The sequence below is a fragment of the Perissodus microlepis genome, chromosome 16 (genome assembly GCF_051167445.1).
Source record: "Perissodus microlepis isolate ML-2025 ecotype Zambia chromosome 16, ASM5116744v1, whole genome shotgun sequence".
In the NCBI taxonomy this organism is placed as follows: Eukaryota; Metazoa; Chordata; class Actinopteri; order Cichliformes; family Cichlidae; genus Perissodus; species Perissodus microlepis.
Genome location: NC_140476.1, coordinates 15154654 through 15226742, shown reverse-complemented (window position 1 = coordinate 15226742; position 72089 = coordinate 15154654). Strand labels below are relative to the sequence as shown.

Here is a 72089-nt window from a genome sequence, read left to right as displayed (position 1 = left end):
TAGATTTCAATCATGTTATATACAGCATTTTGGCCCCAATCATTGTCTTTTCGTGCCTTATTAAAGTGTCGCAGAGCATCATTAGGTTGTCCTGTGTACCTGACCAATAAGCACAAGTTTAGTCATTGAGTTTGACACAAATGTTCCTGTAATCTCTGGAAGACACTGTTGTAACTTACCAAAGATGAAGTCCTTTGCAGTAGTTAAACCCAGGGTCAAATCGAGACCTTGAAGAATGTTTTTCTGCCATATCAAGAAATCTGGAGGCGTCTTCCAGCTTCCCAGCCCTTCTCATCAATTCAATAAGACGTGACAGAATGTGGTAGTTGTCTGAAAACAACCCATGCAAGATATTATGGCTTCCATTTAGACAATGCCAAATCACATTTGATTTAAAAAAAAAAAAAAGAGAAAGATGGCCCTGTTATACCTGGTGTGCGTTCAAGCAGTTGCTGAAAATGGAAAACTGCTTTCTCCTTGTTCTCCTTCCTAAGCATAATGTCTGCCAACATCTAAGGACAAACATATTTAAGACACAGGTTGTTATTTATGGTTCAGAAAAAGGTTATGGTCAAAACTGTAGTGGCAAACGATCAGAACAAACCAGAGTTGCATCTTCATTAAATTGGTCATTCTTCAAAATGACGCTGCACTGCTCCTGGCATGCATCAGTCTCACCTAAAGTAAGGTACAAGCATGCCAACTCCAGCATCACCTAAGAACAGGGGAAACATTCTAATAATGAAGTCGATGTACCAAACTTACTGGTACAGTAATGACTATATACTGTAATGAGTCATTTTGCCTAGATAAACCTACCAACAACTAAGATCACAATTTAAAAATTTAAAACACTTGGGCAAGACTCAAAAGGACACCAGTGCTTGTTACCCACAGCTGCAGTAAGTACACAGAACGTTTTTGATTCAGCTGCACTGACCTTGCGATCTGTCTCACAATACACAAGAGCCTCTTTGTAGAATTTGACTGCTCTCTCATAGCCCCTCTGACTTGTGTAGTGTTTGGCGATCTCAGCACAGATCTCAGCAGCAAGTTGCTTCTGCATGGGGACAGCATCAGGCTGCTCCAACTGCATGCGTTTCAGCACTTTGGCCTGTACATCCCGAGCCTATGAACAGAACATCATCATTATGGAAATAACATCAATCAGCATCATCATTATTATTAGAAAAAAAAGAAAGGAAGACACAAGTCTTACAATGGTTAAGATGTTTTTGTGTGTAAAGAGGACCAAGAGAAAGCCAAATGCCTGGGCCTACTTACTCTTTGTAGTGAAAGTATAGACTCCTCTGTTTTCTCAACTTTGTTTTGGACTTTGGCTAACAGGACCAGATAACGGCAGTCGTCTGAGAGCACAGGTAGTTGATTCACTGTGTGTAAAAAGTTCAAAATGCATAATGAAATGGCAACAATTAGTAAAAGCATTTTCAAAAAACCAACATAGAAATGTTTTGATTTGTTCTATAAAATTTAAGCAGTGTGGAATTTCCACAATCAACACTACCTGTATCGTCATGGCTACGGACAAAATATAATCATGACTAGGCTCTCTTGTTTATTTTGCTGTTAACGTCAAGACTTCACTGTATATAAAATAGTGTGACGTCTTAAGCACCTTGTTCATGGGCCAGAGCATCATGCAGGACCCTTTCACAGCGCTCATATTGCTTCATTTTCATCAGCAGCTCTGCCAGGTCATAACGCAGGAAGTTCTGTTGCTCAGTCTTCAGGGCCTCTTCATAGTAATTTATTGCCTGTGTAAAAGCAGACTAGAGTCAACAAAAGACTGTCTCCACTTGACTTGTATTTTATCTTTTAAATAAGTTTATGACACAAACCTTGATGTAGTGATGAGTCTTCACCAGGGCCTTCCCTATCTTGCTGGCTAAAGCACCATCTTTAGGGTTCTTCTTCAGCGCTTGCTCGTAAGCCTCAATTGCTTTCTGTGGCTGAGGATAAACACACATGCAGATAAGCAGTGTTGCTTTAAGTTTTTGTAAATATTAGAAACGGCTATAAACACGTGGTAAACACTTTAGAAGCTGTTGCATGAGTAAGAGCTGTTAAAGGAAACTGAATCAAGAAACAATTTCTGATAGCCAGGTTGGGAATCTGCATTTTAACCTTCAATGATGTCATCTCACTTATCAACACAACCAAAATATGTGTAACACAAGTAATCATAGCAGGATTAAGCTGCCACCTATAAAATTATGTAGGTTACTAATCAGTTGAGCAGAGAATTAATCTGTCACTGGGATAGTCTGTTCTTTTCCTTTGTCTACCTTTAATGAAGAACTTTATGAAGAGACCTGCTGTTGTTGTTTAACTTTAATTGATCAGTGAGAGTTACACTGCTGTTGTTAATCAGTGGTTAGTGTGTGATAATGGAGAACATGTCCTTGAAGACATTATAACACACTGAATTCAGCTGCTATTTGATGGAGGTGTATGTGAGCTTGCAAATATCCGGTGCACCATATTCACGTTAAAAACAGTAGGGAGATGATTAGATGACTTTCTATGCTGCCAGTGATTCCTAGTGAATGTACATGAATCATGTGGTCTGAAAATACTTGATAAATTATTATGAAATTTGAGCATTACAAAAATGAGAATTACATTTCCTTTCCAGCAACAGGGATGACTATTTAGGATGACTATTTACACCCCCTCAGCCTCTGAGTCAGTTCCCTGTTTAAGTATTTAAAGATGTGATGTCCTGTGATTTTAATAATGTTATTCAAACTGTACACAATATCGTTCAAGGCATAAACTCTTGGTTCAGTAGCTCATTTCACGAGACGTGGCCTTTCCTAAACCACCTTAAAGTGGCTACCGAGCAAGGCTTTTAGGTTTTATAGCTTTAGCAACGAAGCTTTAGTAAAACTATGTTTCATCATTATGCTCAAAACTGCACAGCAAGTGCACAATCAGCACAATCTACCTTTTTGTTATTCTTGTTGTTCTCGAATACCTCGATTACATTAAAAACAAGCATTTTAAAGCCAAACTTGAGTTGGTTGTTATATTGTCCAAAAGACACAGATGAAACACATCTTGCACTTACTTCTTGAATCTTCATGTAGGCATCACCAAGTAAGACATACGTGTGAGAGCTGGGCAGCTTTTCTATCATTTCTCTGGAGAAAAGATAGAGGTATCATATCACATATGGCGTGCTTCATTATGCAGACAGATGTCTGTGCTGGTCTGTGATTCAGTCACACTTTACTAAGTCTCAGCTGTCAATAATAAGTATCATCTGAGACCAGTTTCAAGACGTGAGGAAACTGCTCATTTCCTTTCAGCTGAATGGCTTTGGTTGCCTTTATTTCATTTAGTTTAATCTTGTGATGTTATAAATTGTACTACAGACTTAACTTGATGACAGGTAGCAGCTGTTTTCGGAAGATATTACAAGGTTATGTCATCAATCAACTTAAACTACTTCAACTATTTCTCTTTAAAAATTCACATTGTGTTTCAGATAGTATGTGTCTCCATATATTAAACTACTGCCTAATATTTCTGTATTTTGCTCACTGGAGTCCAGATTTAGTGCTCACCTGTAACAGCTTGCATACAGGCGTTTCTCTTTTCTGTGGTTCAGATATATGTCTGCCATTTTCTCCTTAGCTTGGATGTAATAGGGCTGCTCCGGGGTAATATTTCTGAGCATACTCAGTGCCAGTTCTGTGTCACCACGCAGCAAAGCCAGGTCCGCATTAGCAATAGTGACTCGTAGCTCCTCAGGTGTTCCTGAAAACTCATTGATGGCATCCTGCATCACTTTTGCTGCTTCATGCTGAAATATGAAATCCATTCATGAGCTTATACTGAATTCTTCCATCTTTTTTGATGTATGTTGAAACCCAAAGTAAGTGCACCAGCTTTGACTAGCCAGTCAAAATACACTATTTTACCTGTTCTTCATTGAGCCAAAGGGCCTCAGCTAATTCCAAGAAGACAGAGACACAGTCCGCAGAGCTCAGTTCTGGCTTCTTGTTTTTGGACTTGGACGAGGATCCAGCTCTGCGGACACCTGGAAGATTCATGGCTATCTGCAATGTCTGAATAGCCTCAGTAAGCTCACCTGTTTTCTTCTTAGTCTGAGCTTTGATCAGGTGATACAGTGGGTGGTCTCGAATCTGGAATTGGAAAAAATTCAAGACTCCTTACTGTCATTATGCATGCATAAAAAAAATCAAGGCAATACTTTTAGCAGCATACACATCATATCCTATGACTGCTAGTGACAACGGCTTGCTTCATAATTATATAAGTTATTATAAAAATAGAATATTAATTTTCTGGCAGCGGGTCAAATAAGCCATGGAAACAGTGTATTATACAGATTTAGCTGCCAATAAAACTGTGGTGTTGATGGTGATTTTACCTCAAAGTTATGGCTGAGGCAGAGTTCAAGGGACTGAGAGCACAACCTCACGCTACCCTGCAGTAGATGGATCTGTGCCATTAACAGATGAGCATCTGCATGAGAAGGACACTGGTCCAGGCAGTGTTGTAAAGTACTCTGAGCAGCATCAATGTCACCTGAATAAACACAGAAGCATTGCAATTTAAAAAGCTATCTAAGAAAAGTAAACACAAATATTTTAACTGCAGTCCTCACCTGACTGATATTTAACTTTGGCAAGCAAGAACACTGCTTGAAGGAGACCTGGCACAATTTTTACTACTTTATCCAACACAGTAGCACAGTGCTGGAGCTGAGGAGCAGCAGGTTGGCCTGGAGCAGGAGGCTTTGGCAAAAAAATAAAAAGTTTGTTTTTAATGTATTGTTTTGTTTTTTTAAATTTTATTTTAAGCCTCATTATTATATTCTTAGAATCCATATCTGTACCCATGTATCTATTTTGGGAATGCACAAACTTGAGGCAAAGAATTCACATAAACATTTGTAGGACACACAAACATCCTGTCCCTTATGATTCTTCCAGCTGTACCTTAGCAGGGCAGAGGGCAAGATATTCTTTGACAATCTCCAACAGGAAGTCAGGATTCAGTTTCTCTAGGTACTCTACTCCAAGAGGCAGCCCATGTAAGGAAGAGAAGTGTGCATCCACTGCATCATTCAGCAAGTTGGTGACCTCTTCCTGTGACCGGTGGCGTTTCATTGCCAGCACAGCACGTAGGTATAATAATTCCTTTAACACATATATATTTTTTAAAGAACGAAAGAGAAATAATAAATAATAAGAGAAATATAAATTGACAGAAAGTACTGCAAACAAACTGACAAGAGTACAAGATGAATAAGAGGCATCACTGTGAAATTAAACAGTCACTCTGGAAAACAGTGAAAAGTCACTGAAAGACCCAATGAAGCCGCCGTTGCTTATCCTGCCAGAAGCCAAAACATTCGACCAGATTTTGCGTATTCCTGCAGAAAAAAATCCTACCGCTGATTTTCCAATAGATTGTTGAAACTCTGTTAGAAATTCCAACTGTTGTTCTGCATCTTCAAGATTTCCCTCTATCAGCTGGCAATGAATCATACCTAATTAAGGGGAAAAAAGTTATTTCCAAAGATATTTTTGAAATCTGTGACATACTGATCCAAATTAACATACAGAAAAATAATCTGAACACATTACCAGTCAAAGCAGAAACACTACTGTGATCCCTGTTGGTGAAAGGAGTCTTATACCACTTCATTGCCTCCTTGATTCTGCCCTGAAGCACCATCTGGTAGCCCAGCTCTGTGGCTAAGTCTGAATCCCCTTGTGCCAGAGAAAAGGCTCTTTCCACCATTCTGAAAGTCTGCTCAATCACTTTCTCATTTCGTCCACACTGTAATGATAATAATTAAAGAACAAGCCAACAAAGTGCTGTAAATCAAATACATTATACCATTATGATTTTACAAAGAACACTGAAAGTTGTCTTACGACCCGAGTGAAGGCCAGTGACATTTGATAAAAAAGCTCAGGGTTGCGTGGCTCCAAAATCTCCAAGCTGCTGATGAGGTTTGAAAGATGCTTTACTGACTGGGGACATAAAAACAATTTATACAAACTAATGAAAACAAATAGTTTATCTGTATTTGTGTCCAATTTCTGCAATATGAAATGAAAGTATGAATGTGTGAAAATGTGTAAGTTCTACCTCGATAATATTGCCGTCTCGGCATAAAGAATGCAGGGCTAACATCCGAAGTGCCTCCAGGTTATTTTTATCTTTCTGTAAAAGCCTGAAACATGACACAAGGAGATGTGAATAAAGTCCATCTCCTACACTTAATAAGGTTGGACTTCTTTTATTCGTAGTAATAGAATATCTGATACTGCTGCAGTAGTGTGTTGAGCTCCCAGGCAAATAACATTAAAGATAAAAAGACTTGTGAAGGCGTTTGAAGGATGTAATGAATACTGTTTGCTGCCTGCACCCCTCCCATTTCATAACATCACAGTTAAGGCACCACAGAGGCTCAGAACATGGTGCAACCTGAAAAATCACTCTTCCTCCTGTTCTGTAAACCTGAACCGCAACTCCTTGGAATTGTATGTCTTTCCAACACTTTGGCTCAAAGGACTTTTTATACTATGTGCCACTTGCTAAAGTCCAGGGGGGTGGGGAGTGGGGGGCAAGCACAAACAATGGCTTAGTCAGTGTGCACTGGTTTGAGGCATCACGTTGGTGTTTCATTTGCACTTGAATGCTGAGCCATTTGTAAAGGCAAACTGTGTTTTCTTATATGCCTGGTGATTATAAATTTTATTGCACTTCCTGATCTTACAGAGATAATACCATTTCTTTAAGAAAAAGAAAGAGGAAATGAGCAGAAATAAGCTTGCAAAACAAAATGAAAGACTATTCCTACATTTGATTTGGGAGAAAGCTCTGAACTATCTTAATCACCTGTGTGCTACATCTATGGTTTGGTCCCAGTCTTGTAGGCTCAGCAGAAGTTTCATTTTCTTGGTGAGAGCAGGTAAAAACACAGGGAAGCTCACAATCACTTGGTTAATGATCTCCAATGCTCCAGAGTAGATCTGGTGATATTCACAGTATTGTGCCTGGGATACATGAAGCATCACTGAGTGGTTAAAATCACTAGAATCATTACTAATGAGTAATCAGAAAATCTTAAGGTAATAATCATATCACAAACAACAATCTGTCAAATGAATAACTAAAATAATGATACAATAAGTAATGTTAGATTTACAGGGCCTGTAAGAACAACTAGAGAAACAATAACATGCTAACATATGTAGCTGTGGTTAAGGAAGACTATGTAATGTGGATCTATATTTCCCATGTCACCTTTCCCATCATGGCGAAAACATCTGCTCTCTCTTTAAGTCCCTCATCAAAGTATTTCCCAGCCTTTCTGGCGTAGGCATCTTTACCAGATGTCACATCTATCCAGGCTTTGAGGATTAATCCCTAAAGAATACGTATCAGTCCACATTTGGCAAACGTGCAAACACTTATCAGGCTTAAATGTTTTATAAAAATTGAAGAATAATGCTGATTTCTCAAACTGAAACAATAACTAAATAAATAGATATGTCGATCTCACCTCTTTCGAGCCATTGGAAAGTTTGATCATTCTCTCTGTGTACTCTCTTGCCTTATCATTTCGCCCTAATAGCCAAAGAAAGGTGCCAGCATAGTACAGACTCTTGGGAGGTGCACTTTTACGATCTTCTTTTACCTTAGCATCAAGTTCTTGAATAACTTCTCTGTCTGGGAACACAAAGAGACACATACGACTGGAAGCACTTGTTGGCAATCCATTTCCACAAGAATCCATGGAAAAATAAATGGATGGTGTGAAAATGTTGTCTTACCTGGGTTTGTCTTTTTTTTCTCTGCATATACAAGAGCCATTAATGTGCACAGAGAGAGCTCTCGATGATCTCTTATAGTGTCCAGTTCTACCTTAGCTTCTTGAATTTGATCTGTAAACAAATAATGACAGAAATGCACTAATGAGAGGCAACAAATCCGACCTGAAAACGTTTAATTAGATTTTTTCGAGCTTACCTTGCATGAGGTTACCGTATGCGTGAAAGAAAGTATAGACAGCATCATTGCTGTACTTCTTTTGAGCAGCCGCTGCAGCGTTCACCGCGTGATTGAAATACTTCTCATAGCAATAGTACTTAATCAGAGCCTGTGGAAAAGCATACAGAGGACACCGTGGTGTTAGCAAAAGCGGTTTGTAAACCATTTTCCAACTAGCAGACCAAATATCAAATGCTAACTAAAATAGATAGCTCCTCCGTTAGCTAGTAAGCGCAACAGCATTAAACGTTAGCCGGTGCAAATGCTGTTATCACTGTTGAACTTTTTGGAGAGAGATATACGTCAACCACACGTTATACATGTTACTTATGTTTCGTATCTTGGCTTAAATACGCCATTCACTTTCATTTGAAGCCTTGGACGGTGTAGCATTTATCGAATTTGCTTACCAGGGTTGTCTCTTCATCCTCCATGTTCGCTTCAAGTGGCAACAGTAACAGACTTCAGTATATCAGTTGGAAATGATCGGGAACTACACTGTATTTTAGGGTAAAAAGGATGTTATTGTACTGTTAGTTTGGGTTTTCGCCATCTTGCACTAACGCATTTACTGTTGCCTGGTAACTTAGGAGCGTGGAGAAATGAAGGTAATTAATCCCTACTTTAGTTCTGCCAGGCATTATTTTAGTCCACAGCTTCTTGTTTTTCCTTAGCATTCTAAAGTAAGAAACAGATCGAAAGCCTTACATTGTTCATATCCTCTTTGCAATTTAAAAAGTATTTTTAAGAAAAGTCTTTTGTGCGACGACTGGCAAAGTACCAAAGGTATCTAGGGCGCGTATGAAGCCTCACAGACAATACTCAGGGTAATGAAAACACACTATTAACGCCATTTTCACGTTTTGGACTCGCCATTTCCTCCTTTGTATCTCAAGGTGGCGCAATCATCCCTTTTATAAAAAGTGATCTCTTCTGCTGCCACTAGTATAAGCAAATTAACATAAGCTGAGTTTGTTCCAGTAAGTGTCAAAATATTTTGAACTGCAATTTTAAAAATATCACATACCAGTTTCACCACTTATTTAGTTGGTCCCACCTTCGAAGCTGTGCGTTTGAAGAAGAAAAAAAATAGAGCATGTGAAATGTAAAATAAGTTTAACCTACTTTGAATATATGGAAATGATGTGTGCCAGCTCCATTGATTGAATTACATTTTGATGTTACAGCTTAGGTTAATGCGGGTGTTGTGTGTGTGGCTGGCCTTCTTTTTGCTAGATCTTTACAGTTTTCCTTCACAGTTTTAAATCAATTAAGGCTAATCTTAAAGTCTTATCAATTGTATTATTATTATTTGTGTATTATAAACTATAATTGTTCAGCTCATGCTAAAATTTCTCACCCATTAGCACATTTTTACTTAGTTTACTCTCTGCAATAAAAACACACACATGCACACAGTGATAATTGGTGGCCCAGTGTTATGCAACACTATTCATCAGCTGTATGTAAGTATGCAGTGTTGAATCCACGGCAGGAGCATGGGTGCAACTGTTCCAAGAGAGACCTTTCCATGCCTTGTCAGATACTGTTTAGCACTACTCTGGCACATAATCATTACTCTCTACAGCACACATCAATGGTAGAGTAAATCAGGTTGGTATTGAGCTCTGTGCATGTGCAGCAATGGGAAATGTCTGTGTAGTGCACCACACAGTTTTATTCACAGAGATTATTTAACACAAATGCTAAACAATTTTACCAAGAATTTAGCATCTATTGTTATTAATAGTACATTTTGTTATTGTATAAATCCAAACAAAGCATATAGAATTGATAGTAATATTGTAATTGCACTTACATGGTAGAAAGTTGAGGTGTTGTACTTAGCAAAGAGCAATAAATACTGCATGTGTTGTTGTACATCCAGAGAATGCATCTAAAAACCTATTAGTGAAAGACGACGGAATATGGACCCCCTGGGATATGCTGCTATAGCATTCTAATGGCTGTATCCATTGTGGTTTGTACAGACCATTATTGATCAAAGCACCATGCCCACTAATACAAGCAGCTCACTTGCTAATGAGCCCTTTATTTCTTTTTCCACAAGTGTTGCAATAAGAAAAAAAGTTGCCTGAAATTTGATGATTGCTTTGCACTTATATGCATGCACTCTTTCCACCGCTTTTCTTATAGAACTCTGGCCTACAGATTGTATTTTATGTTCTGTTATGTTTCTTGAGGTAGCAGTCTGATTGAGGGTAGTGCTGACGTCAACACGGTGCTTCCCAGTATATTTTAAAGGCAATAAAATATTTTTAGACCTGAATACGTTTAATGCAATTGTTGTTTGGAGCAACGAATGTATAAATGTATATGAAAATGTTTCAACAATACTAAAAAAATAACAGTCTGAGAAATGTTATTGGTGTTCTCATTATATAGACATTAACTAGCAGAAGGCGTTGTTTGATCCTTTTACTTTAGATACTATATCATGCGTACTAAAAATATAGGAATTACTTTTGAAAATATTAACATATATCCCACAAATGTCAAAATTTCAAAATCCTGAAGATCAGTCTAATTTGAGCAGGAAGGCATAGCTCAGTTGTTTTATGGTTGACATATTGTAGAAAACGAAATAAATTATTGATATTGAAGCCTGCTTTGAGTGGCCATCAAAGGTTAGTGTGGGTGATCTCTGCCTATGCAGCTTACTAGGGCTACCTGTTCTAATGGTCATCAAAACACGTCCTTATTGATATACACGACCAGTCAAAAGTTTGGACACCCCTTCTCATTATATCTTTTTTTTTTTTTTTCTCCATTTTTACTACTTTCTCCATTTTAGATACATACTGAAGACATTAAATATATGAAGCAAGATATATGGAATTATGTAGCAAAGAAAAAAAATTATAAATAACTCTAAATATGTTTTATATTTGAGATTTCTGAAAATAGCCACCCTTTGCTTGGTTGGCAGTGCTGCAAACCCTTGGCCTTCTGTCAATGAGCTTCATGATGTAGTCATCTGAAATCATTTTCACTTCATGGGTGTGCCTTATCAGGGTTCATTTGTGGAATTTCTTGCCTTCTCAATGGGGCTGGGACAATCAGTTGTGTTGTGCAGAAGTTGGGTTGGTACACAGCTGACAGCCCTATTTGACAACTGTTAGAATTCATATTATGGCAAGAACCAATCAGCTAAGTAAAAAGAAACAACAGTCCATCATTACTTTAAGAACTGAATGTCAGTCACTCTTGAAAATTGCTAAAACTTTGAATGTGTCCCCAAGTGCAGTCACCAAACCATCGAGCGCTATGACGAAACTCACATGAGGACCGCCCCAGGAAAGGAAGACAAAGAGTCAGCTCTGCTGCTGAGGATAAATTCATCTGAGTCACCAGCCTCAGAAATTGCAAATTAACAGCACCTCAGATTAGAGCCCAGATAAACGCCACACAGAGTTTCAGTAGCAGACACATCTCTACATCAACTATTCAGAGGAGACTGAATCAGGCCTTCATGATCAAATAGCTGCTAAGAAACCACTACTAAGGCAAAGCAACAAGCAGAAGAGATCTGAGAATAGAATCTACAATATGTCATGGAAAGTAAGAAAAACCATTAAATGAGAAGGTGTGTCCGAACTTTTGACTGGTAGTGTATATCAAGGTGTCAGAACCTATCATTAAGGATACAGGGGACCTTGTAAAATGTCATCTTTAAGAATCCAGCATAAATATTGCTTTAAAAACCCTTAATATAGACCCAGAATCCAAGTATATTGTAAACACATGGTCGTAGTTGGCATCTTCACCTGTGTGGGCACTACTGAAGAAGTATGGCATTTACTTAAAGTAGAGCAGGAAGTGTAGTGACAAGACTCCAGAGAAACCCAGAGAGAGAGTCCATATGTGGTGAACAGACATTGCGAAAGTGATTCAGCCTGGGTTTGACATCAAGCTTGTTCTCTCTTTGACGAATAAAGGAAATGTGGCAGGATTTTGGACATTATGTTCAAAGAACAATATTTGTCAGTCACCATCTTGTCAGCTATAGTATGAAGCACTGTCTTGTATTACGCTGCTCTGTCTAGGAGCCAGGACAAAATGTTTGGAAGTATCTTTCGCCTGGCCCAACTTTGGCTGGGAAACTCTTAAGGTTCTTTGTTATTTGAAAACTTTAAGTGGGTGCATAAAAAGTATGTTCTGGCATGCTCTTCTTTAAGTTTTGTTTCAGAAGTAAGAGGGACTTAATACTGTGTCTAGAGATGCTTCCATGTGTCTAATTGCTTTTAAAATCTGCCAACTCCTGCAAAGGTGAGATGCTTGGTGGACAAACTAAGAGTCTTCCTGTCTTCAGTTGGACTAGTTCCTTAGGTGAGTAATGAACATTTCCTGAAGGTTACTTTTAGACTGCTGAATAGCTTGCACAGGACCAGTTGGAAAGTTCTGAATAAACATTTGGGTTGATCTTTTACTTTTCCATTGACCATAGGATGTAGAGCAAATAGTGCTTTGGTACAATCTCTTAGAGCTGATCATACCTTATAGCAGTAGCGCAAAGATTATGTGAGGTGCCTTTGAGATAAGCGTACAAGTTTTGTGCTTATCTCATGGACTCTCATGGACATTAGTGAGCTGAGGTTCTTAGAAAATGTTGCATTAACCACTGTATTCCAATATCTAATAGTAACTTGATTACTGTACCAATTTCTGTGTTTATGTAACCACATATACATATTCAGGTAGAGTGCTGACTGACAAAACAGGTGATAAATAGAAATGGAGCCTTACAGTTCAACATTTATTTTACATGTATGTGTATATAGGCCTATATTAACCAAACAGTACATTAGGTATATCTGTTCTACTACTAATTAATGTAAATATCTTATAAATATCTTATAAATGTACCAAAATCTCAGAGGGGTGTTGCCATCACCTTGTTGAATCTACACCATAAAGAATTAAGGCAGTTCTAAAGCCAAAAAGAGGTCCAACCCAGTGCTAGCAACATCTTCCCAATAAAGTGTCCAGTGAGTCAACATTTGCAGTAATTTTGTTCTTGTAATAATTAAAAAGGAAATGAAGGAGGAAATGGTCCACTCTTTGTCTGTAAACTGTGATAGTTGTTATTCTGAGTTGGGAGTGATTCACTGGAAACAAAGTGTGTGTCTGTGTGTGCATATAGGTGTGTGCGATTTAGAGGTTGAGATAAACAGTGAGTGTCCGTGTGTGGTTGTCTGTCTGTGTGTCGTTCTATTAGTGCAGTGGGAAGGTGGGGGGAGGGGAAGGGAACCTCACCACTATATAATCTAATAGGATTTTCTTCCCATCTATCCACAGAAAATACAATTACAAAGCTGTAATGGGTAGCATTCTCAAATTTCTCTCGCAAATGATTTTTTTTCTTTTACTACTCTCCTCTGTGCATACCAGTGGCGAAATATTAAGCCCAATACATCCTTTCACATAAAACATGCCCATGTGTTATAGCCCATCTTGTGAGACTCCAGGGGTGGGGGCACCAGATCGACTTCCGACCTTCCACCATAATATGGTTTAACAAAGGAGGCTGATGTCATGTTGCTTGGCAACCAGCAAGGAGAATCTGCAGAATCACTCTTGATTTACTGGTCATTAAAACAGGCAAACTGAAGGCCTAACTCCACTTGTTGCTGTGAGTGAAGATGCCAGTTTCAATCTTTGGCTACATTTCATATTAAGCTGGCATTTTCTAATAAAATACATTTCATATTAAGTTAAATTTTTGTTTGTTTGTTTTTTAAAGGAAAGGAATCTTGACATTTGCCATTTACAGTTAAAAAAAATTGTGATGTTCTGAGAGCAACGTTAGGAAAAATGTATTTATAAACAGCTATTAAGAGCTAAACAATTATTTTGAGTGTCAAAGGAACCAAATCTTTACCATAGTGTAGTTACTGGTAGTGGGTGTGGCCCAAAGTAATAATCACATAATCATTATTAGACAGAATGGCAGGAATAATCAGCACTTTGCCATCAGCCTCTTGTTTACTTCCCACAGGGTTAGGCAGCCACAGTAGGCAAAATCAATGTTGGACTATAATGAATATTTGGACTGTCATTAATAATTAATAAAATGTTCCACACACTTAAGATGCTAATAGTTTCCGGCAGAAGCCACAAAGCACTCTCAAAAAGCAGATTCTAGTTTCTTTCATTGATGTTTTCTGAAACTGCATTTAAATGAAAATATCATCAACTTGTAGTGTACATATTTTAAGTTGTGAAGCTTCCTTCTTGGCAACAACAGGCTAAAAAACTTTAAAAAAAAGCTTTGCAAGCCGCTCGATCGCTCAAGATTGTTTTCTAATATTCATAAAGCCACAATTGCTTTCAATATCCCAATAAATACAAAACATTAAGATGTCCAATTTACAGTTAGAGTTCTTATTACATCTTGCATTTGCGAGAGATCATGATAGCTTCACCATTTTACCGGTCCTCAAGTAACATAGATGTTGATCGTGGCTCAGTAATTGTCAGCACTGTTAATGTTCTACAGCCTATTACTGTAAAAGCTGATGCTTAATGCCTTTGAATCATCATTGCACTTTAGAGCAGTTTTTCAAAATGAAATACTCTCATGCAACTGAAAAGTACTCATCAGCTTCATTCAACTGGCAAGCCTGATGTCAGTGACAACAGTAAATAAATACAAATAAAATTAAACCAAAGTAGGCAACTGGCTTTCATAAATTTCAACATTAAAGATTTTGTTAACTCAATTTTGATAGGTAAGCACTCACTGTAGGTGTGGTTTGACTTTCTCACTTTGCAACTTTCAGATGTTTACATAAAATATAGCCCAACAATACAAATGTAAAACTTATTTAAACAAGATCTCTTTGAGATATAGTATGATTAATCTGCCTTGTACCACCAGACATGAAAAAAAAAAAGCCTCTCACAGACAGTATTGTTTTCAGCTAGATTATTTAAGTGCCTCAGTTCACTAGCACAAATGGTTTCCTCTCATTATGAGAGGAAACCATTTGTGTCATGAGATTGGTGAACTGGTTGCGTTTGAACGAGACATGTTAATATGCATTAATGTGTCGATCAGTCAACAAGTAAAAGGTTTACTCCATGACCAACCTTGCATGCCCCCCTCCTTATTTGCATATTGAAGGACAAGAAATGAATACAGAAGTACATAAATAAATGCAATCAAAAATGATTCCTCACCCCCAATAAACATGAAGCAATAATTCTGAGTAAAATGCAACAGAAATATACAAAATCGACATTTTATTTATTCAAATAATTAATCATGGAAATTAATAATGAAAGAAAATGTGTCTAAAATAAACTGAATGTATAAACTTAATGTATACCAGTCAATTTATGGAAAATTGACATGTAATTAAATTAGTTAAAGTCAGCGTTTTAAGCTTATTTTTTGTTTTGTTTTGTTTTTTGAGTTGTGGAAACATGCACTATTAAATTACAAAGAAAATAATACAAATGTAAATATAGCTGGATGCAAAAAATAAGAACACAGAAATTTTGGGGGAATAGTGAATAAATAAATAGAGGAATGAACACAAATGGATACAGAACCAAAATAAATGATAAATATCAATTTATATCACATTATATAAAATAATTATTACATACAAATAGTTTTAATATTACTTTTGCTACATAATACAAGCAATTTAATATATTTTTCAAGTCATTTATTTTTTTTTTCATTCTGACAGTTTTATTCCCCCATAAAACAAACAAAGCGTATGTTCTCTGCTCATAAGATAAACATGCATCTTGTTGTGGTCATTGCTGTTCATTTTATTTAGGAATTGCTATATATGGCTCAGCCATATTGCCCCCCCCCCCCCAATTTTAGAGTACAACGAAAAAGTCATTCTAAAATCTCAAAAATATAAGGGCTGTAGATGGGTAAACAAAGCATATTACACATAACAAAAATAAATAAAAATGGAAGTAGTTCTTAACAAACACATTTGACTGGACATAAGGCAGAAAGTAGTACACTGCTATTCCAGGAAATACTGTGAATGATAAGAAGACAAATGTTATAATCTCATGCAATCAAATCATCTCACTGAATAGCTTTTCCCATAATCCCCTTCCAGTTCCACCCTCACACTCCACTTAAACAGTCATGAATTAAATAATGCCACTCATACTTTACTTTCCGTGATAAAATAAATGAATGTTGTAGGCATACTTGACTTAAATGTAATCTTTATTCCTTTAGCTTTTCAGTGAAATAGGTTATAGCATTGTCTTGCATGCAGGTAATTTATACACTACAAGCATTATGCATATAAATGATGGGAGTTGTTAAAGTCTTTGTAATCAAAACATTCTTGCATTATGCATACAGTATACCTTTATGTTGAACGTTTTAATTACATGCAGAATGTAATTACATGAATGGATTTATACTTTTATAACACAGAACGAGAAAAGTTTATGAAACAGTTTAGGATGGATGTGATTGGATGTGTGAATAACTGAAAAAATGAACACAATATAAAATGTAAACAGAAGTAGGAAATAGCTTAGGACATGTGAGATGTGAAAAGCCATATCCTTGAGGTCATTCAGAATATTGTGAGCCATATTTCACTTGGCTTAGACAAAAAACATAAAAAGATTTAATGGTGCACTCTGAGAAAACTTTTTACATAAAATAAAACAAAACCCCACCCCTTTTACAGTTATAATTTACAAAAATGTCCATTGAAGATTATGTAAAAACAGCTTAACGGGAGGGACATATAATGACAACAGTATCTATGTGTCTCATAAATAAGAACTTCCAACCATATTTAAGTTTTTTTTTATAAACAATTGCATTTTTCACCTTATAGCTCCTATTGGATGCATCAAACCCCTGTTGGCCAAATACAACAACATATGGAGAATGATTTGAAAAACAATTTAACAGTGTACAAAGTATTTTTCAAGGGTTACTGATCTGACACTGATAATCAAATATAATCAGCAAACTTCTTTGTGATTTGTTTCGATTGAAGGGTAAGTTTCTGTGTTGTAATAAAAAAGCAGCCTTACCAAGGCTTCTTTGCTTCTGGTGGACAAATCATGGCGCACACTCTAGCATGTATAATCACTGACAATGTCTCTAGGATTTGAAGTACTATTAGTGACAAGCAAAAATAACCTTAAAGCGGTGCATTTCTGTGTAAAGCCTATACCTGAAGATACAACCCTTTCTGAAGAGTAAAAAAATGTATAAAAAGACAATTAACCAAACTATGATTTTTTTTTTCAGCAATAGCATATAACTCTCTTTTTTTCCTGCTTGAAAAATTAAGTTGAGTAATACACCAATCAGTGATATAACAACAATTCAAGACACTGGGTAGCAGAACTAGCTGCAATACAAGTAAAGCAGTAACTAATATGCCTTTCAGAACACTAAGTAATGTCGTCTCACCTCACAAGCAGACATAATGGATCTTTGCTCTTCAATTCATCCAAGTGAGTCATACTGTCATACTGTAGCCTGAATGGCTCTTTTCTATTTTAGAAACTCTCCTCTAGACTCAAGCAAGCACAGTCAGTTTGGCATAGTAGATATCCATACTATAGAAGAGAATCCACTGGATGTCTTAGTCACTGTGGAAGGTTGTAAACATTTTGCATTCACTACATTGTCTTTGGTGTAGCACAGATTTCCTTTACATATCTTGTTCTTTGACATCTTTGCTCACAACCTCCTTTTCACTTTTGTCTTTTTCATATTTGTTTTTTCCATTTGTTGTCACACTGTTACATGAAGGTTGAGAGGCAGCAGAAGGTGTCAGTTTGCTTTTAATGGCACTAGACATGTTTTTAAGTTTGTCTGTGTCATGCTTTCCCTTGTTAATGAGCTTTTTATCCTTTTGATTGTTAATATTGGATGTGTCATGGGACCTTCTGTCTTTTCCTGGACACTTCCTTGTATAATGCCTGAATGCTCTCTGGATGACAGCAGCTGAAACCTCCTCCTGTTTGCGACGGAGGGTGGTAGTGATGGGTTCGTGGGACAACTTGGAAGGATTTGAGGCCATGAAACGCTCTTCCATTTGCTCCTTTAGAATGTCCATTTCTCCACCCTCACCTAGAACACGCTTTGTGAATGCAAACAGGATGTCTAGGCAGTGAATGCGGTCACCACTCACCATGGGTAAGTCCATAGAGATCAGGTCAAACTTGTTAGGCTTGGCTATGCGCAATGGTGGTTCCAGATTATCTGCAAATTCTGAAAGCTTTTTATACTCAATGAACTGTGTTGCATGAGGATCAAACCTTTCCCAGACCTCATAAAACGTTTCAAAATCATCCTCACTCAGTGGGTCAGCGCTCTCTTCAGTAGCTACACCAAAGTTTTCCAGGATGACTGCAATGTACATATTCACCACAATAAGGAAAGAGATGATGATGTAGCTCACAAAGAAAGTAATTCCCAGTGTAGGATTTCCACAGTTTCCTTTAAAAGTACTACCAGGATTCTCCATCTCAGGGTCACAGTCATTTCCATTTGTGTTGAGAATGGGATATAGTAGGGTATCCCATCCACCTGAGGTGGTGATTTGGAACAGACAGATCATGCTGTTTGCAAAAGTCTCAAAATTGAAAAGATCATCAATACCTTTTTCCTTCTTGACATATGCAAAGTTTGACATGGCAAAGATCGCATAGATGAACATCACCAAGAACAGCAAGAGACCAATGTTGAACAAGGCAGGGAGTGACATCATCAAGGCAAACAAGAGTGTGCGTATTCCTTTGGCACTTTTAATAAGGCGGAGGACGCGGCCAATCCGTGCCAGTCGGATGACTCTGAACAAAGTTGGTGAAAGAAAGTATTTTTCTATTATGTCGGAGAGAAACAAACCTAAAGAAAGAAATGAAATGATTAAACACTGGATGACAGATTACTGCAATATTAAAAATGTATCAGAGAGAAACTGTAAATGGAGGTGAGTCATACCGATGATTGACAGAATAACAACGATGAAATCAAATATATTCCAGCCATTCATGAAAAAGTAGTGCCGGAGTGAGATCATCTTTAATATGCACTCTCCAGTGAAGACGACAATGAATACCACATTTACATAGTAGAGAACGTTTCTCTTGTAGTCTGATTGTTCATCAGTTTCCACCATCATAGTGATCATATTAAGCGATATTAGAACCATGATCACAATATCAAATGATTGCTTGGTGGTAAAATCGAAGATGTATCCTTGAATCTTGTTCTAAAACAGACATGCATAGGAAAAATAAACAACAATAAATTTTGGATTAAATAAAAGTGAGGGTTTTAATTCATACTGAATGCAGTCAAGGCTTGAGTTACATACCGATGGTCTAGGGATCGGTTTTTGTGGTTTTTTTGACCCCAGTTTTTTCATGGCATTGTAGTATTTCTTTTGTTCTTCAGTCATAAAGATGTCTTGACCTCCGAAGTAAAGAAAGCATGATAGGCATGTTGAATCACAACAACATGTTGGAAGCCAAAATACCACAAATTTGTTTAAAAAGCAGATTTGATACTTATCTTTTTCTTTTGCTGATTGAAGTTGTCTATAATGACACCAATGAAGAGATTGAGTGTGAAAAATGCTCCAAATATGATGAAAACAACAAAATAACAGTACATATATAGGTTGACCTCATAGTCTGGTTGTTCTTCTGGCTACATAGATGACAGAAAAAACGAGACATTAAAACAGAGTCATCCTTTGAATTTCTGTACTGGTTGAGTTCATGTGTGCCTCATGAGGAGTGGCCCTACTTGTGTGGCATTTAGATTACTGTAAAGCCCGCCCCCCAAAATAATTTTGTTCAAATAAAAAGGACTTCAAAGCCTGATGCAGTTTGTCACCTTCAAACTTTGATCTAACAGCTAACTGGACTATTTTATCTTTACCAAGATTATGATCTGTAAATACAGGTTAAGCATTTTGATCATGATTAAGCAGCAACGGCAGGAAATGTTTGGTACGCATCGGGTGTAGTGTTCCACAGCTTTAACGTGGCCAAACAAAATAGGATAATCTAAAATTAATTTAACAGTGTTATATGTTTTTCATGAACAACGTGTCATCTCCACAAAAAAAGAAGGTGTAATATGATTTAATTAAACATGGATATTTTATAGGAGTTCAAGCATTTCAACACCGAAATACTAAAAAAATCACCACCTTGCTTTGAGAATCAACAGCAGCATACATGATGTCCATCCAACCCTTAAATGTAGCCTGTAGAAAAGAATACAGCAAGTGGCATTAAAAACACATATTGTTGTATTACAAAACTGGCACAAAATGTGACACTAATTATGAAACACAATACTGAGTTACTTACCACTTGCAACAGTGCAAGGTAACCCATGCCAACATCATCAAAGTTGACCTTGACGTTCTTCACCTTAGAATCCGTGAAATTACACTCTTTCATATGTTTCACTTCTGATACAGTAAACGGCTCATTTGTGATTGTGTTGACACAATAGTAGAACTTTCCCGCAAATAAGTTGACCCCCATGATGCTGAAAATGAGCCAGAAGATGAGGCATACCAGCAGCACATTGAAGATAGAGGGAATGGCTCCCAATAGGGCATTGACAACCACCTGCACACACAAATCATGACATATCTGTAAAGCTGACAGGGATTACAGAATCTTAAAGTGATGTACCACACTGTATACTCTGGCAATGGGAAAAAACAAATGTGTGCCAACATGCATATTGACATCACACCTCATCACTGCTATGACTAACGCCAAAGATCCAACACAACTACATGGTAAAGGTGGAAACAGAATCAGGAGAGGAGTCAGCAGATGAGTTTTAAATTTTAGATAAACATTGAAATGAACACCTTGTAGAGAAAGGAGGATGCCGCAAAATTTGATTACTGTAAAAAGAAAAATACATAAAACATAAAGAAAATCATGTTACATACGCAACAAACAATATCAAAACAGCGATACTGGCATGGACGCTATTATGGCACTACTGACGCACATGAGAATTTGTGCATGCAAATCAGGGAATACTCTGGCTACCACGTGAGGAAAGATGATCACTGTAGCAGTGCTGTAAATCTAGACCACCACAATATGAAGGCAACTAATCAATACCTGCCTTATTGATTTCAGCAGCCGACAAAGCTGTCTTTTCAGTTACATAAGTTATCAACCTGATAAGACCATGCTTGCATAGCACGGCAAAAAACTCTAATGCCGTTAGATATCACAAGAGAAAAGTGATATAAGAATAATTTGATATTTTGGTATTTATTTATTTTTTGTTTCTTAAGAGTTAGAGTAGCACTTTATTTGACTTTATTTATTTCACAGCTGTTGTTATTATTTATTTAAGTTCTTTGTACCTTCGAGTTACAGGATTTTATTTTTTGTGTTGTATTACTTTTGATTTTGAATTGATTTATTTTCATTATTAGATGTTGTGTATTAGCTCTGTAAAAAACAAACACATTTCTTGAGTCAATGAAAACAAATTTACAATATTAAAAACAGCATTTTTTTTTTTTTTTACTTATGAAAAGCACTATATAATGGGGTTGTATTCTCAGCAAGAAATTCCCACAATGTCAAACTATTCCTTTTATCAAAATTCTGCATCACTGGTGTATATTTGAGGAGTTATTGGAAGTAAAAGTGATTTTTTTCAACTTGGAGAACAAAATACTTAAGCTTACCAGGATGACAAATGAAGGCAGGAGAAAGGGAATTGGGGGAAGACAGGAATGGTTGCATGCAACAAATTTTATGTTTTATTGTTGAATCTGTGCTACAATAATTAAGCAATTTCTGATGGCAAAAAGGTGGCCCATCTAGAGCTAACAAGCTGTACCTAATGAAGTGGAAGTGTTCTGCACTAGTATATTGAGCTAGTGCTAGACAGCATGACTCTGAATGGATAAGTACTTTCAACAACTCTTACCCTCATGCCCTCAAAGCGTGACAGGGCTCTCAGTGGCCTCAGAGCTCTTAGAGTTCTCAGAGACTTGATGGCACCAAGTTCATTAGCACCTAATGCGTTGGCTACCAGACTGACCAGTGAGACCTAGAACACATGCAGCACATGTCATGAGCAAAGAAGAAATATTACACACATTAATCAAAGGCAGTGCAGTTTCATTCTACGTCTCAACACAACAAAGAACAGATTCAGCACTGTGTAAGCAGAGTTTCAACCTACATCAACAATTAGGAAGTCCAACCAGCACCAGGCATTTGTAAAATACTTGGCAAATCCATATGCCACCCACTTCAGTAACATCTCCAGAATAAAGATGTAGGTGAAAATTTTGTCTGCATACTCCAAAACTGTTTTAATAGTCTTCCTTTGCTCAATGTAGATATCCTCAAATGCCTAAATGTGTGGAAAAAGACAACCTTTAGTAATGCCAAACGTGCACATAATGAAATTTCCATAATACTCTAGAGGAAATATCTCAGAATTTGTCCCAAAACAAGTGTGAAAACAAACCATTAAAGAGGCTGATTCAGTAATATTGAATTAAAAACTATTCAGACATGAGCAGTTTGAGAATCTATTGCTTGATGAGAGATCCTAGATAAAATATCTCACATAAATCCACAAAAGAAACCAAATTAGTCATCCAAATGCAACATTTGCTTTCTTCATGTAAATACTTACAAGGGCCCCACTGCTAAGCAGGATCATGAAGATAATAAAGCTCTCAAACCAGTTGTGCTCCACTATCCGATAACAGGTTTTTCGTAGTGTCCACCATGTCTTCCACCAGCCCACATCTACATTTACTTGACAACAACGGAATGTCTGCACACAGGCTGAAAAAAGACAATGGGCAGATGGGGTTTTAGTCATGGAAAATGCAGATTCAAATTACATTTAAGGTTAGGTAGGTGGTGAATTCACCAGCAGGGAAACAGGGATCGGGCTCCATAGTGTCTTCTAATTCAAAGTCTACGGAAATTGCTCCCTCTCCAGCTGGAAGACCATCCACTGTGCTTCCCTCTGAAGAGCTGAACTGTCCATCATCATCATCTTCAACGATCTGTTTATGAGAGAATGTGGATGAAAAACAAGTGTTGGGTGAACAAATACAACAGAGCTATTGAGCAGCACTATTTTCACACAGAAATAGTTATAACATATGATGGTTAAATTAAAGCAGATATATGATCACACACAAACACATGCAAAACTTTAGCCAAAACAACAAACTATTAGTGCGTTGACTCCAAAGAACAGTTGAGTGGTTCTCAACAGCAAAGGCACCAAGAAGTCTGCATTACAGTTTATACTGTTTTCCTGCTCAGTTCCATATTACTGGAGGAAGAGCACAGACAGATAGATAGATAGATAGATAGATAGATAGATAGATAGATAGATAGATAGATAGATAGATAGATAGATAGATAGATAGATAGATAGATAGATAGATAGATAGATAGATAGATAGATAGATAGATAGTGAGAGAGACTGGTAAATTTAAAGCCTGGCAATGCTTTGCAGTAGCCATAAGTTCACTCCTTCAGCCTGTTGTTGTATAGCTATCTGCAGGGCGTGTCTCCTAATAGCTAGTATGAAAACAGCTTGAATGTCTTCCTGGAGAATGCAGAAGCACTTGGCTGCCCTGGGACCAGCTAATGCAGAACAGGGAATAATGTAAGCATGTTACTCTGATACATTGTATGCCCTACTGTTAATGTAATGATGCTTTGTACATCCATTCTACAACTGTAAATCTGAAAAGGGGAGCTCAATGTTACATTTATGGAAAACAAAGAGTCACAAATCAACATAATATGGCTGATTTTAAAATACAAGCTATTTTGAATAATCAACAGTATTATAGCAAAGCTAACTCATTGTGTGCTGAAATCCAGAAATAATGGCTAATTACCACTGTGTTTTACTAATCCTGAAAAATCATAGGCACCATATTAACACCTTACAGGATATTTATCATTAAAAATATCCTTTATGTTTAGTGGTACACTGGGCTATAGTCTATCAGTACAGTCACTGTAAAAAGAAAGTACTCCTTTTAGGTGATGTGTATCAGGACATAATAACACATTAATTAATTAATACAACCTCAGATGAACTACAAAACGTTATATATTACACACTTCCAGGTGTGAGCACATCTATAAAAGCAGACGTTTTGGCAGTTTGCTGGTCTGAGCACTCAGGTATGTGTTAACACAATGCCAAGGAGGAAAGGCATCAGCAGTGAAGTTAGAGAAGCATTCTTTACTTCCCATAAATCTGGGAAGGATTATAAGAGCATTTTGAACAAGTATGAAGTCCATCATTCTACAGTCAGAAAGTTTAACCACAAGTGGAAATCATTTTAGACCATCCACTCCTGGCTGAGCTTGCCAGGAGTGGACATCTCAGCAAATTCACCCCAAAGTCAGGCCATGCAATGCTCAGGGAAACTACAAAAAACTCAAGAGGTTTGACAGTATGAAAGTACAATTAAATAAAGACTAAACAATTATGACGTGTTTGGAAGGATTGCCATGAGAAAGCCTCTGGTCTTTAAAAACAACGTGCCAGCATGGCTTGAAAAACTCTTGAAAAACTCTTGAAAAACTGAATTTTAACAAACTACAAGTCTTCTGATGACTAAACCAAACTGGAGAGGTTAGCTCATAATTCACAGTGCTTTGTTTGGTGAAAAGCAAACACATCATACCAACTGCCAAAGAGTCATAGAGTCCAACATAAACTACTTTTTATAAGTATTCTGCAGTCAAATGTGAGTGCATCTGTCCAAAAGCTAAAACGTGGCCCAAATAGGAAAATTGTCCCAACCACATCAACAGATCTACAACATAATGGCTATAAAAAATGTGTTCATAAATGAAGGCCTTCAAAGCAATGTTGTAAACACGTGGGCTAAAATTTCTCAAGTCATACAGAAAACAGTTACTTCAAGTTATTGCTGCTAAAAGTGGTTCAGTAAGTTACTGAATCATGGGGTGTACATGTCACATGCTAATTCTATATATATATTTTGACTTACTTTTTGTTAAATAAATAATTGTTTAATCATTAACATACACGAGGGAGGGGGAAACATATTAGAAAAAACAAATCAAGTGAGTGAATTAAAGTCATCAAAGAATTATAACCCTTTAACCTCTGTTAAAGGGTTATTTGATTCTTCTCATAAGCAGGGCACTCTTTGATGAGTCTGATGTATTGTAAGGAGTTCTTACAGCATCTGTATCAAGCAACGACAAGTAAGCAGAAACAATACAACCCTTCCTTTAAAATACTGCCAAGAAATATTATTTTTTTCTGTTACCCATCCAAATAATAAATACATACACGGACAGCAGCAATAACAATGCAACAGTAATATTATAGAGACTCAATATATTCCTTTCCTACAAGACAAAACACCGTCCTCTTAGTAGGAGGATTAAGCTCCCTAGCACTCAGACTTAAATGGCTCATAATGTAATGTGCACACTGGTATTTTCCCGTCTATATGGTCTCTTCTTGTTAGAAGGCTATGGTATATGTGCAGTTAGGGAAAGTATCATGATACATGCCATTGCCATGACTGTAGATTGTAGGCTAAGTCCTTCACTTCACTTCACTTCTTCTATTTGCACACAATACAAGAATGGAAAAAACCCCAAATGACCAGTGTCACTATAATGAGTGCCCTGAAAAACTGACCTTTTTTTATTGAGCCATACTATAAACCAATAAGTACAATAAGTGCAATAAGGTGCTTGAGCTTTTTCATGTTCAAAGCTTGTAAAATTCAATTAAACCTGAAGGTTATCTTCCAATTTACACACAGTATGAAAACCTCAGGTAGGGCTTGAGCTATCACTTGAGACAGCATCTTACCAAAAACAAAATAAATTAGTTTAGACAAAAGAGTTTAGAGAAAAGCAATTGTTCATGCTCAGGAGATGGATATACAAAGTGATCACTGCATTTCCAAGTGTCAGGAACGGAAGAAATTTCATCAAGAAATTCAAAGAGAGCCACACAGTACAGAACAAGCTTGGCAGATGTAGCAAGAGAAGAATTTCAAATACTCTGGAATTTTGAACCTGGTATTTTTAAGTTTTTGTGAAATAATTTTGTTTCTGTGTGCAAAGTAAAATAATGTAAGAATAAAAAAAACTAGGATGTTTGGAAAGGATGTTTGGAAATGAACACTAGGATGTGTTAAAATTCCTTTCTCTGTTAAACAGGAGTTGGAAAAATTTGTGAAAAGTTATAGATGACTAACAATTCTGTCCTTTGCTGTATGGTAATGAATATCTAATTTACCTCACCAACAGTGTTCTTTTAAACCAAAGTCCTATGTGATTGCATTACATGTCATAAACATTTAACTTGCAATGTCATTTAAAAAAATGTGCTTTAAAACAGAAATCAGGAATCTAGAGAGAGCAGTTTGACCAACAGGATCCTTACCGCAGGGCATCCTACTGCATCTGATGATGCACTGCTGAAGTCCTCAGTGTTAAGATTTTCAAAGTCAGACTCTCCGATAGCAATAGGAACAGTGACAGTCACACTAGGGTTGTTGATGAACGACATTATGGAATCATCACTCCTGCTGCTGACTATGTATTTGTCCCCAGTTTTGTCCACGCCAATCACCTCTCCATTGCCATGATTGGAGATTCCGTTTGACCCTAAAGGTTTGTGGAGTTCATCCAGAGATTTTTCCTCATCCTTCTTTTGTTTCTTATCTCTGAGGCAGGTGCTGCTGCAGGTGCTTCGAAGCACCGACTTTGTGAAGGCAATGCCTTTGTGTATGCGTGCCATGGCAATTTGCAAATTGTTTGAGTCAGGGTCATCTTCTTGCTTTGCCAGGTTGTCAGCACTGAATGAACTCAGCAAAAGGGCCAAGAAGAGGTTCAATACCTATAAGGTAATGATATACAAGATAAGATTTGTAACTGATAATAACAAAAGAGCACATATTACTGTAAAACTGAATAATGAACAGGTTACTAAATTGGGAATTACATTTTTAAACAGATTAATGAATTAATGAATTGACCATAAAATGTAATGTACCACAAGGTTTCCTATAACCATGACCATCATGTAGAGAGTGAGACACTTGGGAATCCCAGCCACTTCCATACAGTCCCACATGGTTTCTATCCACTCTCCACAAAGCACCCGGAAAACAATGAGGAATGAATGGAAGAAGTCATTCATGTGCCAACGAGGAAGAGTGCAGTCCTCAGAAATTTTACACACACAGTCCTTGTATTTTTTTCCAAATAGCTGCATGCCCACCACAGCAAAGATGAAGACGATAATAGCCAAGACCAGTGTCAGGTTGCCCAAAGCCCCCACTGAATTACCAATTATTTTGATCAGTTTATTTAGAGTGGGCCAGGATTTAGCCAACTTGAATACTCTAAGCTGTAAAAGAAGAGGAAACAGAAGTTATTTCCTAACTCAAAACGCAACACAACATACATGCTATTGCATTTGTGACAAATAGAAGCATATAAATCCTTAGGAACTATGTAGATCCAAGTTTTGTCTTTCTTTTTGTTTGTTTTTTAAGTGCTTAACCAGAGATAGTGGCAGTAAACCAGCCTCAAATTATAATGCTCCCTCACAGCTAAAACTATTTTTATTATCAAATGTTTTTATAATGGTATACATTGGGATTTTTACATTGTATGCTGTGCTGCATGTTCTTTCTGTCAGCATGTCAGGGGTGTGAAATCTAATGGCTGAGTCACACTAGAGTAAAAATAGGATGACAACCTCTGACTGAGAGTGGGAAAAAAAAATCTGTGGTTGCCCAGTAATTGCATAGAACTAACCATTTCAAAGGCAATGAGTAAGTTCATTGCACTTATTTGCAATAATTTCGATCATGCCACAGTCTCCGACCACTATTTTCATAGTCTGATTATAGCATTAGGTAACAAAGCCAAAGCTAACCAAATAAACAGCAGGGTGCTGAGTGGATGAGTGGATCTTGTAACATATTGTTTGATTATTTATTTAATTATAGCAGAGTAAACCTGCTCTTCAGGTTTGGTATTTCCTAACCAACTCAGATTTTTTGGTATTATTTGCTAAGTGACTGCAAGTTTGAATATACTGAACACAGGCAAACACTGTAATAAATGTATACAAAGATACAGATAATTCCAAAGGTTTCGCTTACTTCTTGATGCAAGTTTAGATTATATTTAGACTTACCAATCGGAATGATCTCAAAACAGACATGTTCTTCAAACTTTCCAAACAAAGCTCTATCAAGCTTAAACTGACAATGATCCCATCAAAGATATTCCATCTCTCCTGAAAGTAATAGTATGGATCCAGTGCAATCACCTTGAAGACCATTTCAGCCGTGAAGATGCCGGTGAATATCTTTACACAGTCACATACACACACACACACACACACACACACACACACACACACACACACACACACACACACACACACACACACACACACACAAGAAAGACCCCAGTGAAGATTAATAAAATCAATAGATATTTATATTTAAAAAATATTCTCTAAATTGAACTAACCTTATTGCCAACAGCAAGCATGTTTTGGAACCCATCACTCATTGGATAATGTTCCATGGCCATAAACAATGTGTTTAGTGCAATGCAGATGGTGATGAATAGATCCATAAATGGGTCCATCACGATTAGTTTGACAATTTTTTTTAATTTCAGCCATCCTGGACAACACTCCCAGATTAGGAAGGTGTGGGCAAAATCATACCAGCAAGGAGGACACTTCTGCCGTGACTCTTCAAGTTCTGATTGCAAAACATATTTTGTGTGAAAGTACAATTTAACTTTTTTAACACCACAGATATAGTCAGGATTGGCTATTCATGCCATGGTGAAAAACACCTACCCTCCATTGTGGTGGTTATGACACTAGCAATACTATGAGCTCTCTGTCTGGCCTCTGGGCTCTGAAGGTAGTCCATATATCCCTGGTTTATTCCTCCAATGCTCTGTCTATATTCTGTGTCAGTGGTGTCAGCCTAGGGATAGAAAAAATTTTTACACATAAAATGTAACCATACAAAAATATGCTGCATTTTACAGTACAAACATAAATATTTATCATTGCATAACATTTACTAAATAAATGAAAAAAAAAAAAAAAGCAGAGGAAACTGTTCCACTGAAAGCTGCATATCTTTAAACTATCCAAAAAGAATATCTTACAGTAAAGCTCTGGGATAACTGACATAGTATTGGTACATTGATCATATAGTTAGAAGCTACAGCTCTGCCTATCATTGTCCAAAAGCACAAAGCAGCAGTATAAATCAAAAGCACTTGAGCCATTTCAATGACCAAGAGTCCATTATTGTATCATTGATAGACCCAGGAAGAGTTTAAGGTTAAGTTAAAATTCCAAGGTTCATTTGAGTTTAGAAAAGTCGTGACTTATATTTTCTGACATGCTAAGCTGCATAGCTTGCTAAAATAACTGAGAAACAAACAAAACAAAAAACTTAGCCAAAATGACAAGCATAGTTTGTGACATACTTGTGTAATAAAATGTGTGTGTATAAGAGCCAGAAAGATGAAAAGGCCAAAATAAACAAAAACAGAGCAATACAGTAAGCAAGTTATTGGGCTGTCTGGGCTACAGAACCCTTTCTTACATTGTCTCCAGTGGAGGCCATATCTAACGTCACTTTAGGTGGAAGGAGCCCCCCGGGTGATGAAGGGAGTGCATTCCTACCCACCAGAGACACAACGCCATTGCAGTCTACAGAGCTGTGCCTGATTTCACGGGGCTGAAATCTGCGATGTGAAAAGAAGCTGCACTGGCTCATACTGCTGCTGCGTCGATCACACCTTTGGGGAAGAAAAAAAGAGCCCCTCCGACTCAGGGTGTCCTCAAAAATGCTGTTCTCATCATCAGCAAATTCATTTTCTGAGCCCACATCCTGGGCTTGACTTTGGAAACTGAAAAGGCTGGTCTTGCTATTCCTTCTGGGTGAGAAGAGGGGTCCATGAAAACTCAGAAAAGACTAGGAGAGAAAGATAGTCTCCGATGGATGTGATATATGACAATCAAAAAGAGGACAGAAGAGAGAGACAACGATCTTCATATGTACAAATGAAGAAAAAAAGGAACGATTTCTTTGGTGAGAAAAACTTCACGATGACGATGATTTCAATAAAAATGCAAAATTAAAACTGTTAATGAGAACAGTAAAGATCACGATAATGATCATGATAGTGGAGAAGGAAAGCATGATGATTATGGGGATGATGACGATGATCATGATGAATTGTTGCAAGAAGGAAATTGCTCATAAAAAATATATCCTGATGATGGCATATGATAGGAACTAAAGAATTTGATGAAGACAGAAGATGATGATGAAAGTGATGAAACCGATGGCAATAAAAGTGTGATGGCAGTAAAGAAAAGGTTGCATTTAGATTAATGACATGAGATAAAAGAAATCAAAACAATTTGTTAGCAGCTCATGAATGTTTAGAAAAGTTAGTAAATCCATACCAAATATCCTAAAAATTTATAATACATACACATACAACCTAAAAAATCAAATGGCTGCAATGTGTAAGTTTACATTTGGTAGCCACATTGTCAGTCCATTTGCTTCTCCTGCCTTTCAGTCATTTTGAGCCCTGCAAGAGTTTGACAAAAGTCAGTCAATCTTCTCGCTGACAAGGCTTACAAAGAGCTTTCTGAATATATATCTGCCATTCAAATTAAAGAGAGTGATCACAGACTGTCATTTTGAGTCGTCTTTTAATAAATTACTGAAACTGGAGTGAATTTAAAACTGGTACTGTCAGTACTTTTTACATGATTTTGAAATAAAGTTATATTGAAAAATGTCAACAATGAATATTTCACCATATTGAACACTGCATTAAATGCCACTATAATTTGGCAATTTAAATAAATAAAAAAAGATTAATTTAAATTATGAAAAAAATGGATTTGTACAAGCCGAGTTGGAACAAATGTAACTTATAATAGAATACACTAATTTGCAAAGCACATAAACCCAAATTGTATTCACAGTAGAAGATCTAAAACATAACAAAAGTCTGATCTGAAAAAGCGCCATTTAAGAAATATAATGGCTAAATCGGAAATTCAATGCCAGCAATATATCTAAAAACAAGTAGGACAGGTTCAGGTTTAAGTTTTTGTTGCCTCCAGTTTTGAAACATGTTGCTGCCATCAAAATGAGACAGTAATTTTCATTAAATAGTAAAATGCCTCAGTTTAAACAGATGATATGTTTCCTGTGTTCTATTGTGAATAAAATATGAGATTTGTAAAAATTGCATTCTGTATTTATTTGCATTTTGTATAGGGTCCCAACTGTTTAGGATTGTTTCATTCTAGAGTAATTTACAATAAGTGTAGTAAAGCTACAGTAATGAAGTACCGTATAGTAATAAAATATAATACACCATGAAGATGTGAAAGGAGCTTTAGAACCGAAAAGATAATATCGCTTTCATGGCATAGAAAAATACCTGATGTGCAGATGAGCATTTCATGTCATATTTGAGCAGGTTTGCATCCACAGAGAAGCGACTGCGAGCCCTCTGTATACTGTCCTGTGACTCAGATTTGGGAAGTTTTCCCTCGGTCTCTTTTCCTTCTTCCTCCTTTTTTTTCTTTCGCCTGTTGCGTCTCTCCTTTGCACTTTTGGAGCTCAGCTTAGAGGCATCAGAGGAACTCTCTGTGCCACCAACTTTATCACCGGCCTCCCCACCCACTGCTGCTGCAGCAGCTAGTGCTGCCTAGAAGAGGGAAGATAAGACACTGATGGTAAACAGGCTGATAAATGTCTGATTCTTGATGTGGAGAGTTAGGCCCATTTTGCACGTGTGCATTCTGCCAGTCTGCCTGTGCAAGCTTCCTCCAGGTAATCCAATTGCCTCCAAATGTTATTGGTTGAGATTTAAAATGTGCTGTAGGTGTAAATAGTTGTGTTGTTGATAGTGATAGATTTGCAACCTCCATGGACCTCCCAAGAGAGAGGCAAGTCTTAAATGAAACAGGAGCCCAAATCCAGAGACCTTAGCTGAATAAATGGTCATGAGAATGCGTGGATGGATTTCTCTACTGGTAAAATATAAACATAGAAAGGAAAAAAAAGTGTCCTAAATAAAAAAAGGGAAAAGCCCTCGAATGACTATATAGGTAATAAATCACACTTACCACTTAAACGTGTAGATATTATATAAAATTACTACACAACCAGTATACAGTTATATAAAATACAAAATTGCAAAACTGATTGCTACTGCTACATCCTAGATGCATGAAGGAGCGTTTCCGCAGGTCCTTCCTCCCTGCAGCTGTCAGACTGTACAATCAAAAATGCTCCCAACAATTTGTTTACATCTGCTCTGTAACTGCAATAATTTAATCAACCGATTTGCACTACAACCTGGGTTTGCCTCTTATCTGTAGTTAATTTTATTTTATTTAATAACTGTACAGTACTCTGTTTATAGTAACATTTGTCCTGGATATAAATATGTATGAAAAAAATTGTGTATGTTTCTTTCCCCTTGTGGGACAGTTAAAGGATTATTCTATTCTATTCTATTCTATTCTATTCTATTCTATTCTATTCTATTCTGATTGAATTTACAGTACTTCAAAGAAGATGCATTTTGACTTAACTAAAATTATATCTTGAGAGAAATTTAAGGACTCAATCAATGTACCTGAGCTTCCTCTTGTTGTTGTCTCAGCTGCTCAACCATGGCCTTAAACTCCTCGTCCTTCTCCTGAGCATCCTTTGCAGCGGCCTGGTTCTGCTCCTCATAGGCCATGGCTACAACCGCCAAAATCAGGTTGATCAAGTAGAAGGAACCAAGGAATATGATGAGCAAAAAAAAAATCATGTAGGGCTTCCCAGATACACGCAAAGTCTGCAACGAAAAAACAAACAAGATTTTGCACTTTTTCAAATAAAGTATTTATACTTAACATAAAACACTAGGTTCCTGTTTTTCTTTTTTTATTCTAACTTTTAAAAATTTTTCACAATATTTTTATATACCTGCCTTTGGCTGACATGACTACACTGTGCTAAAGTGTGGAGACATGCAAAAATCCACCCTAATACAGTGGATATTTTAAAAGTTAGAGGGCCTTCAAATAGAGGTGTATCTAAAGATTGCACACGTTAACTTATATTTCTAGAATTTCTCAACTCAGAAGTAAAGATGATAAAAGTGAATTTTCTAGGTATAAAGAAAATCACAGTAGAGCTTGGTAAAACCTCAAACAAATCACTTTCATTACCGTTTCAAATTTCAAAATCTAAAGTCGATGTCTTTCATTGATCTTCACATTGATTTTCTTTCATTCATCATTGTTATAGAGTAATAGAAAAAACAAAACGAAGATTAATAACTTGTCAGCTAATTTACAACAAATCCCGCCTGTCCATTTAACTCCTCTAAACTCCATGTTTTCATATTCAGCGTGTGTAAAAACCTTAAACTTTGAATTCCACATTTTGCATTTATGTTATTTCTTGCTCTAAAACTGAAATAGCCACTCTACCATCTATGTAATTATGCTGTAGCAACAAAACATAATTGCTCTTATATTCATTTGCCTGAGACCAAAACTATATCAGCCAAATTATCTGGTAGTACATGTAAAAAAAACAAAATACAAAAGTTATGACATAAATACACTGCAAAATTAGTTACAGTGAGACACTGGACTCTAGTGTTTAGTGTTATAAATCATCCATGATGCTATTGTCACATGTCTCATGGAGAGAAGGGGAATATGACAAAAGTTTAATAGAGTTGCATATTACCTACATTTTTTTTCTTCAGTAATATATATTAAGTACTTTTTTATTTGATGGATTGTCAAGTCCGTATGTGTATATGGATAAATGTTAATATGACTTTACATATAACTATCAAACAAACAAAACCGTCTCTGTTCCATTTCACATTCAAGAAATGCGATCATTTGATGGCTTATTATTAGTCAAAGTTAGTGCAGAGTGCTTAAAAGACCTGCTTATGGGAGTCTTATTGTATTACTGTTTGCTTTTCTTGATAGTACAATGTAGGCAGTAGCCTATTTGCAGTACACCCACATGCTTTTTTGCAGCCATTGAAACTATGTTTGCCTCAGTAGGGCTCTTGTTTTCCTTTGACCAAGATGCACCTGCACGGCATTCAGATGTTTGTTTAAACAGAAAGCTCTGAATACTCTCTATAATACTGTGGTAGGAGAATGCTTTTCCCATAAACAGCAGGCACTGCCATTTCATGTCCTCAGAGAAGAAAATATGGAACAATCTGAACCACGTGAGGTTAAAAGTGTTTTTAAAAACAACCAAAGATGTTTTCATAGAAACAAAGTTAACTAAATGCAATTTCTGGAGAAACTGCAGTGGCATTGTTGATTGTAGTTTGCTTCTGGTGCAGCCAAAAAATTGAAAGTAAAGAGGTTGGAATATTTCTGAAATAGTCTAAAATTTTAATAGAAGCACCGAGAGCACAATCAAGCTGGTCTTTTGATGTATGAACAGTCTGTCTACAACAAATGCTATCAGACTAGTTGGCCAGGGAAGAAGAACAAGGATCACCGACAACAATAACATTTTTAATGTACCTGCTGGTAAAGGTTTTCCCAATAATCCTGAGTCATCAGTCTGAACAGTGAAAGGAAGGCCCAACCAAATGAGTCAAAACTGGTGTAACCATAGTCTGGGTTCTTTCCCGCTCTGTGGCACACGTATCCCTCTGGACAATGCCTGCAAGTAATCGACTCTGTTAAGCTCCAAAGGAACTGGCACCACAACGCATTATATTCAAAATGAGCCAGAATTTTTTCTTAAAATGGCACATTTTCTCATTTTAAAGCTGTGATGTGTTTTCTATGTTATCCATGTTGATAAAATTTGGTTATATGAGGAAATTGTTACATTCTGTTATTAGTTATATTTTACCCATCGTCTCAACTTTTTTGGCATTGGGGTTGTGTTTAATATGGACTTTATTCAGTACTCTGGTAACTGGAGAGGAAGCTTGCTTACCCAGCTCCACTGCTGTTTCCACAAAGCAGTGGATCTTTGCTATTCGAAGGAAGGTAATAATAAAGACCTGATTGGAACAGAGAGAAAATAGTAGTATTTAATAGCAGTGGTATGTTGGAGGTCAATCACAAATACTGATGTAAGTATCAACAGTAGAAATGGGGTACAGCTCTGCACAGCAGTGATTGAGTAAATTATCTCGACTAGCTGTGATTTCTGTGTTGCAATATACACTTTTCATTTAAATTTTTAATTGTTATGTGTTAATTTGAGATTTGAGTGTTAATTTTTAAATTTCTTTTTTTTTTTTCTGGGATCAAATACTTACTTTTATTTTCAAAGTCCACAGTCACATTTGTGTTATTGAAATAGCTTTGTAAAAATTCTTCTAGTATGCACTTATTTTTCAGATTGCCCATAAACAGTTGTAAACCTATTAGGGCAAAGACACTCAGGCAGAAAACTGTGAGAATCATCACATCAGCAAGCTTCTTCACTGACTGGAACAATGCAGCAACAATGGTCTTTAGGCCTGTAAACACAAAATCACTTGCAGTCAGTCGAGAGACAGTAAATATACAAAGGGATACAAGTGAGCTTTTCCTTTAGTGGTAATCCACTTAGAACGCATCCATGTTTTTTTTAGTATATTTTTTTGTTTGTTTGTTTGTCTAAACCCAGTGCCCCACTATTTAATCCATCTTGTTGATCTTTTGGAAATAAGTTAGAATAAGAGCAGGTTCTCTCTCTCTTTTTTCATTACCATCTACAGAACCACCTATAAGATGACATACATTTTATAGGTTGGGATTGTTAAGGATTGTTCATTTTCATACTGGTGAAACAACTCTGTGAAATAGGTGTGATAATATAAATTTGGCACTGGTGGGTCCAAGGGTGGGCAATTGGATGAGCATACTGTTAAACTATGAAAGAACAAAACAAATATGGTAACTACTTACCTGGAATGACAGAAATTGCTTTGAAAGCTCTTAATACTCTGAATGTCCGAAGGACTGAAACATTGCCCAGGGGTACAAACTCTGTTACATACCTGCAAGGAAAATTATAATTATTTTAGAATTCAGAGGGGCTGACGGCACAATATGGCAGCCTCGCCTCTGTCAGTCTGCCCCAGGGCAGCTGTGGCTACAACTGTAGCTTGCCTCCACCAGTGTGTGAATGTGAGAGTGAATGAATAGTGGAATTGTAAAGCGCTTTGAGGGTCTCGAAAAGCGCTATATAAATGCAATCCATTATTATTATTATTTACAGAGATGACAATAGGTGTAACATAGAGTCATGCAAAACAGCAATAATGAAGCTACACTCAGTACCAAAAAATAACGCCAACAAGCAACGTCTCTGTTTATGAAAGCCTGATTATTTTTTTCTTTGGTGAGTCTTTTCCAAATGTGTGACAAAAACTACAAAAATAATGAAAAAGCCCTGTACTTACGCCATGACAATGACAGAGAAATCCAGCCAATTCCAGGGATCTCTTAGAAATGTGAACTTTCCTATACAGAACCCCCGAGCTAAAATTTTAACGAGGGATTCAAAGGTGTAAATCGCTGTAAATGTGTACCTGTTAGAAAAAGGAACACCAGTTACTCTTCACAGTATCTACACTGTGTGTATGTTATGTATGTTTGTAGAACACTTACTCCACGTTCTTTGCCCAGTCAGGTGGTTGGCTCAGTGTCATAAATGCACAGTTAGTGAGAATAGTGCACATGATCACCATGTTGAACAATTTACACGCAGTTGTCAAGGAAGTAACAGATTTTATTGTGAAAGTAAAAAATTTTTTTCATGTAAATAAAGGAACAAAGTGAACATGTAATCCTGGGCTTAGGTCAGCAGACAGCTCAACATCAACATTATTCATGCATATCAGATTCATATCCTAATGAAAGGATATGAGTGTACCAGAATCTGAATTGATAGCCTTCGTAGAGGGTTGAAGGCACTCAGGAGGTACAAGGCTGGACTGGCATTGAAGCGAAAAATGACCTTTCCTTTGTTTAATACAATGAAAGTCTGGGGGAGAGAAACAGACAGACAGACATTTATACATCTTTATACTCTTATATGGATACTCTTTGACTGTCTTGCATTATAGTTTACAACATCATACAACACTGTGCAAAAGTCTTGGGCCACTCCTCATTTCTTTATTTTTAAAGCATTTTAAACACAAAGAAATTAAGGGTGGTTCAAGAATTTTGCTAACAACTTTATATACTGCTGACAAATTTCATATGAATCATTTTTATTGGCTTCTCATCTAAGATTTAAAACCAACAGTGGAATTTTAATAGCTGCGTGCAATTTCATAAATAATGAATTAATGTAAACCCAAACACTACAGAGAAAAGATCTAAACTTGGAGCTTAGTGTTCAAGTTTAAATTCAAGCAAACCTACCTTCTGATTACTGTAGGTGGGATCCAGGTCCTCCAGTGGTATCGACACCAGACCTTGAGGAATGTCTCCATATACAAGGGGGAGTGGTTTGCCTGCCTCCAGGTCACGGTTTGGTCTGAGCTTAATTTCATTTTTGCGCTTTTTCTTCTCTCCCTTGGGTTTCTTGGCATTCTCTTCAGTAATCCGTTTTTCGATGGCTTTAAGTGACTCATGGGTAAAGGGACGGAAGCTGTCTGGACCTGGTGGTACAAGCAGCTGTTCCATCTTTTCATGCTGCACCTTCAGAGTGAGCAGCTAGCCTCGAGCAACAGAAAGGCCTCTGGCATTAGAAAGACACAATATAGGGAGCAGTTTAAATAGCAGAGTTATATTTTTCTTACATCCAACATTATTTGGCTAAAAAATGCAAATTAAAATTCATTTTGTTATGACCTGCCTCTCATTAATAATTTTTAATCAAGAAGAAAGAACAGTGTGTTTGTTTCTGCTCTTAGGTCAGAGGAAAAAGGAAGCTATAATGAGCCTAGAGTTGGCTGTCATACATATAAATTCCTTTCAGCTATGGTAAAATTAGATCTAATTACCTGCTCGTCAGTAGATAAAATTAAGATTTTACATGACAATGATCAATTCCAGGTGAGACTCAACTCCTCTTCCATCCCTCAAAATGGAAAAAGTCTGCTTTTCCCTCACTGAGACAGAGCAGTGAGAGGAAAAGATCCATCTTACTAATAGGCCTGACTAATGTGATGTGTTACAAAGACCTATGCACTATTAAATATGAATGCCCCATAGACTGTGCCGTATCTCTCTCTGGGTTCCCTGCCAGAGAGTTTCAGAATGATCCAAATGCAACAGTGTCAAAGACAACTTCGACATGTTGTGCAGTGATCAAACACATGCAAGAAATCAATCCCTAAATCAGTGGTCAATCAGCTGTTCCTATCATTGAGTTATACATGTGTGATGTAATTATAACAATCAAGAGAGAACTTTTTACTTTTACTCCCTACATTTTAAATGTCTCTTGTCTCTACTTCGTAAAATAATCAAATGAGAAATTTGAGGAACATTATTATTTCCCTTCACTGCACACTTTCAAACATTAAACTGATTTGAACCTAAATGGAGGAAAAAGTAAAATATACATGAAAACCCTATTAGCATATCCATTCCCGTTGCTTATTGCACATAAAGAAAAAGGTTAAAAAATTAATGTATCATAATAGCAGTATGTTCAGGGTTAAAGTTGGCTGGAATGATCCAGAACAGTGTTTTGGGGCCAATGCCAATAAGTTGCAGTCATGGTACTTAAGCATCTCTCTAGTGTCACAGTAGAAGATAAAACCGAGTAATGTTTCTTTAAGTGGCAGGAAATTTCAAATGAAACATTCAAACAGTGCAGCAAACATCAACAAACACACAAGCTGTTTCTTTGCATCATGTCATAGAGTGTGTCTGCTAGCTAAAGATACACTGCTTTATTTCTCAGGAAATCTTTGTGAAACAAGCAAAAGACTCCTGCTTCATTACTGGAAGGAGACACAGGAAAGTTGGTGTAAAAATCTTCTAAATCAAACATACAAGCAAGCAGTAGCTGGTCTGATATAATGAAGTTGTAAAAATGACTAGACCAGGAGAGGAAGAAATGTGATTATTTTTAAAGGTAAGGACTGCTCAGTGACATTTGATGAATTGGAAATGTAAAGCTTGTAATTTCCTCAATCATTTTAAATACTCGATCTGTACACAGTGTGTTGCTGAAGTTTCAGTATGTTTTCTCCACATTGGGAAACTTCCTGCAAAGGAAATTGAAGTATATTAACTTTCTGTTATTCAAAGGTTGAATAAAATATACTATGGGATTTAATGCAGGCTATGCTGGTTAGTTTGCATCTCTGTTGTTAAGTTTACAGTAATGCATTATGTTGGACTGGTGTAAAGCAGCTGTGGTGTTCATGGTCAGTGTTAGGTCACATCAAGGGTACCAGACATCAAATTAAATTTAAGATGATGATGCTAATCAGATTCACTCACTGAATTCCACCTTGGCTTTATACTTTCAAGGAAATCAGCTAGACAGGTCATAGAGTAACTAACTCTAGTATGAGTAGATAACTCATGTAACATCTGCCTATATGTGGGCAAGAGTAGATACAACATTTTAAATGTGTTTTTCTCTACTCTTGTACTAAATAACAGTTGTTCATCAGAATTAGAATTCAGGTTGAACTAAAGTTCATCTGTGGTTTTCATCTGTCAGCTCAAAATCCAAATTCAACATAAAAGAAATTTAGGCCAGAGTTTCCAAAGTAAAACCATCAGGCCAGTGGCAACTCTCTGCTACTGTCTTTTATATGGTGAAGATAAGTTCCTTCTTATCTTGAGGAGGAAATGTTTAGCACAAAACAAGACCCAAAGAGCACTTCTCTTATGTTCTGGTCATCACACTAAGCTAAACCTTCCTAATATTTAGAAATACTAGGTGATGCTGAAATCTAACAATAACCTCACTATTCCTTAAATAACTACAGTCATTAGACACGCATTTGATTTTGGCATAAACAACACAAAATCATGGATCCATCCTGCTTTGTATTAACGTTTATGGTTGCAGATGGTGATGCAATGGTATTTCTTAATATTGGGCCAAATGAGCATGGTTTTATAGGCTACGGGCTACCTGACCATTGATGATGACCCATGTCCATCCATTTGTGACCACAGTAGACCCATCTTCTGTTGCCTGCTTTCAGCAGGGTAATGCAGTGTCAGAAAGCTCAAATAACCTCAGACTAGTCACTTGAACAAGACAATCAGTTCACTGCACTCAAATGACCTCCACAGTCACCACCTCTCAATCCAACAGAGCACCTTTAGGATGTTGTGAAATGGGAGATTTGCATCCTGGATGAGCAGCTGACAAATCTGCAACAACTGTGTGACACTATGATGTCAAAACTATGGAAGGCCGTTTACGCTACTAAAAAACAACAGAAAAAAAGTATCCATCTTTCTCGAAATTTCGAGTTAGCGCTGCGAATCGGTAATCTACGTGAATGACATAATTTCCTTGTTACCCGGAAGCTGAAGCCCACAGCTACAAATGCTACAGCTAAGCTACCAGTATTACAGCCACTCATGAATGAACAAATTGCTGATTATTTTCAGCGTGGCTTCACAAATCCTTGTGGTATTAGCTGAATCACATGGCGTTACTATCAGTAAACGTACTCTTGAAAGCGCCAATTTGTGATCTGGTTTTGAGTGTGCATTCCACGTAGATTACGGATTGGCAGAGCTAACTCGAAATTTCGAGTTACTTCTCTCAAAATTTCGAGTTAATAAATCTAAATTTCAAGTTAATAAGCCGAAATTTAAAAAAACTAAGTCAAAATTTCGAGAAAGATAACTCAAAATGTTAAATTATATCTATCTATCTATCTATCTATCTATCTATCTATCTATCTATCTATCTATCTATCTATCTATCTATATATATATATACATATATACATATATACATATATATATATGCCATGTAAAATTAAGGCAGTTCTGAATGCAAAGTGGATTTCAAACCTGTACTAGTAAGATACATAAGAAAGGGATGAAAATAAAGATATTTTTTTGTTTGTTGTATCCATGTAGCCATACCATATTCTGGCTCCCTAAGTTATTATTAAGCTATTAAGCCTTTGACAGCTCATAGACTATAGCATTGAGACATGTTCTTTCACAATATAAAAGTAAATCACTCAGTACCAGTACCATACATTTTTTAGTTATTTGACACAAAATAATAATTGATGGTCTAAATACTCTATAAAGAGATAATTAAAAAACAGCTGCAACAGTAAGACAAACTTACCAAAATTCTCATGATTATCTGCAAGCACAAAATAAACCTTGATTTCCTGTACCTCAGCCTGCAGTGAGTAACCTCTAAAGAGGCATGCATCATTCTGTCAGTCTGTTCCCAACTCATTATACATAACTTGAGATATGAGCCACTACCACTTCAAAGCTTCAGTGTGCCCACTTTAGTTTATCAGTAACCAGTCTGCATTATGGACGTTTGCGTACTGACCTAAGACAGAGAAATTTGTTCCCCCAACAGAACAGAATGCCAAAAAATGTATTTCGAGTTGATTAGTCGGCAAACATTAGACTGGCTCGTGGTAATAAGTTTCAATAGATGACTGACCTAGTCTATTAAACACAGTGTCAAACAGAAGCTTTAATATTTTATGTACATTACTGCAACTTAATTTGTATGACCTCAAAGTGCATCTTAGTACTTAGATGAGATTAGAGGTGGTTTGTGACACAGTCACATTTCTAGCTCACAACTAATGCCTGCTGCTGTCTCCAACGAGGTACGGAGTCAAGATTCAGTCTGGCATATCCAGGGCGTTGGCAGAATAGCTGTTAACAATCTCTGAAATAAATGCTTTTATGAACAACCTGTCAGACTACCATACGGTGCGGATAGGACTGAACAGAACACTCTCATCTCTAATTGACAACAATCTAATAAAGATGTTTACAGTAGGGGAAACAGGAAGTCATCTAAAATGGAGTGTGGGTTAATAATTGCTGCCATGGCCATTAACGTTTGTAATATATTGTAAACCGCAATCTGTTGTCTTGTCTTGTCTTGTCTTGAGAGCTCAATCATGTTTTTCTACACAGGGCTTCCATAAAAACTGATATCAGTAACATTTATGTAGCTACAAAGACTATGCCATACTTCCAAGGTTGAAAAATATTGTGCAGATATATGGATAACCTTCAATTTAGATAAAGGCAACAAGATAGATAGATAGATAGATAGATAGATAGATAGATAGATAGATAGATAGATAGATAGATAGATAGATAGATAGATAGTCTCTTAAATGTAACGCTGTAAGACTTCTCAATCACCACCATCTCTATATGATTAACCAAACTAAAATAACTTTTAAAACAATTCTCATAATTAGGACCACTTAAAGAAAAACAATAACAAAAACAAAAAAAACACTTTTTTTTCTTCTTCTTCTTCTTCTTCTTCTTCTTTTTTTTTAATTTATTTTTTTTTATTTTAAGGAAATTTAGGATAAAAAGTTGCCGTGTTTACCACTCACCATTAGTTTTCCATCCTTGCCAGGTGGAGATTTCTCTGGAGAATATTTTGAAAAAGTGAAACTTTTTAGAATGATTTAAAATAAGGCTGTCAATCCGATTATGGTGTTTGACGCTTCTCCCGACGCAGACCTGGTCATTTCCACGATTCCGGTAGGAAAACCCTGAGAGAGAGAGAGAGAGAGAGAGAGAGAGAGCGGGAGAGAGAGAGAGCGAGACCGTGTCCGCCCCTCCGCGCAGGAGGGAGTACTGTAGTAAAGCGATTCCGGGGAGCTGCCATAATACCGAGTAAGGGCAGACACCAGATATTATTATGGTGAAAATCACTGCGTGTAATTGTCCAGAATAAGATTCTGGAGTTCAGTCAGAAAGTAACAACTTAAGCCACAGTAATAGATCTGATTGTGTTCTACAACTCTCTTTGTGCCCAAGAGGCATGATGTCATTGGTGGCAGGTTTGTTCTGTCCGAAATGCTGTAATCGCTGAAAAAACACACAAAAAAGCTGTTTATATCGCTTCATGGTAGCACAGCAGGAGACTATATATGCACCACCGTCGTTTTCCTTGCAAGAAATTATTGTATAAAGTTGGGTGGATGAGTGTGAGTCAGGAGTTTTAAGAGTCAGTATGTCAGTCTGATACCCTCTGGTGGATACATATAGTGGTATAGTATGGGGTGTTTCTAATGGCTGAATTGTGGCTAAAACGTGGACCTACACAAAACAAAGGAGAAATAAATGTTTTAATACAAAAAATTGTTACTCGAAATTTGACACCTGCTTTTTTCATCAGACTTTCAACAATATTAAACTCGTTATTCGCGTTTAAGCTTGGAAATAAGTAATTAAATAAATAAATAAATACCGGTACCAGTTATCGTTACGAGCACATCTTCCTTTACGTCTGATTCTGCTGTGGTAGCCGCAGTATCCTTTTTGGGGGGGGGGGGGAGGTAGTTTAGCATATAAAAGAAATAAAGCGCCTGATCTCATATTTACAACCCACAACGTGAGACAAACACGTACTGTACAGTATATCTTTTTTTTCTCAACAACGGGAGCTTTAACAGAGCCTTTAATCCTTTAATAAATCCTTTAATTCGCAATTTCCTTGCATGCGTCCAAACATATTTCGGCACAAGTGTCAAAGTGCAAACTACTCCTCCCCTAAGAACTAAGTTACGGTAGGTTTGGCTCATTGACAAATTTAATATAACTGAATCCTCCCCTATTCTGCATCACTGCATTTCCTACGCTTAATTTGCAGCGTATTCCAACAACCGACCCAGGGCGCTGTTGAGTTATTTTCGTTTTTGCTTTGAATCGAGTAACTGAAACAGAGAGGCGTTTTTACAAACTTCACCCACAAATATGTGAGAGTTAACCGCTAAACAGACAGAAGCGAGAATGAGACGACTGAGAACAACAGGTGTTCAAAAATGGCTCAGCAGGTATGTCTAAAATGATGCTTGCAAGATTTTAATAGCAGACTAAAGTCTTTCTTATTAACTGATTTTCTCTTCTTCTTCTTCTTTTTCTTCTTTTTCTTCATTTAAAAATTAATTTCAGTTAAACTCTGAAGAAGGGACCACATTAATTCCTCTACAAAAAGATGCCAGAAAGTCGAGAAGTTCAATGATATCTGCATCTTTTAATTTTATCAATTCTATTATAGGATCTGGAATAATAGGTAAATATTTAATTGGGTTGCCTTTAGCTTTTATCACACTGCCTTAAACAAAAGTTAACTAAATTATATGCACACAGTTACTTGGATGATAACCTTTGAAAGACTTCAAACTGTTATTTCTGTAAAAATATTGTTGAATAATCAGTTAGTTTTGCTCATTTCAGTGTAACAAGGAGAAGCTTTCATACTGTTCAAGCCCCACAGCTGTATCATATGACAAGCGCCTGTTGCCCTCTTTCATAAATTTAACTCTTTGTTATGCTTACACCATTAAAAATGAGTAATAAAAAGACTGAAATGTGTTTGTTAAGAACAAGTGCAGATGTTGTGCTGCTTCTTTACTCTGCAGTTTTTTCTTTCTGGAGATTGTAAATTTAAATTTAAATTCAGCTGCAGCAGTACATTTTCCCATTTATTTATTTATTTAACCAGGTTTACCATACGCATTGAACCAGGCAGGGCTTCCCTTTGGCCTTCTTCTTTTGATAGTTGTTGGATTCATCACAGGTAAGCCTACTAAAGATGTATTTTATTTTTTATCTTTATGGGGGGAAAAACACACAAAACATGAGTCAAAACAAAAGCAACCAATACAAATAACATATTTTTTACTTTGTCTTTCATGGAAGATTACTCAATCATTCTACTTATAAAAGGAGGAAACCTGTCAGGGACAAACAGTTATCAGTCACTTGTACACAGCACATTTGGTTTCCCTGGATTTGTAATTTTATCTGGACTGCAGTTTCTTTATCCTTTCATTGGTAAGTTCAGTATTAAATCAAGCCTTTTAGCATGTTCTGTCTAATGCTCTGAAAAGTATTTGTTTAGTGCAGTATTCCTGTTACTGTTCATCTATTGACTTTTGGTTAACAAAAATGAATTGCAATAATAAAATGAACTTTTCTCCTTCAGCGATGATCAGCTACAACATCACAATCGGTGACACACTGACCAAAGTCTTTCAAAGAATTCCTGGAGGTGTAGTGAAACGTGAAATCTCTGCCTATAAATAAGAAAACGTGCAATAAATAAACACTGACATTTATTGTATTCACATTTATTATGTTACAGTTGGCCCAGATCACATACTCGCGGAGCGTCACTTTGTGATCATATTATCAACTGTTGTTTTCACGTTCCCCCTCTCGCTTTATCGAAACATAGAGCGACTTGGGAAGGTAAGTCTGGTTTTTCTATAGCATCCAGCGCATTGTGGTGATGTTAAAGCAGCTTATAAAATATTCACATGTGTTACCAGGTGTCCTTCCTGTCAATGGTGCTGACAGTTATCATCCTCATCATTGTAATCATCAGAGCAGCTACCTTTGGACCCCAAATGTATGGATGAATACTCTGTAGTTTGCTAATCCACGTAGATTTTTGCTTAATTGCACTTGTGTGTGAAACATGGGGTTCTTTTTAAAATCACCTATTTATCAATTTTACAGACAAACTGATGTATGTTTGTGTTCTTTGATGACTGAATATATAAATGTACCCTCTAGCCTCCCCACAGATGATGCATGGGCATTTGCAAAGTGGAATGCGATTCAGGCAGTAGGTGTAATGTCTTTTGGTGAGTTTGTGTGCATTGAGCTTCTACTGATATTGTACATCTCTAGAACACTTTTAGTAGTACTGTATGTTACCACAAGACAAGAAAAGAAAATAGTACAATAAAAGCACAGCATGCACACCAGCCTTATGACATCAGGAATTTCATGAAAGAGTGTGTCATTTGCTTAACACCAACATGAGTTTGATTGGTGGTTGAGACTTTTTTCAGGAAGTGTTAGAGACCAAACAAGTTAAGGCTTATAGATAATGGACTAATTATGAAACCAGAAACATGATGGCTTATTGCTGACTATCTTCTTGCAATTTTTTTTTTTCCTTTTGTAAAATTGTTGGTCATTAGACCATTACATTACATGGCAATAACACTAAGTGATCCTCATGTATTTCCATGTTTTCCTGATCAAAAGGGACCAAAATGTATTAACTAAGCCATTACTGCTTATTCATCAGTATCCAAGTGCTAAGGCTCAGAATTTCAAAATCCATCATAGCTCTGACCTGCAACCCAGCTTTACTGTAAGAAGATCAAGCCTATTATTTTGAGACACTCAGCCACAAAAGAAAAAAATATGCTGTTACCGGAAAGCTGCATTCTTGTCAGCCTCTTTTGATGTTTTTTTTAATATGCTGGAAAGCTAGGACAAGTAAAAGTGTAACATAAATAATATGTGTGAAACACCTCAAACTGTTCTTCAGCATGGTTTTTTGTCAGCTGAACTTCAATATTCTGCTCTGTTTTTGTCCTTAGCCTTCATATGCCACCACAACAGCTTTCTTATCTATGGCTCACTGGAGCAGCCCACTCTTGCTAACTGGTCTCAAGTCACTCACATCTCCGTAGGCTCAGCACTAATAATCAGTGCTGGATTTGCCGTTGCTGGCTACACAACTTTCACAGGCTACACACAAGGTACCATGTAGTACATAATGTATAGCAGGTGTCTGTGCAATTTAAATGCCACAAAAACATGTTTAATTATATCAGAATTTATGCTTTTTAGGAGACATATTTGAGAACTACTGTAGAAATGATAACCTGGCAACATTTGGTCGCTTCTGTTTTGGCATCAGTATAATAACGACATTCCCACTGGAGTGCTTTGTGACACGAGAAGTAAGTAATACTATTTGACAGGCCAATCAGAAAAAAATAACTGTTAAATGATTACATATGCAGGGAAGTGATATTCTAAGGGTTTTAGCCACTTTGCACTCAAATGCTCCAGCAAGACTTCTCAAATAGAAAGACTACAGCAACGTCTTTTAAATACTTCAGCAGCTTCCTGAGTGTAATTTTGTTTTAGTTTTTAAAAATCTTTTAACAGCTGTAGAAAATGCATATATATTTAAATATATTCATTTTCTCACAAATGTATTTTTCAGGTAGTATCTAATGTCATTTGCAGCCGAGATCTTTCAAAAACTAAACATGCAGCCATAACCATGCTCATAGTTGCAGTCTGCACATCAGTATCTTTGGCCTATGACTGTCTAGGAGTTGTTTTGGAACTGAATGTAAGTCTGCACTGACATAAAATTATTTATTTAGGTATGCTAATTCATTCTTCTCTTTATCTTACTGATATTATCTTCTTCCATCCAGGGTGCTCTGAGTGCCACACCTCTGATCTTCATCATCCCATCTGCCTGCTTCCTTAAGCTTTCCTCTGGCCGCTGGTTCGATGGTGAAAATGTGATACCCGCGGTGTTAATAATAATCGGCTTGTTCATCATGATCACTGGTTTGATCATGACTGGCATCTACCCACAAGGCTGTTCACATGGAGTGGAGATGTTCTACTGTGCAGATGCCAATGCCTCTAGCACTGTACCACCTGTATGAAAATAATGTGTCAAATATTTAGATGTCTTAAAAAAACCCAACTTTTTTGTTTTCCTAATGTATACGGACACACTTTCCTCAATTCTGTTATATGTTTATTGGCTGCTAGGTTATTGGTGCTTTGCCTTATATTTCAGACTGTAGGGTGGAAGAGGAAGGGCCCTCCATTAACATGAATTTACATTTAATGAAAAATCAGGTTATATAGTTTTTTCAAACTTTTGACATGAAAAGAAAAAAAAACTTTAAGGGAGAATTTTTAATTGTGGCCACAACCTAGGTGGCCGACTGTTGTTCTTGGGAATACTCATCATGGATGAGTGTGATATTAAGGTATTCAAATCCTTTTAGTTTTACTTTATTCTAATAAATTAATTTAAGTTATCATTATTATTGTGATTATTTTAGACTACAGACTTTTCTTGGTACTTGTGTTTATTATATACATGGAAGGGAAATTGTTGGCTTCCGCATATTCCCGCATGATGTCGCTGTAGACAAATAAAGCGTTTATTAAAAGGAAGTAAAAAAACAACAAGGCTTCTTGTGTCTTTTGGCGGACTGCGCTTTATTTCACTAAATGGACACAGTCGCTTGTGGATTTTATTGATAAGTGGTTGAGCTAAGTTGTTACTTTACGTGGTAATGTCAAGTTGTCAGTTTACTCGAATACGCTACCGTTATATGCTGAAAACCACATTAGTACTAGGGAGCAAATGAGAGAAACGCCCCGTTTTTGCGCTTCAGTGTTGCGATGCAGCGTCAGAGATGTACGCAGAAAAGTTGGCGGAGTTGTGCACTGTATCAATAGACACACATATATGACTGCATGTAGTTCATAGGGAGGGAGGATAAACTACTCTAGGATGGACTGCAAAACGGAGTTATGGATCATTTATCGAGACAGTAGGACTCCACAACCAAGGTTAACTTTTTTTTTTTAATACTGATGGTGATGGAAGTTTGAAGCTGCTTAGAAAACCAGCAAGGCGTGATCAGTAAAACGTTTAATTACAATGCCATCTTTTCCATTAAAAGAAAGGAGGAAACTGCATGCAAATTATAATCTGATGATCTGGTTTTCGCCCGTATTTCAATATTTGCCCGATTGCATCACTTGAAAAAAGCAGGTTTGACTGCCAGTCTCATCCATGGAGCTCTGGTCTAAGGTATGTAGATCAGTCATTTGGTTTGCCAGCTGTAATAACTGTTAATCTCAGAATTCAGACTTTTTTCTCAGAATTCTGAGAAAAGAAAAAAAAGACGTGCCCACTTTTCCCCCCAGTGGCCCTGAATCTCTTCCATAGTACATCTCAGCTGAGTCACAGTTGGAAATGTTTCAACCTTTGAACTCTTTTCATTTCCAAAGTTTTACTGAGAAATTGCCTTGACCATATGTCGAGTTCATGGGAACAGTTTTGAAGGTAAAACATTCTACCTCCTCTGTCTCTGTGATGAGCCTGGTGGCATTTTTTGTTGTTGCTGTTTTTGCAAATGGTGCATGGATTGAGTTTGTTGGTTTGATATTCTGTAATACAAATGGTGTTTTTTTCTGTCCAAATTGCAGTTAAAGATGCTGTTAAGACATTATAGGACAAAATTTCATATCAGCTTTTGGTTTATAGCCTTGGAGATGGTGTCAGCTGCTTGTAATCCAGTGGTTGGAATCATAAAAATTTGCTTTTTATAGTTGGTCTTTATTTTCTTGGCATTCAGAGGCCATCTCATGAGATTTTCAGATTGAAATTAGAGGTGAGATGGAGAATTTGAGCATATGACAGTTTCCAATTCAGTCTTCCACAATAGCTGTACAAAGTTTCAAGTCCTGACTTCAAGTCCCGCTGTGATTTCGCCATTTGTTAAAATAGCATTCAGGCACATTATAGTTCTCAAAAAAACAAAAAACAAGACAAAATACACCAAAACAAAACACAGCTCTCTCAGTCTGAATTTTATTCATATTCCATAAGTATTGTGTCATCTGAGAGCACAGCCACACTCCTTGACAATAGAGAGTAGCAGACTACCTTTATCTTTCTGTGGTTTGAGTATTATTTGGAAAAATAAATTACATTACTTTATAACCTGCTGGGGTGTGGATGAAGACATGTTTCTTTTTTCTGGCTTTTTATATTTGGGGTGACTTAAGCGACTGCCTCTCACTTTTTCAAACTCAGTCATACGTGAAGATTTATGTAACCCTCAAAACTGTGTCATTTGTTATCGAAATCCTAACCATGCCAGAATGATCAGGCTGACTGTTTTTAAAGCACAGTTGTTGCTAACACATACACCTATATTATTTAACGATAGGTATAATTTTTTTCTTGCTTCAGTCTTCTATAAGCAATGAAATAACGCATTTAAGAAAAAAAAGTATTTCTAACTGTAACCATCACTATTGTGTCATTGAATGATACTGCTAACTGTCCAGAAATGTCATGCTGCTATCAGAAATCCCACACAGATTCTCTGTGCTCAAAAGGCAAAATTTTGGGTATGATTTAACAATACCCACCAAGCAGATGCAATACAGGATAAGAAAAATGAGCATTAAGGCCTAGCAAGCTGTTACTGATAGTGAGCTATGGTGTGTTTTAATACTGGGCTGGATGTTTTGAGACTGAAGAAGCTAAAGTAGACAAAATGGTCTTCAATTCAACTAAATTCAGTTTTATTCATGTAGTGCTATATCAAAACAGTTGCTTCAAGGACTTTTATTTTGCAGGTTAAACCCTAAAATAATAGAGAGAAAACCAAAAAATTAAACAACCCACTTTGAGCAACCACCTGGCAACAGTGGGACAGAATAAAATACTACTACTGCTACTACTAATAATAATAATTATAATTTTAGCACATAGTGAGTGAAAGAGAAACAGTCAGTGCATCATGGGAAACCCCCAGCAGCCTAAGCCTATTGCAGCATAACTAAGGAAGGATTCAGGGTCACCTGATCCAGCCGTAACTATATGCTTTGTCAAAAAGGAAAGTTTAAAGCCTAATCTTAAAAGTAGAGCTAGTGTCTGTCTTCAAAATCCAAACTCGGAGCTGGTTCCACAGAAGATGTGTCTGAAAGCTAAGGGCTCTGCATCCTATTCAATATGTTGTATGTCATGAGAAGGATTTTGAGTTCAATTCTGTATTTAACAGGAAACCAATGAAGAGAAGCCAGTATAGGAGGAATATCCTCTCTCTTTCTAGTCCCTGTCAGTACTCTTGTTGTAGCATTTTTGATCAACTGAAGGCTTTTCAGGGAGTTTTTACAACATCCTTACAATAATGTTACTGGAGGCCATTGTAATGCCATCCAAAGTAAACATCTGGTTAAGCAACATTTCCAAGATTACTAGAGCCGAGAAAAATAACCTCAGTTTTATCTGAATTTAGAAACAGAAAATTAGAGGTCATCCAGGTCTTTAGGTCCCCAAGATCTTTTTAATATGTTTTTAAGACATTTTTGCAGTTTAACTAATTTGTGTGTGTCTTCTGGCTTTATAGACAGAAAAAATTGGGTATCATCTGCATGTATAATGTAAATAGAATTGGTCCTAGCATGGAACCCTGTGGAACTCCATAATCAATCTTAGTGTGCGAAGAGGACTCCCTATTTACACAAACAAACGTAAGTCTATTAGATAGATATGATTCAAACCACTGCAGCACAGTACCTTTAATAATTAGAGCATGCTCTAATTGCTGTAATAAAATATTATGGTCAACAGTATCGAACGCTGCACTGAGGTAGCAGGACAAGCACAGAGATGAGTCCACTCATAGAGGCCATAGGAAGTACATTTGTAACCTTCACTAAAACTTTTTCTGTACTCTGATGAGTAGTGAAACCTGACCAAAACTTTTCAAAAACAATTCCTCTCCAGATGATCACTATAAACTACTCTTAAAACTTAGTTAAAACTACTCTCTCGATTTTTGAGATAAAAGGAAGGTTGGGGATTCGCCTGTAATTAGTTAAGACAAATTACCTGAAGGAAAGGTATCTAATAGACACACTGATGGTTTGGAGAAGGATCAATCGAGAGAAAGCACTTTCATAAAGAAAATTTTGAGAAAGCATGGTTGTGTGGTGATTAGCACTGTTGCCTCACAGCAAGAAGGTTGATCCCACCACTCAGCTATATCAAATTTGTGGTTGATCCCACCACCTAGCCTAGCCCCCACAACCCTGACAAGGATGGACTTTCATAAAGGCATCTAGTTTAATGAAATGTATCCCCCCACTGCTGTAATCCATTATTGTAAATGTAAATGTTATTAAGACATGATCAGATGTTTTTTAGGGAACACTATTAAATGTTCAGTTTCTGTACTATATAACAGAAGAAGATCCAGAGTGTGATTAAAGTTTAGGTGGAGTTTTTTTTTTTAACATTTTGAGAAAAGTTAATTGAGTCCAATAATAGATTAAATGCTGCTATGAGGATGTTACTTTCAGCATCTATATGGGTTAAAATCATCTTCAATTATTATTTTATCTGAAATCAGAAATCAGATGGATTTTGAGTTTTCCAATTAGGGTGGACAAGACTAAGAGTTAGTCTTTCAAATCAATTAGAACTCTGTTTGAGTCTATGGTTGATTAATTGTTGAGGTCGTGGGTCTTCATCCTCATCATTGAAAGAGTTTCCACGTTACATCCAAGATGAACAGAATCAATTTTTTTGGATTTCCTTACCTGGATGATTGAACATGCATCAAGACCTTTGAGCTCAGAGGTTGTAATAATTGCTCAATTATTTTTCTGGAGTATCAGTTTTTCCTTGTCTTCCCTCCACTATCTCCACCATTTCTGTCTCCTGTCATGTCCCAATATCGGTCTGGTGTCTGTGTGTCCTGTTGGTGTTGCTGTTAGTGTCGCTATCTGGTTTCCCTGTTATTTGTGTCAAATTTATATCTATTAGTTACTTTCTGTTTTATTTTGATAGTCCCTTATCTCGTGTGCGTTACTCCTCCGCCTGTGCTTCAAGGATTCTGGTAATTTGCATGACTTGGGGGTGTTGACTTATTGATTTATTCTATGAAGAATAAATTGATTTATTCTATTTATTCTAATAATTGATTTATTCTATGAAGCAGAATAAATCATTTAACCGAATAATAAATAATGGATTAGCAGGGACTTAGAGGAGAGAGACCTCATTTTTAATAATACACATTTAGTTATTTTATTCTTTGGGAAAGCTGAGGATGCTATATTGTATATTTACATTGTGTTTTTGTGATTTGTATTTTCTTGAATATTTTTTGATATATTTAAATTGTTTTTTTTTGCTTATTTTTGGTTTGTTTTTTTGGTGGTCTGGGAGCAGAGGGATAACAGGAGGAGAAAAGCTGAAGAGAGGCATCTCTGGTTCATCCAGGAAACAGAAGAATGACTTGTCTTTGTTACCAGACTGATTCCAATGCAATAACTGTATGTACCAGTGAAACCTTTCAGTAAATATTCATGTATGGTTTTTCAAATTTTTTTTTGTCCTTAAACACCTCATGGTTGTCTGTTTATACAACACTGAAGTTCAAACTAGCCTGTTTAAATTTACAGTAGTGTGTGGATCCTGCCTGTATACTGGCTATCCGGTCGTTAAGTCTGACGTCACTAGCCGTGTCTGGGCCTAAACTCCGCTGCAGGTCCATATATCAAACGATCACTATGGCATTACTGAGAGTTGAAAAACTGTCTAAAGTCTTTCATCTTTAATAAAATGATCAGCGTTCTGCTCTACCAGGTGTAACAATTGAGTTTAACATCCAGGCATCCATGAAAACGGAATTTATGACATTTAACGGAGTTAGAAGTTAGCAGGAAGTTAGCTCGCTAGCTTCTATCTAAATACAATATAGCATGTCCTGACTGCGGGGTTTTGGAAACAAATTAAAACGTACAGCTCTGTTATCACTTCCAACATAAATGAAGACAGAAAACTAAACAGCAGTGACGTTTGTAGGGTTACTGAAGTTTGGCTAGCTGGTATATAATGATGTGCTACGTGACCGCTAGCGACACAGCTATGTTAGCATAATATAAACAAGCTGACTTTTTTTCCACTCGATAAAAGTTAACGTGAGTGTTCTCGGTGGTCAGGAACAAATGTAATCACATGGCAGGATGCTGTAAAAGGACCAAACTTCAGCCAGGAGAACAACTGATATAATCCATCCACAATACGAGGTTAGTCATTGCATGGGCTGGGCTGTAGTTACATCCTAAGGTTTTAAAAACTGAGCTTAAATAAATGATTAGCGGTAATAAAAGCCGAGGGAGGTCAACAGTGATCACTGACTGTTTTAGGAGCTTTTTGAGATTAAATAGAAGAAAATACAAAACATCAAACATGTTAACAACACAAAAGCCATATTAAACGCGGACTACTTTAGGCCCGGAAGTAGGATTCGTCACGTCATCACCTAACTACCGGATAGCGCTTCTTTGTGTCTGTTATACTACAGTTAGACCACTCCCACTCTCAGCCTGTGTAACATTAAAAATGAACTTGTATGAATTAGGCCTTTGTGCATTCTTAATAGAAACTTTTACAAGTTTTCCATCAACATTCAGACATTTTATGTAACAGAAAAATGGACTGCCTTGATTTATGTGACCTGCATTATCAGTCTTGTTTTATGAGATACAGAAAATCCCAACAAATCCCAACAAGCATGAGTTTAGTTTAATAAGCTGCTTACACAGTTATTTGCCAGTGACAGACTTAAACTGGTACTAGGACAACAAAAAGCAGGTATAAAATGGGAAAGTTGCATACCTTGTCAAATTACTCTAAAGTGCACTATTACTATGCATGTTTGTCATGTACCCATGCGTACTCCTATTGAAGCACCGGTTCCTGTGTTTAATTTTGTCTAATGTCAGACTGCTAGAGTGAACTAATATTGTAGTAAAGCTTATCATCTTCTAACATACATTGTACCAACTTACTGAACCACAGCATGACACAAACAAGCATGTAAACAGTTTCAGTGAGGGCATTCACACTGACCAGAAAGTTGACATTTTATGTGGTTCTTCCAGCTGCAGTGAATGCTTTTGTAAAAACTGCAGTTAGACACATTTACTTCATATAGTATAGAGCCTTTAATGGTAAAATGTATACATGTTTAGCAATAGTCTAAATTTTAGATAGCTGGAACACAGGAATGTGAACAATTTAAAAAATGATCTAACAATTTGCAAAGTATTTTTCTAGGGTTTCTGCTCTGACACTGATAATCAAAGATAATCAACAAACTCGGCTTGGATTTGTTTTTTTACTACAAGGAAAGTTTCTGTAACGTGTAAAAAAAAACCAGCCTCCTCATGACATTTTTGCACCTGATGGACTGGGACAAATCATGGCACGCACTTTGGCATGCATAATCATACTGTGCCATTAGTTTTCTTTTAAAGTAGTGATTTTTGGTGGAAAGCCTATACTTGAAGATAGAACCATTTTGAAAGAGTAAAAAAAAGAAAAATAAATATAGAAAGAAAATTAACCAAATCATGATTTTTATTTAGTGATAACATACAACCTTTTTTCCCTGCTTGAGTAATATAACAGTCAGTGGTATAACAACAATTGGAGAAAATTATTTAGAATTTCAGGAGCAGAATCACACCTGAAATACGCCCTTTCTGGTTCTTTGGCTATATATGACCCTCCTGTACTACAAGCTGTTTATTCTCATTTTTGTTTGATATGTGGAGCACCTTCACATCCTGCTTCACCTTATATCATCCCAGTCCAAAATAGCTCACAGCTCATAAGCTGCACATCTGGTCACACCGTAGCTCCTTAGCTCCAGCCGCTCCTCCAAAAATTCAAACCCACACAATCTTTTGCGAGCATTCATTTGCCACCTGGCATAGATAGTAAGGGTAGACTCGTCATTCAACTAGGAGACTGCACAGTTTGCAATTATTTCAGTGACTTCACAAGTTCTATGTCTGTGCCGCTACCTGGACTCCTGCTCATTCTACAGACACCGTCATTCCTGCCCAGCATGCCCACACAACCCCACTGACCCTCAACATCATCTGGTTCCAGAGATGGGAAAACCCAGTGGCATTAATTTCCTCCTTGAGTGGTTTGAGCATTTTCTTGCTCCTCTTGTAAACAAATAGCTACCCCCCCCTTTTTAGGACACCTGAACTTTACCCTGTGCATAACTCTTCAAGGCCTCCCTTCATTTCTCACTTTCATCATTTCAGTTTTTGACACAATCATTCTGGATAGCTTGTCCAAGCTGGCAATATCTGCTAGCCGTCTCAATTGGCATCATTTTCTTATATGATTATCAGCTTTCCCACTTGACGACATTTAGCTCTACCCCTTCTCCTAGTTCTCTGGGTTATCATAGATGTTATCATGGGGTTGTCATGGAAGGTGGTTCTCCTGTAATTGTTCTTCCAAATTCAACCAGTGTTTACAAAACTGCTTATTGTCACCTTGATTATTTTACGAAATCTACACAGTAGTCATCAGTGCCTAACGCAAAATGAAGTAAACTACCCAGCCAGGTAATCCCGATTTCATATTCTATTTCAAGATAGACTCACCCCTAAGGATTTACTAGCCTTTGATCCATTACTTTCAGCTTTAAGTTCTCTCATCATCGGGAATACTTCGGATCTCTTCTCCAGTTATTCTTTCTGCATTTCTGCCATTAGATCCACTTCAGTCAGTGAAATCACAGATCACCAGTTTGAGGTCATGAGGTCAATCTACCAATCATATATTTGCAACCATCTTTGACATTTGCAACACACATTTTCATCACTGCTTCCTGGGGATTCCTTCTTTGGGGATCTGCCTAGCCCAGGAGCTGCAGCCAGTCTCTTCTGGGGCCTTCCCCAAGCAGCAGCCTCAATTGATTTCCACTAGAAATGCTGTCATATCTACAGGGAGTGCAGAATTATTAGGCAAGTTGTATTTTTGAGGAATAATTTTATTATTGAACAACAACCATGTTCTCAATGAACCCAAAAAACTCATTAATATCAAAGCTGAATGTTTTTGGAAGTAGTTTTTAGTTTGTTTTTAGTTTTAGCTGTTTTAGGGGGATATCTGTGTGTGCAGGTGACTATTACTGTGCATAATTATTAGGCAACTTAACAAAAAACAAATATATACCCATTTCAATTATTTATTTTTACCAGTGACACCAATATAACATCTCCACATTCACAAATATACATTTCTGACATTCAAAAACAAAACAAAAACAAATCAGCGACCAATATAGCCACCTTTCTTTGCAAGGACACTCAAAAGCCTGCCATCCATGGATTCTGTCAGTGTTTTGATCTGTTCACCATCAACATTGTGTGCAGCAGCAACCACAGCCTCCCAGACACTGTTCAGAGAGGTGTACTGTTTTCCCTCCTTGTAAATCTCACATTTGATGATGGACCACAGGTTCTCAATGGGGTTCAGATCAGGTGAAAAAGGAGGCCATGTCATTAGTTTTTCTTCTTTTATACCCTTTCTTGCCAGCCATGCTGTGGAGTACTTGGACGCGTGTGATGGAGCATTGTCCTGCATGAAAATCATGTTTTTCTTGAAGGATGCAGACTTCTTCCTGTACCACTGCTTGAAGACGGTGTCTTCCAGAAATTGGCAGTAGGACTGGGAGTTGAGCTTGACTCCATCCTCAACCCGAAAAGGCCCCACAAGCTCATCTTTGATGATACCAGCCCAAACCAGTACTCCACCTCCACTTTGCTGGCGTCTGAGTCGGACTGGAGCTCTCTGCCCTTTACCAATCCAGCCACGGGCCCATCCATCTGGCCCATCAAGACTCACTCTCATTTCATCAGTCCATAAAACCTTAGAAAAATCAGTCTTGAGATATTTCTTGGCCCAGTCTTGACGTTTCAGCTTGTGTGTCTTGTTCAGTGGTGGTCATCTTTCAGCCTTTCTTACCTTGGCCATGTCTCAGAGTATTGCACACCTTGTGCTTTTGGGCACTCCAGTGATGTTGCAGCTCTGAAATATGGCCAAACTGGTGGCAAGTGGCATCTTGGCAACTGCACGCTTGACTTTTCTCAGTTCATGGGCAGTTATTTTGCGCCTTGGTTTTTCCACACGCTTCTTGCGACCCTGTTGACTATTTTGAATGAAACGCTTGATTGTTCGATGATCACGCTTCAGAAGCTTTGCAATTTTGAGACTGCTGCATCCCTCTGCAAGATATCTCACTATTTTTGACTTTTCTGAGCCTGTCAAGTCCTTCTTTTGACCCATTTTGCCAAAGGAAAGGAAGTTGCCTAATAATTATGCACACCTGATATAGGGTGTTGATGTCATTAGACCACACCCCTTCTCATTACAGAGATGCACATCACCTAATATGCTTAATTGGTAGTAGGCTTTCGAGCCTATACAGCTTGGAGTAAGACAACATGCATGAAGAGGATGATGTGGACAAAATACTCATTTGCCTAATAATTCTGCACTCCCTGTAAATGAGGATGCAGTCCCAGCTAGTGAATTGGAGATAATTTATCTGCATTTTGAAGTGGGGACAAACACTCCCCTTCTAGTTCTCTGTATACGACTATATATGCCCTGCACTACAAGCTGTTTGTAGTGCATCATAATCATTCGTCTCTCATTATTACATTGGGAAATGCCTGGCTGGAAAGCCACCATTCTTCTCTGAGGCCTTCCCCAAACCTTAGCCTTAACTGTTGCTCTGCCATCTGCAATTATCTATTGGGAATGCTGTCAGACCTAAGTTAGGATCCATTTAGGTTAGTCAGGTCACAGCTAGTGAATTAAAGACACCAGGTAGCAAAATTAGCTTCAATACAAGTTAAAGGATTAACTTATATGCGTTTCATAACACTTTAAGTAATGATGCCCATCCTTAGCAGACATAAGGGATCCTTGCTCCTTAATCCTTCCAAGTGAGTCATACTATAGCCTAAATGACACTTGTTTATTCTCTAAGATAAAAAAAATTACAGTCAGTTTGAAATAGCAGATATCCATATTAAAAAAGAGACTCCAGTGGATATCATGATCACTGTGAAAGGTTGTAAACATTTTGCATTCACTACAGTGTCTTTGGTGTAGCACAGATTTCCTTTTATATATCTTGTTCTTTAACATCTTTGTTCACAAATTCCTTTTCACTTTTGTCTTTTTCCTATTTGTTTTTTCTATTTGTTATTTCTATTTCTACATGAACGCTGAGAGGCCGCAGAAAGTGTCAGTTTGCTTTTATCGGCACTGGAAGTTTTTCTTAAAGTTTGTCTGTGTCATCCTTTTCCATGTTAATGAGCTTTTCATCCTTTTGATTGTTATTACTTGATGTCTCATGGAGTCTTGTGTCTTTTCTTAGACTTTCCCGTACATACTTCCGAAATGCTCTCTGGATCACAACAACTGAAACAGCCTCCTGTCTGCGCCGGATTGTGGTACTGATGGGTTCGTAGGACACCTTTGAAAGATTCGAAGCCATGAAACGCTCTTCCATTTGCTCCTTTAGAATGTCCATTTCTCCACCCTCACCTAGAACACGCTTTGTGAATGCAAACAGGATGTCTAGGCAGTGAATGCGGTCACCACTCACAATGGGTAAGTCCATAGAGATCAGGTCAAACTTGTTAGGCTTGGCTATGCGCAATGGTGGTTCCAGATTATCTGCAAATTCTGAAAGCTTTTTATACTCAATGAACTGTGTTGCATGAGGATCAAACCTTTCCCAGACCTCATAAAACATTTCAAAATCATCCTCACTCAGTGGGTCAGCGCTCTCTTCAGTAGCTACACCAAAGTTTTCCAGGATGACTGCAATGTACATATTCACCACAATAAGGAAAGAGATGATGATATAGCTCACAAAGAAAGTAATTCCCACTGTAGGATTTCCACAGTTTCCTTTAAAAGTACTACCAGGATTCTCCATCTCAGGGTCACAGTCATCTCCATTTGTGTTGAGAATGGGATATAGTAGGGTATCCCATCCAGCTGAGGTGGTGATTTGGAACAAACAGATCATGCTGTTTGCAAAAGTCTCAAAATTGAAAAGATCATCAATACCTTTTTCCTTCTTGACATATGCAAAGTTTGACATGCCAATGATGGCATAGATGAACATCACCAAGAAGAGCAAGAGACCAATGTTGAACAAGGCAGGAAGTGACATCATCAAGGCAAACAAGAGTGTGCGGATTCTTTTGGCTTTTTTAACAAGGCGGAGGACGCGGCCAATCCGTGCCAGTCGGATGACTCTGAACAAGGTTGGTGAAAGAAAGTATTTTTCTATTATCTTAGTAAGAAACAAACCTAAAGAAAGAAATGAAATGATTAAACACTGGATGACAGATTACTGCTATATTAAAAACTTGTCAGAGATAAACTGTAAATAGATGTGAGTCATACCGATGATTGACAGAATAACAACGATGAAATCAAATATATTCCAGCCATTCATGAAAAAGTAGTGCCGGAGCGAGACCATCTTCAATAAGCACTCTCCAGTGAAGACGACAATGAATACCATATTTATATAGTAGAGAACCTTTTTCTTGTAGTCTGATTGTTCAGCAGTTTCCATCATCATAGCAATCATATTAAGTGATATTAGAACCATAATCACAATATCAAAAGATTTCTTGGTTGTAAAATCAAAAATATATCCTAGAATCTTGTTCTGAAACAGATAGACATGGGTAAAATAAACAAGAATATATTTTAGAAGAAAAACAATAAGATTTTTAATTCATATTGAATGCAGTCAAAGTTTAACTCGCATACTGATGGTCTAGGGATCGGTTTTTGTGGTTTCTTTGATGCCAGTTTTTTCATGGCATTGTAGTATTTCTTTTGTTCTTCAGTCATAAAGATGTCTTGACCTCCTAAGTAAAGAAAACATGATAGGCACATTAAATCACTTAAATCAAAAAAGAGAAAATACCAATTCTTCTTTTTACAAAAGAGGTTTGATACTTATCTTTTTCCTTTGCTGATTGAAGTTGTCAATAACAACACCAGTGAAAAGATTGAGTGTGAAAAATGCTCCAAATATGATGAAAACAACAAAATAACAGTACATATATAGGTTGACCTCAAAGGCTGGTTGTTCTTCTGGCTACAATGATAACAAAAGAACAAGACATTAAAAAAGAGACGTCCTTTAGATTACTGTTCTGTCCAAGCGGATGTGTGCCTTAAGTGATTTAATTTTACAGGAAACTCTGCCTTGGTGGTATTTGCTTGCTTAGCACTGTGTGTACAGTGCATAAAATATTCTGTCTTCCTAGTCCCTGTCAGTATCTGTCAAAAACTTGAGCTGCAGCATTTTGAATCAACTAAAGGCTTTTCAGGGAGTTTTTAGAACATCCTGATGATAATAAATTACAGTGGTACATCCTAGAGGTAATGAATGCATAAACTAGTTTTGGATGTCTCTAATTTTTAGAGATATTGCGCAAATGAAAGAAAGCAGTCCTACATATTTGTTTAATATGTGCATTACCTGTCCAAAAATGACTTCAAGATTCCTCACAATGTTATTGGAGGCCACCGTAATGCCATCCAGAGTTAACATTTGGTTAGACACCATATTTCTAAGATTATTAGGGCCGTAGAATAACCTGTTTTATCTGAATTTAGAAGCAGGAAATTACAGTAGAGGTCATCCAGATCTTTAAGATAAAGCTAACTCTTGCTCATGTTAGACCAACCCTTCACTTCAAAAAATATATTTTACATTGTTACAAATTTTTCATCAGAAATGTGTCACCGCCTCAGCAAAAGAAAGTGTAATATGATTTTAATAAAACATTGACATTTTACAGGGGTTAAAGCATTTATATGGTGAGATATAAAAATAACCACCTTTGTTTGAGAATCAACAGCGGCATACATGATGTCCATCCAACCCTTAAATGTAGCCTATAGAAAAAAATACAGCAAGTGACAACGGTAGAAAAACATGTTCTTCTATTACAAAATTTGCAACAAAATACTGATTTACTTACTACTTGCAACAGTGCAAGGTAACCCATGCCAACATTATCAAAGTTGACCTTAAGATTCATCACTCGAGCGCTTCCATTTTCCATTTGCAGACAGTCTGTCATATTTTTCACTTCTGATACCAGGAAATTTTTATTTGTGGTTGTGTTGACACAATAGTAGAACTTTCCTGCAAATAAGTTGACTCCAATGATACTGAAAATCAGCCAGAAGATGAGGCATACCAGCAGCACATTGAAGATGGAGGGAATGGCTGCCATTAGGGAATTGACAACCACCTGCACATCAATACACAAATCACATAACATAACATATCTGTACAGCAGACAGAGATCACAGAATTCTAAACTGATGCATGATATTGTACACTGTGGTAATGGTTAAAAATAAATTAATAAATAAAAAAAGAAGAAAAAACACATTTTTAAGTGCCATTGCATTGGGCTGCAACTAAAGTTTATTTTGGTAGTTGACAAATCTGCCAATTTTTCTTAGATTGGTCGAATAGTTAACGATTACTTTAATAACTCCTGTCTCCACTTTCTGTGAGCTAACCTCCTGTTCTAGGCTCCAGTACCTCACCTGCTCACGTCTGACAACCTGTGAATATTACCCTGCTGTCTTGTCCATTTATGTGGTATTGGTATATGACAAGTCAACAATAAAATTCCATGTAGATGAATTTTATTGTCGACATCATTGATGACGTGGGGCTGCACGGCATCAATGGGTTAGCGCGGTTAGCTAGTTAATGCATTGATGCCGTGCAGTCCCACGCACGGGGCAATCCGCGGTAACTCGATAAGGGAGATTTGTGATTACTTATCTTCATATGATAAGAACCACAAAGTGCTTCACAATAATATAAAACACATGTACATAAAACAACACAATCGAGTCTGCAGCACAACTCTAGTAGAAAGCCAGTCTGAGGTTTTGAGCTTTTAGCTGCTGTTTGAAAGAATAAATAAAATCAAGGCAACTTTAAGATGGAGGCAAAGCAATCCACAACCTGGGGGCTGGTGTTCTAAAAGATCAATCTCCTCTGGTCTTAAAAGTACTAACAGCCTTTGATGATCTCAGGCTGCAAGGGAGAGCATGGGGTTCTATAAGATCCGAGATGAGGTGAATTCTAAAATGTACTGGAAGCCAGTGTAATGGGAATAAAATCGGTGTAATGGGCTCTCTATTTTTGTGTCTTTGTTAAGAGCTTTGCAGCGGAATTCTGGACTGACTGGAGACGGTTAGGATTCTTTTTGCTCAAACAAAGACAAAAGGCTGTTACAATAATCTAAGCGAGATGAAATAAAAGCATGAATCAGTGTTTCCAATTCAGATTTAGACATCAATGTAGTCCTTGTAATCCTTAGTTGAAAAAGGCAGTTACTAATTAGCTGCTTGAGAGTGTTGCTCTAGCAACATCGCAGAATCAAAAATAACATCGAGGTACCTGAGGCTCGGCTGAACAGAGGAGCCAAGAGAACCAAGATGCTGCTTGATTACAGATATTTGGCTGTCGGGAGCAATAATTACCATTTCTGACTTCTCTGAGTGCAGCCGCAAGTAGTTGTCACAAAGCCATTGTTCAATGGAAGCTAAACATTTTATTAAAGAGAACAACTTTTGGACTTCCATTGGCTTAAAAGAGCAGCAGAGCTGAATGTCAACAGTCTAGAAGTGATAAGACACATCATGGAACTGCCTAATTATAAGTCCTAGAGGTAACATGCACAGGAGAAAAAGAATAGGTCCCAGAACTGAACCCTGCGGTACTCCACACGTCAGATGTGACATAAACTGATTTGCACAAAAGTTAAAAGATCTATTGGAGAGGTATGACTGAAACCACTCCAGAGCCACAATTTTAGCTTAGAGATAAGCCTGTAATTCTTAAGCTGTGTTAGATTTGAACTGCTGTTTTTTAATATTGGCTCAACAACAGCATACTTACAGAACCTAGGCACCACACCTGTTAAAAGAGAGGTGTTGCATATCTCTACAACAGAGGGGCCAATGGCAGAGAGAACATTTTGAAAACAGTCCAGCAGGTAGAATGTCATATGGACAAGTGGTGATTTTCATTTTATCCAGCAGAAGTGAAAGATCATGTATGGTCATTGGGTTAAACACCAACAGTGAATGAAGGGGAGGTGGACCAGAGACACAAACAGATGGTATTGAAGGACAAACGCTCATTTGGACATTATTACTTTATCCACAAACAAATTTAGAAAGTCATTACTGTCAGATATAGAAGACATGGCTACTGGGGGGACCATGGGGGAAACAACAGAGTTTATGGTTTCGAACAGTATCTTGGGATTTCTCTTGTTTGATGAGATTAGCTGAGAAAAAATTCAGAAATTGATGACCTTACAGCCATTGCTAGGATTCATAAGAGAAAAAATAGAGATAATGTTTTGAAAAAGAGAAAATATCCAGTGAGCCGAAGTTCTCTGGATAATGATGCCTTTTTGATGCTAAAGGTCAGAGAATGACCAGACTGCTTAGTTTACAGGTTAGCAATAGTAACTCAAATGACCAGTTTTTGTAAACAAGGTGAACAGAAGAGCATATTTTAACACACAACACATCCAACCTTGAAGCAGATGGGCTATAGAAGCTGAAGATTATATCAGATGCCACTACTTCAGTTAAACAAAGAAAACTGAGCAAGAATTCAAATTGGTTTACCAAAATTGGACTAAAGAAGACTGGATAAAGCTGCTGCGTTGAGTCTTGATTTTTGTTGTGACATTTGGATGATAGGACAAGAAGTTGAAAGCCTAGATTCATTCTTCCTTATACCAGTAGTTCAGTCTGGTGGTCGTAGTGCAAGGGTGTGGGGGATATTTTCTCAACAGACTTTAGGCTTCTCAGTACTGATTAATTGATCCATCCAATTAAGTATTGCCTAAATGCCGCAGCACACTTGAGTATTATAAGCAACCATGACCATTCCTTTATGTCCACACTGTATTCATCTTCTTGTGGCTGCTTCCAACAAGATAATGTCCCACAAACCTCAAATAATCTCAGACTGATCTACACAGTCACCATATCTAAATCCAACAGAGCAAGTTTTGGATGTGTTTGAACCATAGATTTGTATTCTGGATACGCAGCTAATAAATCTGCAGCAACCGTGTGATTTTATCGTGTCAGTATGGACCCAAAGTCTCAGAGGAATGTTTCCAGCACCTTGTTTAATCTATGACAAAGTGAATAAAGGCAGTTCTGAAGGCTAAAGAAGGCCCACCCAGAACTAGCAAAGTGTACCTAAGAGATTTAGGTTGTAGTCTAGTGTACTGGATTAGTGGTAGATAGTTCAACGTGACTCTGAATGGATAGGTGGTTCCAACAGCTCTTACCCTTATGCCCTCAAAGCGTGACAGGGCTCTTAGTGGCCTTAGAGCTCGTAGGGTTCTCAAAGACTTCATGGGACCGAAATTATTAGCATCTAATGTGTTGGCTACTAGATCGGCAAGTGAGATCTGGAAAAAATACAATTACAAATACGTTATAAGTGGCAAAGATATATTAAACTGTGTGTTTCTGTCTAAGCAGCGTTTCGATGTACATTAGCAATTAGGAAGTCCAACCAGCACCAGGCATTTGAGAAATATTTAGCAAATCCATATGCCATCCACTTCAGTAACATCTCCAGAATAAAAATGCAAGTGAAAATTTTGTCTGCAAACTCCAAAACTGTTTTAATAGTCTTCCTCTGCTCATTGTAGATATCTTCAAATGCCTAAATGTGAGGAAAAAGACAGGTAAGTGTAAATACAAATGGAAAGTGTATTAATGCCAAACATGCACATAATGAAATTTCCATTAAAAATATCAATAGTACTTTGCAGACAATATCTTAGGATTTGTTCCAAAACAGACGTGAGAACAGATCACTGAAAGAGACTGATTTAGTAATATTAAATGAAAAACGTTTTAAAAATGAACAGTTAAGAACTGCCTGATTAGATGCCAGATGTTTTTATGTAAATACTTACAAGGGCCCCACTGCTAAGCAGGATCATGAAGATGATAAAGCTCTCAAACCAGTTGTGCTCCACTATCTGATAACAGGTTTTTCGTAGTGCCCACCATATTTTACCCCAGCCCACATCTACATTTACTTGACAGCAATGGAACGCCTGCACACAGACTGAAAAGAGACAATGGTTAGGATGGTTAGAAAATGGTTAGAATGGTGTTTTAGACATGGAAAATGCAGATTCAAATTAAAACTAAAGTTATAGCAGGTGTTAGTTTCACCAGCAGAGAAACAAGCATTAGGATCTATATCATCTTCTAATTCAAAGTCTGCAGAATTTCCTCTCTTTCCAGCTGGTACATCATCCACTGTGCTTGCATCTGAGCAGCTGAACTGTCCATCATCAATGATAATCTGTGGATGAAATCAATAGTGTAGATGAAAATCTTGGATGAGCTGATATAACAAAGCCATTGAGTAAGACTAGTTTCACAAAATGACAGATTGTTCTGTCATTTTAGTAGTAATTTTAAATAGTTGTACAAAAAACACCTGAGGCACTGGCTGCATTTTTAGGTAATTATTTGTATATGACTTTGCTATTTTCACAATTTGTGAATAAGTGTTTAAAATTTACAATTTATATTTGCATTTTAAGTTATGAAAATGATTTGATAAACATGTTAGTGGTTTTTACAGTAAAAAAAAAAACTTTTTCCTAATTGGATTTTGTTTTTTGGTTGATTTTGAATCAAGTGTGTACGATACATGTCATTGCCATGACTAGATTTTAGGCTGATCCCTTCACCTTTACTAATGAAATACCTAACTTACGCCAACAACAGTGTTCTCTTACACTATGTGGTTGCATTGCGTGTCATAAATAACTTTTGTAAGGCTTGGTTTAAAACAAAAATCAGGCATCTGTAGAGATTTTTGAGACCAAGAACATCCTTACCGCAGGACATCCTGCTACATCTGATGAAGAACTGTTGAAGTCCTCAGTATCGGGTTCTTTCATAACCATAGAGATGGTGACAGTCACACTAGGGTTGTTGATGAAAGATGTTAGGGAATCATTGCTTTTGGTGCTGACCATGTATTTGTCCTCAGTTTTTGCTACGCCGATCACCTCCCCATTGCCATGGTTTAGGATACTGTTCGGCCCTAAAGGTTTGTGGAGTTCATCCAGAGATTTTTCCTCATCCTTCTTTTGTTTCTTCTCTCTAAGGCAGGCGCTGCTGCAGCTAGTGCTGAAGGAAATGCTTTCGTATATACGTGTAATGGCAATTTGCAAATTGTTTGTCTCTTTGTCATCCATTGCCCATGCTAGATTGTCAGCACTGAATGAACTCAGCAGCAGGGCCAAGAAGAGGTTCAGGACCTGCCAGGTAATGACATGGACAGGTATAAATTTATATTGAAACTATTATAAACTGATTACAACAAAACACATATTACTGTAAAACTGCACTATGTACAATTACTTAAATAAGAATTACATTTTTAATCAGTTTAATGAGTTTAAATTAATGAATTGACCATTGAAAGTTTTACCACAAGGTTTCCTATAATCAGGATCATCATGTAGAAAGTGATGCACATGTGTTCATTAACCACTGTCATACAGTCCCACATGGTTTCTATCCACTCTCCACAAAGCACCCGGAAAACAATGAGGAATGAATGGAAGAAGTCATTCATGTGCCAACGAGGAGTGCAGTCCTCAGAAATTTTACACACACAGTCCGTGTATTTTTTTCCAAATAGCTGCATGCCCACCACAGCAAAGATGAAGACGATAATGGCCAAGACCAGTGTCAAGTTGCCCAAAGCCCCCACTGAATTACCAATTATTTTGATCAATTTATTTAGAGTGGGCCAGGATTTAGCCAACTTGAATACTCTAAGCTGTAAACAAAAACAAAAAAAGTCATTACCTAACTCACAAAACACCAGAACATACAGGCCATGATGTATAGTGGCAAGAAGAAGCAGGTGAGTCCTTTGGAACTATGTTTAAAAAGTTGGGAAACAACCTTTACCCCAACAATTGCAGTTTCATGGTCCCTCTGTCCTTACGTTTTCATCTGTCTCTCCCTCTTATGCTTTCTACCTCTCCTCTATCCCTGTTTGTGTGTGTATTGGTGTCATGGTTTTTGTGTAGTGGAGGGACTCAGATCAGGTTCCTGCCTTCTGGACATCCGCTGGTAATCTGTCTTTGATGAACTCGATGGAGTCACTACTTAAGGGAGTGGCTCAGTGGCAGAATCAGAGAAACTGTATTCATCCCACAGCGAAACTGAGTTGTGATAAACAATTAACATAGCTTGGCTCCTACCTTTGTGATTGTGCTACTTGCCTTTATATGGAAAAGTTTTTCTATCATTTCTGCAGAATCTGTGTGCAGATTCTGTTGCAGAGAAGCTTGCTGGAAATAGGTGACCTGTTTAGTGTTCTTGAGAAGCTTTGTATCTGTGTGGATTCCTGGGTCATATTATTTTTTAAACTTTACCAGTGCATTCAACACCATCAGGCCACTCTTTCTGGGTGGACTCTCTAAAGGTGGTGTCACTGAGGTAAATGTTGTCCAAGATAAAGGAAATACTGGATAATACCTCCCGCCCTCTCCATGTCCTGCTTGCCACTCACAGGAGCACGTTCAGTAATGCTGGGCATACACTGTGTGATTTTTGGCCCATTTTGAGCCAATTTTTCAGTCGTGCAACTGTTTTGGTGATCGGCCCGAGTTTCGGCTTCATCGTGTGTCGTGCATCGTGTAGTATACATGGTGTAACGAGAAGCGATTAACACCCCACGACCAGATCCCGATCATCAATTGTTTGGTCGTAAGAAAATCAAACCTGTTTGAAATCCTATCGGTTGCCTTGAGGTGGTCAACGCAGCCTCTCACACTGCACACGCGCAAACACAGAAATGAAAGTGAAAAGACGGAGCAGTGCAGCGTGTGATCTGGACACAAGCAATGAAAGCACAACTTGTAGAACTTTGGCAAGCTCATTCAAGCCGTTTCGATTTGGCCTGACAAAATTAGTTGGATGAGTGAAAGACAGAGAGGGAGAGAGAGAGAGAGCGAGTGACAGATTTTGTGTTATAACCTTCATGTTAGGGACGCACAGTGTGAGCACTCAGGTCGCATCAGAGCATTGGGCCGTATAGTGTGAGACCCTGCATCGTGACCTACGAACTTTTAACCCCTGCGAGTCAGTCGTACAGTTTGAGCAGGAGCTGAATAACGCGACTGAAAAAAATCGCACAGTGTATGCCTAGCTTGAGAGATTTAGCTTGCCCAAATGCACCACAGAATGCCATAGCCACAGGCAGAAATAATTTTAATCAAGTACACACTGCAATAGGTGAACACCCTCAATATCACATCCTCAACAAAGAAAAATTACAAAGTCAATATGATTAGAAGGGCACCTCAATCTCAACTATATATATTTAATTTTAGGCAATATACTGGGATATTTATAATTAGAGGTATTTGTATTAAAATCTATTTTGTTATATTTTCCAACTTTGTAATACATTGTATTATTTAATTTTGTTTGGTTACTTCTCTTAGTGTCTTGGATCAATTGTGACCACATAATTTTCTTTGGGATTAGTAGAGTATTCTCATTCTGAATTTGATCGCCATGAGATTACAAATTCATTACACCCAGTTGCAATAATTTTGTTCATGTCTCCAACGACTATTTTCCGTAGTCTAACTGTAGCATTAGGTAACATGACCAAAGCCAACTACATAATTGCCATGTTGCTGAGTGGATGAAAACCAATCAAAAACTGTCACAGGCTCCAGGGAGGCTGGCCAGGTGCTCCCAGTTGTGCTGATTTATGAAAAAATTATATATAGATGCTAACAATTCCAAAGGTTTCACTTACTACTGCTTGTTATCGTAGATGTGCATTTATAGACTTACCAATCGGAATGATCTCAAGATAGTCATATTCTTCATTTTTTCCAAACAAAGCTCTATCAAGCTTAAACTAACAATGATCGCATCAAAGATATTCCATTTCTTCTGAAAGTAATAGAATGGGTCCAGTGCAATAACCTTGAAGACCATTTCAGCTGTGAAGATGCCGGTGAATATCTTTAGACACACACACACACACACACACACACACACACACACACACACAAATAATGAACACTGATAAAATTTATATTTGATTTATATTTGATTAAAAATAATCAGCTCTTAATTTGACTTACCTTATTGCCGATATTAAGCATGTTCTGGAAGCTATGGGTCATTCGATAATGCTCCATGGCCATAAACAATGTGTTGAGTGCAATGCAAATAGTAATGAATAGGTCCATAAATGGGTCCATCACAATTAGATGAATGATTTTCTTGAATTTCAGCCACCCTGGGCACCACTCCCAGATGAAGAAAGTGTAGGCAAAATCGTACCACCAAGTAGGACATTTCTGCCTTGACTCTTCAAGTTCTGATGGCAGTGATGAAAAATTTTTGTGTGAAGCTACAATGACATTGTAGATGTAGTCAAGACAAGAATGGCAATTCATGCAATTGTAAAAAACACCTACCCTCTATTGTGTCCGTAATTACACTAGTGAGACTTTGAGGTCTCTGTCTGGCCTCTCGGCTCTTAAGAAAGTCCATATATTCCTGGCTTATTCCTCCATTACTTTGCCTGTAGTCTGTGTCAGTAGTGTCAGCCTGGGGATAGATTGTTATATATGAAATGTAACCATACAAAAATGTGTTGTATTTTGCCATGGATAAACAACAGCACTAACATAAATCACTGTCAGTGTCCCAAAAGGTTGATTCTGTTCATCTGGACGTAGCGTTTTCAGTGGGAGAAATGTTTCGTCACTCATTCAAGTGACTACTTCAGTCTCAGCTGACTTCAGGTTTCCCCAACCGTATAAACAGTACATTTGCACAATAAATGAAACTAGCCTACTCTCATCGGCCTGCCTCCCTGTCTCACCACTGGAACCTTTCTGGAGTGGATCATTCACATACTCACCAAGACTTTCATGACCTTGCCTCCCCCTCTCACAGACCTCCATCTGCAGACAATGTAAGCCATGAAATATCCTCAATTGGATCTACCTCTTCAGTCTTTTCCTTACTCTTTTCTAACTCACCTCTCCTGTTGTTGCAGTGACTCTGATCACTGGTCCTCCCACTCACATTCCTAACCCTATATTCCTTTTGACATCTCATCTAACTCTAGGACCCCGCTGACTTGCTTATGTCCACCCTAGTTACTCACAGTATTTATCTTGCATCTCGGTTATCAGTGTCTAGTTCCTGTTCTTGTAGATAGCATCATTTCTGTATATAGCATAGTTGTAGTATTTTTGCCCATGTCATAGCTCTGGCTCTAGCTCATGTTCCTGTGTATAGTCTTCATAGTTATAGCATTTTATGATCGTCACAGCTCAGGGTTTGTCACTGTTCTTAGTAGTATTCTGCTCTTGCCCGTGTATATAGTACCTGCCCCTGCACTAGTGTTGACCTACATATTTAATACCATAATAGTGTCACTTAACCTTGTATATAGTCGCTGTTTATGTTCACAAGCACTGCCGCTGTTCAAGTCTTGTGAGTAAAAGTCATGTCACGTATCTTGAGCATCTCTGTTGAATCTGTCTTTTGGGTCCAATCTGTGTCTGATGGCTCGCGCTGTGGCAAGAAGTCACTTTCATTTCTCCCACTGAAAATGCTACGTCCAGATGAACAGAATCAACCTTTTGGGACTAATGAATGAAATTCTGCTTATCATGCATATAAAAAAGAATATTCTACAACTACACCTTTGGCTCACATAACTGATGACTTAATAAGTGATATTGAAGGAATTAATTATGATGAAGGAAATGACCTCCTAGCCCATTGTTCCTTCAGTGGGCTGGTTTCAGTCATTATGCAAATGTACTGTTTATAAGATTGGGGAAACCTGCAGTCAGCTGAGACTGAAGAGGTCACTTGGCTGAGTGACGAAACGTTTCTCCCACTGAAAACGCTACGTCCAGATGAACAGAATCAACTTTTGGAGAAGCGATATTGAAGATAAAACGATTGTTGGAACAGTGTCGCTAGATCTGAGCGCAGCGTTTGATGCAGTTGATCATGAAATCTTATTGGATAAATTAAATTGTTTTGGTTTTGAAAGGTCTGCTGTTCAGTGGATTAAGAGTTATTTAACCAATAGGCAATTTGCTGTAACA

General features: G+C 37.3%; 3 protein-coding genes and 1 pseudogene across 4 annotated transcripts in view; 1 reads left to right on the top strand and 3 right to left on the bottom strand.

Annotated features, from left to right (window-relative positions):
• The window catches only part of ttc21b (tetratricopeptide repeat domain 21B), a 10560-nt gene extending 1900 nt beyond the window's left edge, over positions 1–8660 (bottom strand). Inside the window, exons 1-24 of the mRNA XM_084954906.1 lie at positions 8472–8660; positions 8041–8170; positions 7845–7955; positions 7574–7740; positions 7315–7437; positions 6907–7064; positions 6154–6238; positions 5937–6035; positions 5643–5838; positions 5448–5545; positions 4992–5192; positions 4658–4787; positions 4421–4578; positions 3948–4172; positions 3591–3829; positions 3092–3164; positions 1860–1970; positions 1637–1775; positions 1285–1391; positions 941–1129; positions 605–715; positions 431–512; positions 180–330; positions 1–99 (exon numbers count right to left, since the gene is read on the bottom strand). The exon at positions 1–99 is cut by the window's left edge and continues 63 nt beyond it. Of these exons, the coding sequence (XP_084811032.1) occupies positions 1–99; positions 180–330; positions 431–512; positions 605–715; positions 941–1129; positions 1285–1391; positions 1637–1775; positions 1860–1970; positions 3092–3164; positions 3591–3829; positions 3948–4172; positions 4421–4578; positions 4658–4787; positions 4992–5192; positions 5448–5545; positions 5643–5838; positions 5937–6035; positions 6154–6238; positions 6907–7064; positions 7315–7437; positions 7574–7740; positions 7845–7955; positions 8041–8170; positions 8472–8495 (3206 nt within the window). The 5' untranslated portion in view covers positions 8496–8660. The remainder of the gene's footprint in view (positions 100–179; positions 331–430; positions 513–604; positions 716–940; positions 1130–1284; positions 1392–1636; positions 1776–1859; positions 1971–3091; positions 3165–3590; positions 3830–3947; positions 4173–4420; positions 4579–4657; positions 4788–4991; positions 5193–5447; positions 5546–5642; positions 5839–5936; positions 6036–6153; positions 6239–6906; positions 7065–7314; positions 7438–7573; positions 7741–7844; positions 7956–8040; positions 8171–8471) is intronic.
• A 7106-nt stretch (positions 8661–15766) lies between these two features.
• Positions 15767–42874, bottom strand: scn1laa (sodium channel, voltage-gated, type I-like, alpha). The gene is made up of 27 exons (XM_084954905.1): positions 42737–42874; positions 37605–37923; positions 37100–37218; positions 36843–36932; positions 36635–36763; positions 36138–36229; positions 35504–35707; positions 35176–35242; positions 34752–34893; positions 32828–33034; positions 31622–31891; positions 29755–30126; positions 28989–29121; positions 28649–28887; positions 28308–28481; positions 27153–27509; positions 26541–26996; positions 22997–23135; positions 22754–22908; positions 22292–22465; positions 22034–22156; positions 20428–20694; positions 20265–20321; positions 19619–19756; positions 19422–19526; positions 19046–19316; positions 15767–18949 (listed from the first exon to the last, which is right to left on the bottom strand). Exons 2-27 carry the CDS (start codon positions 37866–37868, stop codon positions 17751–17753), a joined length of 5943 nt encoding a protein of 1980 aa, XP_084811031.1. The 5' UTR covers positions 37869–37923; positions 42737–42874; the 3' UTR covers positions 15767–17750.
• Positions 42875–44173: 1299 nt separating this feature from the next.
• On the top strand, positions 44174–47848 carry slc38a11 (solute carrier family 38 member 11). The gene is made up of 12 exons (XM_084908700.1): positions 44174–44185; positions 44304–44424; positions 44857–44931; positions 45054–45188; positions 45340–45405; positions 45499–45605; positions 45686–45765; positions 45933–46003; positions 46754–46915; positions 47007–47119; positions 47389–47520; positions 47609–47848. The coding sequence occupies exons 1-12, from the start codon at positions 44174–44176 to the stop codon at positions 47846–47848; spliced, it is 1314 nt and encodes a 437-aa protein (XP_084764826.1).
• Positions 47849–58766: 10918 nt separating this feature from the next.
• The window catches only part of LOC146370577 (sodium channel protein type 2 subunit alpha-like), a 41897-nt pseudogene continuing 28574 nt past the window's right edge, over positions 58767–72089 (bottom strand). Inside the window, exons 12-23 of the transcript XR_014802889.1 lie at positions 67406–67759; positions 66807–67232; positions 66130–66262; positions 65865–66019; positions 65435–65608; positions 65226–65348; positions 61857–62132; positions 61714–61770; positions 60827–60964; positions 60631–60735; positions 60256–60526; positions 58767–60159 (exon numbers count right to left, since the gene is read on the bottom strand). The product of XR_014802889.1 is annotated as a sodium channel protein type 2 subunit alpha-like (transcript). The remainder of the gene's footprint in view (positions 60160–60255; positions 60527–60630; positions 60736–60826; positions 60965–61713; positions 61771–61856; positions 62133–65225; positions 65349–65434; positions 65609–65864; positions 66020–66129; positions 66263–66806; positions 67233–67405; positions 67760–72089) is intronic.

What these genes read in the sequence shown, in the direction of transcription:
- scn1laa (XM_084954905.1), bottom strand. Translation starts at nt 37,868, where the DNA reads ATGGAACAGCTGCTTGTACCACCAGGTCCAGACAGCTTCCGTCCCTTT. An exon ending in TTTTGAGATCATTCCGATTG is followed by an intron (nt 27,510 to 28,307) that starts GTAAGTCTAAAT and finishes CTTCTTTTACAG; the next exon opens with CTTAGAGTATTCAAGTTGGC. An exon ending in CACGCTTTGAGGGCATGAGG is followed by an intron (nt 20,695 to 22,033) that starts GTAAGAGTTGTT and finishes TTGTGTGTGCAG; the next exon opens with GTGGTTGTCAATGCCCTATT.
- slc38a11 (XM_084908700.1), top strand. An exon ending in GCTACCTTTGGACCCCAAAT is followed by an intron (nt 45,766 to 45,932) that starts GTATGGATGAAT and finishes TGTACCCTCTAG; the next exon opens with CCTCCCCACAGATGATGCAT. An exon ending in GAGTTGTTTTGGAACTGAAT is followed by an intron (nt 47,521 to 47,608) that starts GTAAGTCTGCAC and finishes TCTTCCATCCAG; the next exon opens with GGTGCTCTGAGTGCCACACC.